Genomic DNA, 56,118 nt, shown 5'->3' on the forward strand with positions numbered 1-56,118 from the left:
ATATTTCTCAAAATTTTTTTCGAAAATGAGTTCATGAAAGATATGGAAATCTACCAAAAGAAAACAAATTGAAGGGTTAGGGGCACTTTAAATCTCTGGTTATTGGTTACTTACTTACGGATAATGGTATTTGTCTCAGTCAAACATTTGAAAATACCAAATGCCGTGAGGTCTTATTCGTTCAATATCAGTCTAGTTTTGTCGAGCTAAAAATTAAAATATTGGTCGGTTATTCTTACATCGGAGAAAAATTATTCCTCGCCCGGTCCAGCAAATACAAAAAGAAGTTTTACTCGAGCAGGTTCACGTTTGCGTATTTGAGTGAGACAAATTTCAAATCCTTATGGTTTGAAATGTCAGCCGTCTCCTTTAACTGTCATTTCTGAAGCTAAAAACTTGAATTGAGTTAACATTGTTACTTTCCGCTTAAAACATTCAACAAAGGACGGTCAAAGGATAGCGCCTGCTGTATATATTTATTCAGATTTCTGTACACAGCAGAACAAACATTACGTCGGAAGTTTATAATGTATTTAGCTGATAAAAGAATACGCCGCGGTGGAAAAACGTATTAAGACAGCAAATCAAGAGAGAGAAACTTTGATACAATGGTAGTTGTTGATAGACCGCGACTCTTGAGCCGGGAATGGCTAACTGTCCGTTTAATACAGATTTTACTAGTTCCCAGAGAAATAAAAGAAAGAAGAGTATGAGAGAGATGCACACAATACGAGCGGACTATAAAGCGTTTTGTACGTCTCTTTGTATAAGAAATTTGGTCACCCGAAAAGTGACATTCCCCAACCGCAAAATAAACGGATTATTCGTAAAAAAGGAAATTGGGGTTAACCATGCATCTTTCAGAGATAATTAAGCAACGACAAAAAAGCTTCACAATACATAAGAATATTCGTATTTGTTTCCAAATTGAAGTTCAATTATCTCTGCAAAATGCGTGGTTACCCCTAATTTTCGTTTTGGATTTCAATGACCCTTGCTAAGATCTTCTTTTCCCGCGTATTCATAAACTGCGCACAATCACCTTTGAATTAGTAGGCACCGTCCTTAAGGAGGCTCGAGGCAGTTTTTTTGGACTTAAGGTGAAAGTTTTGAAATTACAATCTCGCATACAAGATAAACTTCAATCTCCTTCACACTACTTCATCATTTCAACATATGATCAAAGTTCATTTTCTTTTCGGTTTCCAAGCAACAGCTATTACCATAGCAACGGAAGCGCATAGCCTCTCATTTTAAACATTGTCGATTATCTCGAGATCTAGTCAGACACTTTATGACGAAACTTTAGGGATTTAAACTACTCAATCTAAACAATTTGTAGGCAAAATCAGAAAAAAATCTGTAAGAGCGTTTTCAAGTAAATAATGAATCAATTTTTACGAGGTGATTTTGTTTATTCCAGCATTTTTCACCAATATCTCTGACAAAATAAAACTTGACACTTTGTCTTTTCTGTTAAAGGGTCCTTGCTCATAGCAAAACATTCGTAATGTATATTGAGCCTCATGGGTGTTTCCGATTTTAAGATGTTTATGTTTGAAAACAGTAAAAATGAAGCGCAGATGAATGAAATAGTTTCTACTTTACATAAATCGAGATATCTTTAAAATAGCCCGGCAGATTTTTCTGTTAAATTACAAGCGGTTAGAGTAACAATTCTTTTCGATATTCACGCAAGTTTTAGGCTCAAGAACCGAAACCGGTGTTAGATAAGAAGGTTGAATCTTGGTCATGTTTCAGTCATTATTCGCTTTCTCCGAACAAGAATTTTATTTTGTTTGTCCCGGTCTATTCCACTGCTATTCACGTGCTGTGAATATTTATGATTACGTGAAGTCGTGCAAAAGGTAACATTTACATAAATATATGCTCCTGCTTCTCAAGTCTTCCATTGTAAATTTTACCTTTTGCACGACTTCACGTTATGATAAATATTCAAAGCACGTGAATAGCAGTGAAATAGACCGAGACAAACAAAATAAAATTCTTGTTCGGAGAAAGCGAATAACAACTGAAACTTGACCAAGATTCAGCCTTCTTATCTAACACCAATTTCGGCTCCTGAGCCTAAAACTTGCGTAGATATCGAAAAGAATTATTACTTTATTTTTATAACCGCTTGTAATTTCACAGAAAAATCTGTGGGGGCACTTTAAAGATATCTCGATTTATGCAAAGTAGGAACTTTTTCATCCATCTGCGCTTTATTTTCACTGTTTTCAAACATAAATATCTTAAAATTGGAGACACCCATGAAGCTCAATATACATTAAGAATGTTTTGCTATCAGAAAAGGCCCTTTGACAGAAAAGACAAAGTGTCAAGTTTTATTTAGCCAGAGATATTGGTGAAAAATGCTGGAATAAACAAAATCACCTCGAAAAAATTGATTCATTATTTACTTGAAAACGCTCTTACAGATTTTTTTTAAATTCCCCCTACAAGTTGTCTAGATTGAGTAGTTTAAATCCCTAAAGTTTCGTCATAAAGTGTCTGACTAGATTTCGAGATAATCGACAATGTTTAAAATGAGAGGCTATGCGCTTCTGTTGCTATGGTAATAGCTGTTGCTTGGAAACCGATGAGAAAATGAACTTTGATCATATGTTGAAATGATGATGCAGTATGAAGGAGATCGAAGTTTCTCTTGTATGCGAGATTGTAATTTCAAAACTTTCACCCTAAGTCCAAAAAAACTGCCTCGAGCCTCCTTAAGAATCATAGTTTCATGCACTTCTTTGAGATGCGCAGAACATATGCGCAGTAGCAAAAGAAGGCACGGTCATTCAATGATTGCGAACTCACCAGATACAGCTGAAGCTTACTAGTATTACTAGTACTTACACTTACTAGTATTGTACCGAACAGAATTTCGTCGGCTCAACGGAATTTTGTTGTTCGAGCAAAATTTCGTCGTCCGAGCATAATTCTGAGCAAATACCAAATTTTAATGTCATTGCTGGCAGGCAAAATACACCTAGTAACGAGCAGAATTTATGCAAGTCACCTGGTGGTACTCAAGGTACTCAAGAAATGTAGAAACAAATTTGACTGTTTAGTGCACGAAATGCTTTTTATAAGAAACTTAAAGCCAAATCTTAACGTGCAATTAGACTCTATTCGTGCGAAATTGTTTGTGCAATTTTCGCACCCCGTTATGTTAATTTTTCGCGCCAATGATGTAATTTGCATGATCTGTTACATAGTTTCCTTGACAATGGAGTCATGATCACTCCGAAACGTCGGCGTTTATCGTTCGTTTTTGCTGTTATATACCTGGTGGTTGCGCGTTTTTCCCACGCGTAGTACGTGTCGTGTGTTTTCCCCACGGCACCGTTATGTGTTTTTTCAACGCGTGGCACCGGTTGTGTGTTTTCCCACTTTTGGAAGACGTTTATAGTGTGATTGGTCTAATGTGACTATTTCGGCAATTATTTTACACTTCGTTGTTACGAACGCCACTAGAAAACCGTCCAAAACCTGTAGCTCACCTGTAAAGCGTCTCTGAGGTCCATGAGTGATATGGGAGGCCTGGGAACTACTCTGCTGTCACTTGAGGCAACTGTGACTGCCGCCTCGGCTTCAGCTTGTTCTAATGTTCTTCCATTATTACCACTGCCTACGGACCTGCCAGACACATGGGACAAGATACATGACGGGGGAGTCAAACATGAATCAACAAAATTCTGAGGAATTAAACTGCGAGCGGTCTCTTTCTTCTACTAGGGAGTTTACGAAACCACGACGGCAACGGCGACGGGAACCTCACCAAACAAAAGAATTAATTAACAGAACAAAAGCTGTGCACGTGCGTTATAAATCTTTGTACATTTCTTTGCAGTCCTCTGCAAAACAACAACGTGAAATGCCCAAATGCTGCGTTGTTTGGAGAACGTGCACCACCACGACTAAATGTTGAATTTTTATTTCAAATCTTATCGCTGTGTTTCGGATTGAGTTTTGGAATAGTTTTGTCATTGATAAACAGAGTAAATGACTTTATAGTATCGCGAGATTCGTAGGTAAAATATAAATTTATTTTTTAATCGACGTTTTCCTCGGGGTCGCGTCGTGGCTTCGTAAACTCCCTATTAAGTTCTGTAGCGCGCGCGACACCGCGCACGATGGATCTAGCAAGCGGGGAAGCCGCGATCCACAAGAAACGCACTTTTTCCTCCTTTTTTTAACTCCATTCCTCCCTCTCCCCAATCCCTCCTCTTTCACTATTCGAAACTGGATAATTTTACTGCCACTTTGTGCGCGTGATCTGAGGAAAGAAGTACGACTGCTTGCAGTCTACTGAGGAATATAACCTCATGTGGGGCTCAGTACAGCCTCACCAGTGACAAAGACATTCATTGTTTTAGATACAAAACCACGATTTTCAATTTAATCGTTGTTTTATATCTAAAACTTATTGTGACTTTCTTACTGTCCAGACGTTCAACGTTGTTGTAATAAAACAGACAAACAACAACAATGTTAACATTGCCAGTTAAGCTTTGTCGGACCACCTTGCCAAAAGAAATCATGAACCGTCAGTTTAACCCTTTAACTCCAATATCAACATGTATCGGTAAATTCTCCTCATTGTTCTGTATACATTTCTTATGTTACTAGTTGGGAGAATTTGTATAAACATAAAGACATTTAAGATTTGGTGATCATTTTCTTAACTCCCATTAAAGATTGGATGCTGATCTCTATTGGCAGGAGCTGCTAAGGGAGGAAGGGGACTGAGGTTTAAGTAGGAAGTAATGGATACAGGCAATAGGAAGTTCACACCCCCTGCCCCCACCCACCCCCCTCCCCACCCAATGCCACCACCACCTCACCCAACTCCCCCCAACACACACACCCACAGACCCACCCATCCCCAATATTCAATATTTTGGACTTGTGCCAAATTGTTTTTTTTTTTTTGATTATTTCTTTCTGTTTAGAGAGGTTATCTTCATTACCATATTTACTTTTAAAAATGCCCCAAGGCACTTTTTTTTTTTTTTTTTTACAGAAGAGTCCTTTAAGAGCAGGGCCCTCATTAGTAAATGGCAGCAGGATATTCTGACAGGCAACTACAGTTATCAATAATTTATAATTGACCTGCTAATTGACAGCTGTGCAAGGGGGCATATAAAAAATTCAAAAACAAAACCTAACAAAATACTTTTTTTATGGCTATACGGAGCTGGGGTTTATGGTAACACTAAAATAAATTGAAGTCTCACCTACAGAATATGAAAAACTCCAACAAGTAGCCTAATCAATTATCAAATTAAAAACAACCACATGAAAACATGCAATTTGAAGCTACAATGTGCACCTTAAAGGTACCACAGAAATTACAACAAGGATGAAATTGAAGAGTTACCTGTCTGCATTTGGTGGCCATGGACTTGTACTGTTTCTAAGGTGCATTCTGGGATAGGTGCCGCCCGTGGCGTAGCGAAAATGTCCATCTCTGAGCCTGAATGAACTTCTCGTTGAACAACAAACTGTCAAAATATCTTTTACAAGGTACTGCAACAAAAAAAAATTCAAACTACAGTTAATAATTTATAGAAAAAACAGTATTAATTTTGCTCTCATAAAACAACTGACTCTTCATTACAAACTGATTATTAAGAAGGCATGTCTATTAAAAAAATAAAATGCAGTCATGCCAAATTGTGACAGGACTTTCATTTTGGAATTGACAAAACTCCATGTTCTTGAGAAAAATAGCAAGTTAAAATCTTTTAGAAGTTACAAGAACTTAGAACAAAAACAGATTTCTGTTAAAAGAAATGGCACATATACCATACTTTACATCGCAAAAACATTAATTCTGCAGGGTAGTTATTCTCTTAGAGGAAAATTCAGCAGGGCATTAATTTCAAAAGAAGCAATACAAGGAAATGAGGCATGCATTTGAGAAAAACAAAGCACAACTTGAGAGAAAAAGTTAAAAATAATGTCCTAGAGTAAAGCAACTTCCAATGATAATAATAAGTGTATTATCATTTGTCTCACGATGTGGTCACTTTGAGTTGTAAATCGCAACATTTTAACTGCTTACCGCTAGTCTCCATCAGGCGAAGAGGTCGATTGGTTACGCAGCACCATTTATAACCAGTTGACCTCATCACTTGATGAAGACTAGCAGTAAGCAGTTGAAATGCCGCGATTTACATCCCAAAGTGACTCCATTGTGAAACAAATGATAATACACTTATTATTGTATCTACCACGATGAACAACAACAACCTCTTTCTCGAAACTTCTGATGAATTGGAAAATTCAGCAGAGTCAAATCCAACAAAAGGAAGCAGCTCTCACTGCCCACTTAAGAGTGGCGCCTGCCTTGGAATTAAATGACTTGTATGTTTCTTTATTTAACCCACTGATTAATTTTTGCATGTTCTCAAATGGGCAAACCACATCACGTGTTTGAAAATCAGACAGTGATTATCAGACCATAACAGTCGTCTTATTTGATAACTGTCGCCCAATTTTTATCAATAAGAAAAACAAAGAAAGAACATCACAGTTTTACTTCTTAGTTGTTGCAATCCAGTTGAAAAAGAAATGTAGTAACCTACAATCAAGGACAAAAGGGTTGGGAAAAATTCAAATTTATGATCACACATGACAGAAACACGGTACGCGCAAACAATAAGTGTCCATTCCCTAACCTCACCCCCTTGCGATGTTGAGCCTGTGTAATAAAATTGACTTGTGGATTTCAAAATTGTCTCATGGGGGGAGGAGTGGACTTGGTAAGATGGGCTTTAAACAAAATACATGACTTCATTGGTCCTGAGTCACACTATTGGCCCATTTTTCCAAAACACTAAAGAAAAACCCAGCCTGCTAATGTAATATACCGTTTAAAAGGTCTTGATGAGTGTAATTCATTTCTGAAATCAAGAAAACTGAAGGAAGTCAGGTCTTTGATAGAAATGGTTTTAAAACGAAAAAATTCAAATCTACAAAATTTCACTGATTGACTCATGTGATAGGTGTACGTGTACCTCAAAACTTTGGCTTATTTTTCAGCTTTTAATGCATAGATGACTCTGAGATATGTGAGAGTCTGTAAATCCATTAAATGAAAGTATTCAACAAATCATAGGGTTGGTAAACCCCATCATAGGTACCACAGGGTACCATTTTTTCCTTTGAAATGCAAAGATCTTTCCAAGACCAATTTGCTGACAAAATGTTCCCGTAATTAAGCAAATACTGACCAAGTTATGAGTTGAGAACCCACTAGAGTGGGTCTCGGGTAGGAAAGGGTTAATAGGAGGACTTTGTTACATTTGTCCTTGATTGTAGTTTGCTTGAGTGGTTTTGGCTGCAATCGAGCAGTGTCCATTACTGGCTGTTGTGGCTTACAGATTGTCCTCAAAATTTCACAGGTGCCCTTGAAACATTTCTTCTTGGCCAACTGTTCATTTTGTGGGCAATCTTTCGGCCTTGGGCATTATCCTCCAATCTACCAGCTGCCTGAAGTGGTTTATTTACTAAATATCCAACGAACTACAAGTAGTCCTATCTGTTAGCACTGGTTCACACTGGCAAAGGAATTAGAAACGGAATTGCAATCCTAAGCTCGGCAGAATCAGAATCTCAAGGATCAGAATGTTTCCTTTTTCTTCCGATTCTGCTTCTGATTCTGTCACTTGTGATCAAATGCGAACTGGTTGATTGGAATTGGAAGCACAAGCGGAAGAATCAACCAATCACATAGCTCATTCCCAATCCCTTTACACAGAAATTAGAACAGAAAACATGGTGACCTTCCGCCATTTTGAATGAAAGCAAGGCTTCCATTTCTTTTTCCATTGTATTGAATCACCCTAGATCAGAAGGTTCTTCTGATTCCGACTCCATTTCCGATTCACCTTCCGTCGCTAGTGTGAACCAGGCCTTAAAACCTGCATTACCTCTGTTGCATGAAGCATAAGGTTGACTGTTTCATCAGCAACATTATCCAACCCAGCATCCCAAGCACCAAGAAACAACCGACCATATATGGTGGCAGAGTCTGGTAACATCAAGTCATAGGTACAAAGTCCAAATTCGCTGTCTTCTGAGAGCTCTTTGAGAGAAAGTTCAGGAGCACCAAGCAGTGGGTCACATGGAGTGAATCTTTGCTGTAACAAGGATAAAACAAAAACATCATTGCACTTCCTGTATTCAAATGTATGATTGTGAAACTCAGAATAATTCTATTGAAATAGGATAGTTTTGATTGGTTTTACAAAGTAAACCAACATAATAATATTAAAATTGTAAATGGTTTGAACCCAGGAGTCATGTCATTTAAGTACGTAAATTATGATCATTAGGGTGAGTGTAGTCCTTCGTTGACAATTCAGGTTAACAACCAGAGACATACATACCACCAACTGACGTTCCACAATTCACTTGACTCTGAAGATGATTTCCGCTCAGGTTGTCGAAACGTCAGTCAAAGTCACCCCAAACAGTCCTTCTCAGGACTACACTCACCCGGATGATCATAATTCACGGACTTATAATAATACTGCAATGAATACAAAAACTACAGCCAGCAGAAGCTCTGATGGGTGCTGTCTTATTTGAAGTACTGTTCATCTGTAATTTATAATAATAATTTTGTAACCTCCCCCTCCCATCCCCTTCCCATTCAAATAAGCATCCCCTATGCCTCCCACCCCACCCTCCACAACACATAAAAAAAAAATAACTTCTAGGATGCAAATATGATAACTGTCCCTCTTAAGAAAACGTCCAAGCAACATACCTCTTGAGCATTTGATCTACACTCACCTTTATACCTTGTTTCCAGAAAGACTTACATTAGCAAAGTGTTAATAATAATTATTATTACCTCAAAATTTGCCTTCAGTATTTTTTTGGGTTTCTTGATCTTTCCTTTCTTGATGAGCTGTGGTTTGGGAGGTAACTTCTGTGGAGTTCTTGGATGGGATGCTACAGAATAACGAGAAAGGGATTTGGCTTAATCAAGTTTCTTTGAATTCCAAGGTACAGTTATAGAAGATTTTTCTGACCTTTCTGTCAAAAGAAGATGTGCTCAAGCAGACAATTGAATGACCCAGAAGATGTCACTGGGTTTACCTAACATGCCTTAAGACTTTAAGGTAATTATTAAGGGCAAAACACCCCACATTTACGGATTCTCTTTCGTCTGTGATGCGCCCATTGAAGGATTCAAACAGTGGCTTCCAGAAAATAAAAATATAAATCACACAATGCACTTTTCAAGACTCCCTGAGGGATTGGGTGGCACGAACATTAGAGGAAAGAGGCCTGTGGCTGAATTCATGAAGCCACCGTGTCAGTATGAATTTCAGAAATAAAGCATTGCTGAGAAAAAGAATTTGGGTTTCATGTTAACTTAGAGTGGTTTTATATCGAGTGCCAAAAGCAATCTACATTTAGACTTCAATGGGCATGCTTTACTGCACTCTGTGATTGGTTAGCAAAGCTCATTCCCATCCTTCTTAACCCTGTTTTCCTTCACCCTATGCCATTTACATGTACAGTCGAACCTCTTTATTACGGACACCAAGGGGACAGGGATAAGTGTCCGCATTATAGAGGTGTCCGTTTTAGAGAGGTAGGCTTTGGATTTCGGTCTCTCAGGGACCAAGTGAACTGTCCGTAATAGAGAGGTGTCTGTATTATTGAGGTGTTCGTAAGGGGAGGTTCCACTGTATTTACTTTGATTTCTGATTGGCTCATTGCATTGTTTGTGTCGGTGCTGAATGGCTACAATGATTTCTTTGGTTTTGGTTTTACAATATTCAATTGAAAACTTTTCTTAGACGCCTTCACGAAAGTGGCACCAGGAACTGGTCATAAAATAATTGTGATATTTTGAAAAGCAAAAGAAACAAGAAAAACAGCACACAATCAGGGCTGTCATAAGCAGCTGGCAACAAGCTCGTATGGTCAGCAATTTTACGGTGAAGATGACCAGCTGCTCAAAGACTATTGAAAATGACTAAAACACACAATGCAGGAGAGACTTTCCTAAATAGTTTATGACTGGCTTCATTCTTGTGGAGCTGGCTTCTTCACGCTCAATGCATTAAAAATATACTTCAATAATACAAAGCTGCAAATAACATGCGGCCATCAGACAATGTCCGACTAAAATTGACCTGTGTCCGATGAACTCTCAACTTTGGTTGTTAAAGAAAATAAACTACTGGTCTGCCTTGACTTTTGTTTTGTCAGAGCAAAATGGTGACATGGTTATATCTACATATGTTCTACAAGCATGAAAAAATATTTGCAGCTCGACAGTAGCAAACATACAAAAGGTATAAGAAGACAACTAAAGAAAGAAGTGCTGACTTCCCAGCTGTCTTCTTTCTGATCAGTAATATATTATAAATGGTTTGAACCTAGGAGTCATGTCATAAGTATGTAAATTATGATCATCCGGGTGAGTGTAGTCCTGAGAACTGTTTGAGGTAATATTTACTGATATTTCAACAACCTGAGCAGAAGTCATCACTTCACTCTGAAGATTATTTCCGCTCAGCTTGTCGAAACATCAGTCAACGTCACCTCAAACAGTCCTTATCAGGTCTGTACTCACCCAGATGATCACAATTAATGTAATTATGACAGTAAAGGATTGTTGGAAATTGTGAGGATGATTGTTCGATCAATGGGAATTGCTTATACAAGGATGTGATGTTTACAGTAATGGATACTATTATTTTGTGTGCAATTTTACAGTGTAATAACAGCACTTTCAAACCCACATACCTGGAGTGGCTCCAAGAGCCTGGCATTTTGCCAAAATGGCCAGCAAGAACTCATTGTGAAAATGAACTGCAAATGGCAAAGAAAAAATATCCTTCTTTAATTTAAGGAAAGCTTAATTTGATAGAATGTACTGCAATGGTCTGTTGGGTGTCACTGAATACCAACTACGGGATGTCATAGTTCTAATACAACAAAAATACTGTACTTCTAGCATTTCCACTCCCAGCAATGAAATGTAATTTGTAATTTATTTACCCAGAAAGCACCAAAGAGCTCTAGGAGCTCGTTCAAAGGCATCTGTGCGCTCCAGGTTGAATTGGAATTTGAAGATGTTGGTTTTTGTGGAGCGAGGAAAACCAGAGTATTAAGGATTTCTCCAGACACTCATTTTCTGAAAAAATTTACACAAATTCACCTGATCTTTCAAATAATTTACAGGAAACATGCCTGTTGGGTGTACCCAATTTCCAATTACTTGTATTTAAACACCTACAGAGTGCCTGGAGTGAACAAATTTCATCTAAAATAAAAAAGGTTTTGGCCCTCCAGAGTTTTCTTTGACAAAAAGGTGGGGCCCAGAATGCCGAGTCTTCCCTAGATCCATCAATAGCACGTTTACGCAACAGGATGGCTGATGTAGTGGGATGGCAAATTGTGCTTGTGTGACCAAATGACGGCCAAGTTTTCATGACTCTAGATTGTAACATTCCTACCGCTCATGGTTTTCAGGTTGTCACAGATGAGACCACCAGTTTTAGTCACAAATCGCCTAAAATTGTCAAGGTACTAAGATGTCATGTTGGTCACACAACGATATTTCACCGTCCCCTTCCCTCAGCCATCCTGTTTCGTAAGCTCGCTAATGTCAAGATTATGTTTACATGTAGACTTACGGTTGTCACTGCCAAGACATTTTTTTGCTTGATTGTCAAACTCCTCTTTGGAAATCTGGGTCAAATCAAGCCACAATAGAAAAGATTGCAATCAATGAGTTTCTTAATACACACATCCCACAATAAGAAGTTTAATGAGCACGTCAAATATTGAAGCTGTGTTTACTAGGTCTCCTGACCATCCTGTGACATACAAAAAGTGATAGGTGCATTACCCTAGGGGGGGAGGGGAGGGGCTCTCATATAAATGGATAGTGATAATTATCAGAAATTTTTGAAGGACACCCTAGAAAGAACCAGAATCTCACTTTGGGTTGGTACAGCTCAAACTTATTTTTAGCCCTAAAAGGTACCAAATCAGTTGATTGGCAAATAGTTACCATTATATTTTTTTGGTTCAGTCCCCTAAAAGGAACTACCATGCTCTCTAACAATGGTCATTTTAGATTTGTGCTCCCTAAACTGTACCAATCCACAAATGCCATTACATCCAGATTCATGTGTTGGAAGCATTTGATGTTCTATCTACTCCGGGGCACCTCCATTGTGGACCACTTCTAGTTTCGCGGATGTCCCCTCGATGAAGGTGCCGCAGTATTTTTAAGAGATAGAAAGAACAACTGGGAGGAAGAAAATTTGTCACCACCTTGAATTGTTTCTTACGGGATGAATGTTGAATGACCACATCTATGGACGAAATGTTTATATGAATCAAATTAAAAGGCACCCAAGCGTACGCAAAGGAATCGCTAATGATCGTCTTCCTTATAAACTTATTTCCTTATTTCGTCAGTCATCTTTTGTTACAACTTTAGAACTATGAAAACCATATTATCATTAAAAAATCAAAAGCGTGATTTCCTGTCAAAGAGACTGTATTTCTAAGTTTGACAGATCAAAAGATTGATACAGAACTGTACCATGTTTTGGCATTACCTTTTGCTTGTACCATAGCTTCATGTTGTTCCAGTACCTTTAAAATGAGAAAAAAGGACGTGGAATAACATTCAAATAAAATATAGATTACAGAGGAAAAAGAAAGAGTGATCATACGTTTGAGAGAAGTCTCCTAGAGCCTCTCCAAGTTGTCGGCGTGCAACACTCAAATCCACCGCCATCTTTGTTCTTGCCAGAAGCACTTTTAGGTGGGAAACCGCTGAATGGAAGTGGCTCATTAGTGTTCTCCTGGCCGGATCATATGAAGCTTGCGTAACTGGCATATATAAATTGTATTTTACAATAACTGTCCAAATTCCCGCGCGCTGATTGGCTCGTAGCTATTGTCTATAAGAGTACAGACAATAAAAATGACGTCAGATGTAACGCGCGCGCTTTCTCGACGAAAAAAATAGCCAATTCTGCTCGTACTTTTTCCATGTTATTGTAAAAAACAAATCGACGGCAGTTTTCTATGGTCTATTTAAGTAATAGACCGCACTTTCCAGAAGTTTACCAGCGTAATAAAACCACGCGGGATGTTGGGAGAACACGAGAAAGCTTGTAAATCACGAGCCGCAGGCGAGTGATTTACAAGCTTTTCGAGTGTACTCCCAACATCCCAAGTGGTTTTATTACGCTGGTAAACTTCTGGAAAGTGCGGTCTATTGCTTTTATGAAATAACTACTTAGACAAAAACACTTAGAAATCGGCCCTTATATTTTGTAACTTGATCAAGTTGTTTATTCTCTTCAAATTCATCAGTAAGGCGGGAGAACCAATCACAAATCGGGATCTATTTTGAGCATAAACCTGTTGAATCGCCGACGGACGCATCGCAGTTTGAGCGAATGAATGAAAATGTTTTTTAAATTAAATTACTGTCTAACTCTCACAAAAATGTGGCTAAAAAAGGTTAATGCCTTGGCGAAAAAAAGCTTTTTATCAGCAGATAGCAGTTACTGATGAAAAGCGGACAGCGGCTTGGTGAGTGAAAAAACTTCACTTGTTTTGAGCTTGGCCAGGTCTTCTTTTTCTATTGCTGGTTTGTGCATGGTGTTTTGCATGCCTTCTTGCTTAAGCTGTTTAATTTTGGCGTCAAGCATTTGGTTTGAGAGGACAAAACGTGGGTCGTGAGTGAACCTTATTCCTAAACTGTGTGGTGGTGTGTTTAGATATCTCTCAATGCCATTTCTTATTGACAGAAGAGTCGCACGGCTGTAATTTTCGCCTTCTTTATTTCTTGCTTCGGCGTAGAATTGCCTCAGATTCCTGTCCAGCTCTTCGACCGCCATTTCCGCCAGACTTACGCCAATAACCTTTTGTTTACTCCACTCTAGGTGAACAGAGAAAGAGGAATTGTGATTTGAGCAGTTAATATCAAATACCTTGTACTCGGGTTGAAGTCGGTTTTATATTGTTTTAAACGCTTCAAGTTATTTGTAAACAACTTGACTTTGGCATAACCTTCAATAAATTACAAATTTTGTACTGTTTATCAATACTGTTTGAGCCGTTTATTTTATAAAATAACAGTTTCAGTGAAAAGGCAGGCTAAAAGATTATTCATGTAATTAAAACCAACCTGTGAATACGGAAACTGCCCACTGTGTTGCCTGCTTGGTTTTTTTGGCTTGTGCATTTTCGACGATCGAGTCAAGTTCTTCGTTTTCCACATCGGCAAATCTTCTCTTTTTGCTCGACCTTTCTTCTTCTGCCTCAGTATTTAAGCTCTCCTTTTTAGAATTTGGCTCCGAATTTTTATTGTGCGGCAAAAGCACATCAAAGCCTGACAATATGTCGAAGTTCGGAAAGTTTTCGTCGCGCTCGTCGCATTATCGAGAAATCTCCAGCGGGAGAGCAGCGGGAGTTTACCGGTACAATAGTACATAGGTTTGGCAACTCTATTGACCAATCAGAACGCGCGTAGTATGTTAGTTATTTTATAAACTCTTATAGACCCTTTATAGACCAGTTTTTAGACCATAAAATGACGCCATAAAATGTCCAAAACTTGGCAGTGAAACCACTCGCCTGCGGCTCGTGGTTCCACTTGAGTTTTGAACATTTTTGACGTCATTTTATGGTCTATAAGAGTATAGACCATAGAAAACTGCCGTCGATTTGTTAAATAACCTAACTGTTGATTTGGAAATGGCGGAACCGCCACCTTTTCGGTTACTGACAACCGACGCAAGCTGTCCAAATTTCTTTTCATTTTTCAACCGACGCGACCGGCTGTATTTCCGTTTTCAATCTTTTCAGTTCCCGTCCACAGTATCCCTTTCCAATCCCTTTTATTTAAAAACGACGATGTTTTTACCCGTTTAGGCCTTCCGTCCACACGTAAAAGAACTTAAAAGATTGAAAACAATCTAAAAATGGAGGCTTATTGAAAAACGATGAATTTGAAAATGAGGTCTTACGGTCCTTGTAGTGTTAACTAGTGTGGAAGATAAAAACGAAAGAAAACGGGAGCTTTTTCGAGGACGGTGACGTAGCAACATCGATTTCGATCATTTTCAGGTCTTCTCAATCGTTTATACAGCAACGGGGGGTATGACAACAGGATAACCTGTGTTGGAACTGTCATGTTGAACACCGGACGGTACTGTGAAAGAGAGCCAACACAGGAGACTGTATTACTTGCGCGAATGTAGGAAAGCAAATCTACCCACAGAGATCGGCACCACAGGATATTGTAGTAAGATACGTCCACTCCTCGAAGATGCATCCCCAGGCTGGGGCGGTTTGCCGAAATACCTCTCAGATGAGTTGGAGTCCACACAAAACAGGTGTTTGGACATCATTGGGATACGGCCGAGAACATCCCTCCCGACGTTGGAGGAAAGACGAAAAGTAGCGACAAAGCGTGAATTGGAAAGAATTGTAAATTATGAAAAAGAAACAAATCACATTTTCATTACAAAACCAAATACTAACTACAGCTATAACCTTAGATCAACACCAGGAACAGTAGCAATACCAAGGTCAAGAACCAAAAGACATGCGAACTCCATTATGGCGCGGACCGCAAGATTCCTTTGTTTATAATTGCGTATTTTCAATTTTAGCTCTAATTCTGTAAATCCATTGTATATATATTTTTTAAGATGGATAAATAAATATTGTTATTATTCGAACCTTTTCTGGCATTTGATCGTCTTCAAAACTCTACATTTGGCCAAAACCGCGGCGACAAGACGTTGAGAGGTGGCGAATCTTTTGCCGACCTGGATCAATAAAATACTTGAAATAAAGTATAAAAGGCAAGAATGATCTTCAAAGTAATAAAAAAGAAAGAAAGACGGAAATTAAACAAAAAAGCTGCATACTTAACTATAAACTAAAAAAAAAAAATACGCGCATTGTGTGTGAACAGTGAATGATCAAAAGAGGATACGTGTCAGGACAAAATGAAACATTCTTGTTTTCAAACAAAAACCACATCGAAACTGACGAATACGTGTGACGGTACCTTCAGTGTCTAGCTAGTTTTAAAACAATTTCAAATATCGTCCGCGTTTCTTTCAATGAGGGCTACTAATCAACTCGGCAGCTGGAGAACTGTGTTGCATAAAAAAGTAATATAAATCACTTTTTTGAGAGGTATTTCGCACTGCAGTCGGCTGATTGGGGTCACTGTAAATAAGAGAAAGTAGCAATACAACGGAGCATGAATATTTTTTGGAAAATTTCATCTTGTGGGAGGCTGACTAACTGGCTGTCTACATACTGCATGTAATGTACCTGTAATATACCGCGGCCGGGACTACCAGGGGCGGATCCAGGAATTTTTGATAAGGGGGGTCAATACTTTTATTCAGAAACACTGTTAACACTTTATTGAGGCAAATTATTTATCCCCCACACCTCCGATTCCTCCCCTCCGGCCTCCCCACTCGCGGTTACACGTTATAATCAACCTTGTACATGAATTCTACTCGTAAAGGATGCACCCTTGGAACATCCTGCTTTTGTGCTTGGTAACAAAGGTTGTACAGATATCGCCAATATCAGAAAGCAGAGAAGAGCACACGTTTCTGTGAACACCGGTCAGGCAATACTGCTTTGCGAGCACAGGCGAGCAGACCACTAGAGGGTTATGGTCGTAGGGTACTCCCCCCCCCCCCCCCCCAAATTACATATTTGAATATACCTGGAATTAAAAATCAAAAATTTAAGTGTCAAACAAGTAGTAAAAAGAACCACAAATCTAATGGCTACTGTAGTCAGAGAGGAGGAAGAACCCAAACCCAAACCATTGGACCCTGAACTGCCTCGCGGCAGTCTCAACCACCTCCCGCTTTAGGGTATGGTGTGGAATAACAAGGGTGACGTGACTTCGGTTCTGTTAAAGATTCCAGTAAATATTGGCAAAAATAATGCTCCTTGATGATACAGTCAACTCTCTCTAAGGCGGACACCCTCGGTACCAGATTTACTGTCCGCCTTAGAGAGGTGTCCACCTTAGAAAGAGTTCATGTAAACTGATACACGAACATCAAAACTAAAACCAGTGGTTTATTGCTTTAATTACAGTGTACAATGTAGTCATGACGGGCCGGCTGTGTCTCTTTTAAATATTCCTTACGGAATCCAACACAGTTCATACACACTGAACATTTGTGAATCAACCTTAACAAAACTCGCTTGTGTCGCTTGTTATTTGACAGTACGTGGAGTCGGGGCTCATAACTCCCATTCACTATGAAAAAAACTTTGTAATGCTGCACTGTTGTTGCATTAATCTACACCCGCTATGTCAGTTGTTTCTTGGAACTTGAATCAAGTAGCGTCTCTTGTGAAGTTATAGAAAAAAGATTAAACCGTGAGGGTGGCTACGAGCTTGAAGTCCCATGCAAGTACAAGCTTCAAGGTGTTTCAAAGGTCGTGGCCTGGATAGCAAAGTGCATAGGTAAAGAAAACGAGAAGTTTACAACTGCGGTTGATCTAAACCAAGACGCGAAAAAGCGAAGGAAGGAAAGAAGTGACCCAACTGATTCCATTAAACGGCAGCGCAAATGAGTTGTTGTATAAATGACGGGAAAAGTGACTTTAATATTGTATTAAGACGTATTGTAAGGTCTGGTGTATTTTATTAAAACCACTGTTATCAGATTGCGCTAATTTTTGGGAATTTTGGACCTGTTATAAAATTTCAAAAACATCCGGTGTCCGCTTTGAGAGATTTTTTGAACCAACATGTTGGAAAAAAGTGTCCGCTGTCCGCCTTAGAGAGGTGTCCGCTTAGAAAGAGTTGACTGTATATAACTTCCTCAGCAGAAAAGACCAGAAAACAAAAAAACCTTTACACGCCTCTCGGACTTTCCAGAACAACGCACTAGAGAAAGTACCAAGTTCCGAACTAAATTTGGTTCAGCTTCAAAAATTTTGGTTCCCAAAAACGCAGCTTTTTTTTTTCTCCTAGTGATTCAATTCCAATACTTCCCAATTAGTTTACACTCTCGCCTCACTGAGTGAAGGCGGCTTATGAAGATTGCGTGACTGCTTCACAAAACAAACACTCGATGGTGACGCCGATTTGTAATTATAGCATTAGTCAGAAACTGACATTCAGGACTTTCTTTCCGTTTGACTTGGCGTTGTAACAATGTTTCCGCACAAGATAATCGTGTCTTTCCAAGTTTTGCTATTTTTAATTCCCTTACAAGCAGAGGCTAGCATCACTATTGGTAAGTAAACTTGTAGCTATCTGTAGATTTCACTAGCTGTGGTCTTCAAGTCGGCATTAATAGCTGAGCGTGCGGTGGTTACTGAAAAACAAAGAATTACAAGAACCACGAACGGCAACAACAATAACGGTATAATACCCGACTATTTCAATCTTTTCCGCGGTTTTATTTGCCTCAATTTTTTATCTTGACTGAACTGGCAGTTTCTACTATAGTTTATTATCTCTGTAAACGCAATAACGTATGACGCCGACAGAGGTTTGACAATGAAAGAGTGATTTCATTCTAAGACTATGGCCGTTCAGGATACAATTACGGAAACGCTTTGAACTAACTAGAAATGCCACGAGTTAGAAAGACTCAAAGAGTGAAAAACGTCCTAAGAGTTTCTTCGATCGATTTTACTACATTTATAAGGTCAGTACTGAATTGCATGTTGCTTGATTTCACGTTATGGGAATGCGGAAATCATTTTTAGTTGTTACTATAAAGTAATTCTCGGCTTTATTACTTGAAATGATATTTTCAAATCACCATTTCTTTTATCTGTTGAAAACTATTATGATACTAGAATACAAGTCGGTTATGTTCAAATGGATTTTAAGCGCGCGTAATCATCAGAGGAACGACCATTATGCATTGGAGTGATGCCGTCCCGTGAATGCGATCATTGCTCGGGCAGACCAGGGGGCCACTTAGCTGTCTTTAAATGACAGATATTTTAGTGTAATATAAGGAAGCAAGAAAGTTTTCCTCTTAAAACTGGACTCGCTTTTGTAATTAGCAATAACTCAAACCTCATTTGCATTTAACAATTGACTTCTGTGAATATTACAGGTAAATTTGTTTTAGTGAGTCATCTAACTTTTATACGGCGCTGAGAAAGACTGCGAAATTCCTGTAATTTTTCCAGACCAAGAAACGCTGAATATTTTTCAGGATTTCTGAAGTAAACGGATGATTTACACGCTTGGTTTCAAGAAGGAAGTGTAATTTTCATATAACGTTCAAATTTCTATGGAAACAAGTAATATCTGCGCGGTCGCGTGACGGGTGACCTAACCAATAACATGAACAGGAGACGTATGTCACGCGCGCGAATTTTTAATCCCGCGAAAAAATTACTGTTTTGCGGGATGTGGAGTGAAGTTGTTTTTATTCTAGAAAGACTGGTGTTTCAATTTTTGCCGAACAAAATGATTGTGGTTGATTGTTTTTATTAAAAGTTAAAGTGAGGCCAAAGTTAACTTTTGTCTAATTGGTATGTCGTATTTTTAAGTGTCAAATTTGACCGTAATTCGGGCTAAATTTTCCGCGTAGTGGCAGCGCAAAATCGAATTTGTTGATCGAAACCAGGCAAAGCCATGAGGTGTAGTAGCAGCCGTTTCCTTTCCAATCTTTCCAAACGCGCCCCGCAGAAAGAGAATAATTTTTTTTTTATATGTTTATCCTTTTCGACTTTACCAGCCTCCCGGGCTCTCTAATATTATTCAGAAGGCAGAAGGCAACAATCGATGTCAGGGACGAAATGATTCGATTGCACCTGCTCAGGGGACAGATATAAAAAGCCAATTTCTTCGTTTTGGGGCTTACATCTGCATACTACCGAAAGTTGATTCTAAGGCGAAAATAAGGGTCAGCGAAGTATTTTTTTTTTGTCGTCCCAGTGACCGTTCATTATGTGGTCTGGCATCTCTTTTCAATATTACCTCCTTGAAGATAGTTAGTGGCAAACTTCTCGTCTTTGATGGATGAACCAATGTTCCAGTTCGGTGAGGCCGTCCAATGCCTGGGACTGAGATTAATGTACCAACCTTGTTCCCAGGACTTTTCCCAGGAAAGCCCTTGGAAGAGGTTGTTAACACTTTCACTCCCAGGAGTGATCAATATGTAATTTCTCCTTACATCATTACATTATCTACCAGACGGGTGATGAGAATGAAAAGGTCATCAACTAGGTGACATTGTTTGATGTAACACTAAATTCCATAAACTAACTTTAAGAATAAATGCATACCAGTCAGTCAGGAGAATTAACATTCAGATCATTGGAGTGAAATGGTTCATGTACCAACCTGAGCAACCCTGAGCGGGACGGACATATGTGGAAAAATGCCCTATCAATGCCCAGGGCACGGGAACGGTGCATAAATGTCCATGGCCTGTACATCTATCGAAACGTTTTCTCGTACTGGCACAATTTTGTTGGCGGGGCTGTGCGCACCAGTGGTCAAACTCAACCTTCGCGTGAATCGACATCGCCAGCATTCTCGTCCATTCTCTCCTGTACATTAATCCTAGGCTCTATAAACATCTACTACATCTTCTAATATTCAATAAAGCTCAGTGTCATTTCCTTGTTTACTTTAAAGTAGTTGGTGGTCAACTAGAAAGCCTTTGCTACTTTGACCACCACACACATTTTATAATTTGTACTGTATTTATTTTTATCTTGTAATTATCTGTTGTAATACTTTACTTTCTATGTTAATGTTGTGTAAATGGTTTGAAATAAATGAACCTTAAACCTTGAACGTTGTCTCCCAATCTCGTCCCCAGAGCCTTCGTTGTCCTTGTGCTGACCAAAAAAAAAGCGGGCTCTGGGGACGAGATTGCTTGTCTCCCTTAGCTAGGCGGCACGTTCTCAGTAGTGCGCTGGAGCCGCCGGCTATCTGAGTAAGCTAATATACCTTGGGGATTACAGAAGCCGGTACGAGAAATAGAAATTGTTTCTACATTTCCTTTTAATTGTTGATTTGTTTTTGCATAAATCGCTAATTCAACAACCACAGTCGCCTCCAATTCAACAGCTGATTCAACTGGGTCCACTTTCATCCCGTTTGTTTCCTCAACAACCACAGTTGCTGTCACAAATACAAGCGCTGTTGCTGTCACAAGCACAAGCGCTGTTGCTGTACTCTCAAACACAAGCGCTGTTCAGGCTACACACGTACGCTCATCAACAGCCGTGAATGTGCCCTCTACATCAGGTAAGCAAGCATTTCTTCACCACTCATCCAGATCTTTTAAGTTTATATTCCAAATTCTGGAAACTGTTCCGTAAAGCGTAAAACATTTTCCCATGTGGCGGAAAGATGTATAGCTCGATCCCTAAATCCTTGAAAAACATATCTCCATCCTTGTGATTGAAGCCAAACTAAGCCTTTCGTACCCGAATCACCCTCTTTGATTCCTAGTCCCACCTCTTTGAGTGGTGACTCTATGTAGCTTGCTTCGACCCTGCAACAAAAATGTATTTACGGACTCGTACACTGAGAAACAGTCCAAACAAGTAAGCTGGTAAATGGTGTGAAATATCTTGAGCATATCAGAAGATGAAAACGACGTTTATCGGGGCGACTGCCAGGCCAAACAGCGTGGCGGGAAACGTGGTACAAATACTGCCGCGTGCATGTGGCGAGCGCGTGTTCTCCGCGAAATGGCCAATTCCTAGAGGCGCATATCTTTAATGGCCTCATTTCCTTGAATGATCAATTATTAATCATTATCTCCCCTCAGTTCCAGTTACCTTACCCCCCACGTCGCCGCCACCAGCTGAGGGGGCTCTGCAGGCAGTGGTGTTGACTGTGGCTGGAATGACTATAAGTGAGGTGAGTGACACATGTCAATCTCGTAGCCGGCTGGGGTTTAGCCTCAGCTGTACTTCTGCCAACTCCCTGAGTGCGATTTAGTCTCGTTTTTGGAACCTTAAAACTCTTTGGATCAGTTGAGAGGACATTTTCTGTGAGCAGAGTGGAGGGTCAGGGTATGCTGACATCTGTAAATTGTCAGATAACGATATTAATAATAGTGATAGAATAAGATTTATACCGCGCAGTTTCTATAAAAAGATTCAGCTACGCCTATGTTAAACGAAAATTCCGTCATTCAATTGCGGAACGTAAAGGAATATCTCACAAGTAGCATGGATAAGATCATACGGACTGAAGAAAGTCGTTTGTGCGGAGCGGTGCTTTGACGTACAATCCATGTCTCAAACGTCCCTTCCGTCCCGTCTCTTTCAGTTTGAAGGGAACAAAAGCAGCTTTCTTAGCGCTGTAAAGACATATGTGGAAACCTACTGTGCCGGAGAACGAGAATGCGAAGAAGTGACAAGTCGAAAGAGGTAAAACTTATTACCGGTAGGAAAATCTTGTTTTTATACAAACCTACGCATGCTTTGATCACCTTTGATTTACCGTATTTGTTATCACCTTTGCCCTACCTTTGAACAGACTCAAAGGTGTACTACCTTTGACTATAAAGCCTTTGAAAGAGGTGAGTAGCGAATCTGCCACTAACCTGTTTGTCTACTTGGATACAGCATCAGCATAACTAGACTGCGAGCAGTCATACTTTTTTCCCCAGATCGCGCGCCCAAAGTGACGGTAAAATTATGGAAAATAGAAAAGTGAACGAGGGGGGATTGCGGGTTTCTCGAGACTCGCGGCTTCGGCGCTCGCTAGATCCATCGCGCGGGCTACAGGAGAAGAAAGAGAAGAAGTAGAAGTGTAACGTAAGTAACACTTATTTTTAATTCTTTTTACCAGACGATCAACAACCGTCGAGCAAGTGTACATTGTACCAGGGTACCCAAAGGAAAGTTCCACCTCAGGCGACCTATTGGTAGCAATATTCGTGTCAACTGGGGAAAACAAATTCTTATCAAAACACGTTCTCCTGACCATCGTTCAAGAGTTCCGAGGAAACCTGAGCCGTGTGCTGGGTAAGGAGATCACGGGCGAGGGTCGACTCCACATTGATGAAGTCAATACAACACCATCCAGCAGCGGCTTCTTTGGAAAGACCAAAATATTGTTAATCTTCCTCGGGGCTTTCGCTGGTGTCTTGGTTATTTTGGCAGTGTGTGTTTGTGTGACTTGCTGGTAAGAGTGCAAATATCATATAAATATACCAGTACAGTTCGAGTGGCGATCAACCTATGTGTTAGCCCCAGGAAGGGGGTACCGGCTCCCTTGTATGGGTTATGCGGGGATGTGCCGCTGGATAGAGTATGGTTTTTGGCCCCTCTGCCCTGAACAGGGTATGTAAAAGCGAGTCTGTCCTAATCCAGGTCTGGCCAGGATCCGTCCTAGATAGAGTACGGCTGCAAGACTGTCGTCGAGTATTTAGCAATAAGAGATCAGAGACATTTGTCTGCATTTATTTAGCAGGTCTTCATACATTAGATCATTTTCAGGACTAGATATAAGCGCTATTGAGTTCAGTATCAAAATGGAGTCTTAAAATAGAGGGCGTTGTCCTACCCAGGGTAGGTATTTAAGATTACTTTTGTCCTAAACAGGGTCAGGCTTTCAATCTTCTAGCGGCACCCCTATACCAAGATATGGATCAGGTATCCCCCCCCCGCGGCACCCTTCGGGTGTGTCAGCTATACCTACTAACGCCAAACGCACACTCCCGCCAATTAAGGGATCAGGGAGTATTCCTTCTTTTCCCCGATTTCAACTAAACTAAGCGAGAAACTTGGCGATTTCTGTTTTTTTATTTTTTTTTTAAAGAGAAAATAGAAAATAGAAGATAAATAACCTCCCAAATCACTAAATTAAGTCGTCTTTAAAATGTCCTGCAGTGATGGTAGTCCAGTTCAGCAGTCAAGACTGAATTTTCAAAGTTCTTAAGCCTGCGTAGCTAGCGGTTTCGTTGGGGTTTGGTGGCCCGCGTCAGAGCCGCGAAAAAGGCGCTCATTATCGCGGCCCTACCGCGGGCCACCAAACCCCCCCAAAAACCCGCCATCTTCGCAGGCTAAGAAATTTCTACTCTAATCTGATGTAGAGATGACCAAGAACTGATAACAAATCACCTTACCTTGTGAATTGTTTGCCTTGTAGGATCGGCCGTAAAGATAAGCAGGAGAACGAAGTTAGGCCCCTGACGACAAGTAACTTAGAGCTCGTTGAAAATCAAGTCAATCAGGGTGGACGGAGCTAGAGAGTCGGACAGCAATGAGCAATCCCGTGATGCACGCAAAGCTGTGTCTTAGAAAAGTCGCGTTCTTTATACAAAGTGTAGACTGTTGTAATATTTGTAGATAAATCTACTATAAATTTGTAAATTATATAGCTCAAAGGCGAGTTCAACAAACATTTTAATTACAGTTAGAGCATACATGGTATAGGGTGTGCTAAGCTAAACGAGTAGATTTTCAGACCCAAAACTGAGGCGTCCTTAATCAGTTTTTAAGAGCTTCATTTGTTTAAATATACACACATATGTTTTCTCAAATGGTTGCGAAGCATCTACATCAAGATGACACAAGCTGGAAAAAAAAAACGGACGGTGTAACATACCTAATACCTTAAATTCATCATCATAAAGTTATCATTTCATTATTTGTGCAGGTTTGCATCGTAAATTATTCCACTGTTATTATCTTATTAGTTAACTTTGCCGGAGCCGCAGATCGACTCTGGAGTTTCGAACCTTTCTTTTCGTGTAATTTTGTTGCCGTTAACAAATGATGTACTTCTTAATTCCCATCTGGAGATTGAGCATAGTAAGCAAGGCATTCTAGATTAAGTACGTAGACCAAAGATTGCGTGGTTAGCTCGCTGAACTGTCAGTTATAGTATGTCTTCATTGCTTTGATTTGGATAAACTCCAATCTCGTATCTAGAGTCCTCAGGCTTTTTGGCCAGTGGTTGGTATCCAGGAGTGACTCTGGGGTACTGGAATTTCATTAACGCAGGATTTCTGCGGTAAAACAGTGCAAGCCGTTGCGGAGCAGCCAATCAAAAATTGTAATTTTTTTTCGAGTTCTCCAGAGTCTTCCCTGGCGACCAATTGCTGGCCAAAGAGTCTGAGAACTCTGGTTTCGAGATTGGATGAACTCTGTTCGTGTAATGGTTCAACAATCCCGTGGTGTTTTGAGAAACTGATCTTGAATGAGGTTCCCGTATGTTTCAGTGCGCTGGGTCTCTGGGGTATGCTTTTGATACTGGAGTTCATTGCAGTCTTTTCCATTTTTTCTGCCGGTCAGATGTGTTTTCCTTTGGTTTTGGTACATAACACTCGCAAAAGTAAAGTACTATGCAACAACAAAATAAGCTTTTTTCCTAAATAAAAGTGTATATGGAATGTTATAGTGTGAAGCGTTGTACTATTAACGTGATTTTACAATCTTTTTTCCCGTGTATCAAGCGCGTGAGTTTATCAGTGTATATGGCGATGTCGGGGACGTGCAAAGCCTGGTTCGTGGGAGGGGGCAATTTTTCCCTCCTATCTCCACGCATGGACTCCTCGCGTTTCCTCGACCGACATCGCACTGGTGAATTAAAAAAATATATGTATAATATTTTGAACGAAAGATCAGCGATGAAAGAGTCACATGACGTTTCGATGACTTCATGCCGTCATTTTCAAAATTGCGTATTCAGGGTTATAAAAAAATAAGCGTGAAAATGTGAACGAATACAAAGGAGAAAATTTGCCTCCAAGGAAAAGTCTTATGAACTCGTTTTACTTCAATGTGTTTAACTTTCGCTCAGCTGGCTAGATGCTTGTTCATGAAATCAATCATTCTTCCTACAGACACCTCGGCAATCGTTTTGTTATAATTGCTACTGTGTGGATTGGTGAAAGCATGGCCCGCATCGTATTCATAAAACTCGTAATCCACGCCCCCGGCATCCAGCTGTTGCCTCAGCTCTCCATACTTTTGCGGATTGGCTGTGTTAGACACGTCTAGTTTACCAAAATGGCACTGCACAGGAATCTTTATTGTGGACACGTTAGCGAGCGAGGCAGGCGGAATCCCGTAGAATGGGGCAGCCGCGGAGATCTCTGGGACCAGGGCGGCAGCGGCTAGAGACAGGGATCCGCCCATGCAAAACCCGGTTATGCCAACTTTTTTGCAGCCTGATTTGAGAAGAAACTGAGCTGCTCCTTTGATGTCTTGTACAGCACCTGTGTTTATGAAATAAAAAATTATGATTTAAAATCGGCGAGTTGCCGATAGCATGAATCAGTGTTCATCCGCGGAGCTGAGACAGTATCAGCATATAGTGTCTGTCCCGCGAAATTGTACGCTAACAAAAACTTCCCATTTGTTCATCCAATTCAAAAGCAAGCAAGTTTTCATGGCATTTCTGTGTTGTTCATTCGTCTTTTTCAACCTTTAGAAAGGTCAAATTGGTGAGCTGTAAATGCCAGTTTCAGTAACTTTCTGTGAACAATCTACAGAAAAACACGGCTTGAACGGGATTCGAACCCATGACCCCTGCGATGTCGGTGCAGTGCTCTACCAACTGAGCTATCAAGCCAACTGGAAGCTGGTCATATTGTGATTTCGTGGTATACCCGTGAAGAAGAAATAAATGAATATAAATATATGAAACATATATTTTGAACTGGGGATGAAAGCCGGGTAAATAGAAGAAAGATCCTCGCAGTCATTTACGCGACTCGAACCCGTGACCTCGATGATGCGGATGCAGTGCTCTACCAATTGAGCTATCAAGCCAACTGGAAGGTGGTCATTTTGTGAATTCGTAATGTGCCCTAGCGGTGATGAGATGGAACAGTGGAATATATGAAATTCATACATTTAAACTGCGGGTAAAAGGATGAATAAGTGAATGATCATCGCAGTTGTTGGAGGTAGCCTGGTCGAGTGGTTAGGGCGACGGACTTAAAATCCGGAGGTCCCGGGTTCAAGTCCCGCTCTGACCACTAGCTGGGGTTGTTTCTCGGTAGCTCCTCGGCGGCGCTTGTAAATAGCCACCTGGTCTGCCTCCTGCCAGTTGGGATTTTTAACCATGTTATTTTCAATTTGTATTATTTCTTTATAAAGTTTAATGCTCGGCCCCACTAGCACTTGTGCTATAAACACTGCCGAGGGTAAATAAAAGGTTATTTATTTATTTATTTATTATTTATTTAGTTATGTACCTGCGAGATAGCCTACGCGTTCCTAAACTCGTGCATTTTCGACATTCCTGAACCGACTGAGACCCGGGTACGAGATAAACGCGGGGGGGAGGGGGGGGGGGGGGTGTTTGGCTTCTTTTTATAAGGTGACAACGGTGCGCGAACATCCTGCGTGTCAATGCTTTTTCTCGCGCGTTCACAGGCTCTTTTTATGCTCACCAATGTTCGGCTCAGTGGTACCGGTTATGTAATCATGACCAAATCATTTATCTAAAGTAAACCTTCACAAGTAATGGTAGCCGAAACAACCTGGACACTCAACTTATAAATCCGTTACAAAAGTTCAGCGGATAAAGACTGATAGAAGTTGATAACTTCAATTCATAGTAAGCTTTGTGTACAACCCACCTTGATAATCCAAGTTTCTGACCAAATGAAGCGCTTCTGTAGTGTTCTTAGCCACCTTCCCCCTGTACAGATCAGGTACCATGGTCACAAACTTGCCCAGTTCACCTATGTGTCTCGCTTGCTCCTTAATTTGCTCGTTCATGCCCCACCATTCTTGAACAACAATCAGGCATTTGCTCGGTGCTCGCATGCCTCCGTTGAGCGATCCAGGACAGTCGCCGAGCGGATTCGATGAAGCGAAGCTCACTGGTGCCTTCTGAACGTAAACCGAGTCAAATCTCGTATGCAGGTTCAGAAGAACTGTTAGAAATCCGGGCAGCTCGTCAAAAAGCAACATTTTCTTACGTTTCTTGATAGTTGTGTATTTGCATGCGATATTGCCAATGAACCATCTCAGTGATGCGTGACCTGCTGTTGAAAGTGACTCAGCACTTGATAATTTGCGTTCAGGTCACGCTTGAGTCGCTGTCATTTTCCTTGGGCATCCATCCTGAACTATCTATTGTTGGTGCTGTCCGCGATTTCACCTTCCGGCCCTGCAGAGTATCCGGGGTAATAAATCCAATGTCTTAAGATTAGGGGTGCTACGCATGGATCCCTGTACCTCTTCAATAGGTGAATATGTATGCAGTTCAATGTGAGAAAAGGCCCGCCTTTATTAATCCCATTCCAGACATCAGTCAAAGCTGAGAAGTAGCAGTTAAGCGGTAATCTTCATGAGATAGCCACACAATCTGAGACTGTCAAAGAATCCATGCTAGAAAGTGATAAAGCAAGAGTGAAGTAGGACAGAGCCTGAGAGAACCACTTCTTGCCCGCTTAAGGGAGGTGTCCAAGGATGTCTGCCTCAAGGAGGACTTTGTCTTTTACAAAGACCTTTCTAAGACAAAAAAGAGTGGACAGAGTTACAGAGGAGTCTGTCTTAGGCGGGCGCAAAACATTCTAAAATTGTTACAAACTGGACGTCCAGCATTTGTTCGTTAGTTACGCTGAAAGCGCGGTTAGCCTAAATACAATGTAAGTCAAACATAATCCAACAGCGAGATGCTCAACGTTCAACCTCGTTAACGCGGTTGCCAAACATCGTGAGATCAACAAATGTTGCACAACAATTGGAAAGTTTAGCCCAGGTTTAAAGTGGTGTACATGTCCGTCTGCCTTACAGAGGGGCCGGCCTGTTTCTTCGTCTTAGAGAGGTCTGTCAGACCAAGGGGTTATTTCTTAGGTGTCTGAGACGGGTGTTTCCAGGTGTCTCTCTCAGTTCATTTTTCGTTACAAAGGTGCCTATGTGTGCGTTGTCTGATTGCAAGGCCTATGTGTTAGAGAAGTGTCAGTCCTACAGTCGTGTCCGTCTTCGGCAATTATTTTAAAAGTCATGTCCATCTTGAGAGGTCAAAGAGGGGTCTCTCTCCCTCAGGGAGTTTAATGTCTAAGATCAGAATGGTTTCAGCGAGGTTTTTGCAGCCTCGTTCTGAGGTCTGATCGCGCGAGCCGAGCTGCCTGTTTGAGGCTTGAGACCGAGTGCGCTCAGCTCAATGGGTTAAACGGCTCATGTTGGGCCGCTTGCCAAGGACGACTGCGTATGTGGCTGTAGTTCCAGTATTGCTTCTCTGAGACATTCAACTCTTTCGGCGACTGAAACACGGCAGGCAACAACACTTGGTATTCCGCAACGGGACAAGCCCGTCACAGCAGGTATATATGCATGTTGCAAGTGTATAAACAACGGAAAATATACAGCTATTTCAATCCGCCGTACGGAAAAAGATGGCGCCGCGCGCAGAATTCTGGGTAGATCGACCAAATCACGTCAAAGTCATGTCAACAAACATGGCCGCGGGTCACGAAAGTTCGTGCGTTGACCTGGACGAAAATGAAATTTACGGTGCGAAATTAACGAAAGACGTCGATTTTTTAAGTAAAGCAGAAGCCATAAGATGGTTAAAGTGCAGGGGATCCAGAAACTTGAGCGACCTCACTTTGAAAGAGTTAAAAACCAAGTAAGTCTTTAAAGGGCTTCGCAACTTTGTTTCATTATTTATACATCGACGATTATGCACGCAATGTTTACATTTCAATTTGACAAGGTTTTTTCGTATTTATCATCAAAAGAATTCAGATGTACATCAAATATGGTTGGGATAAGAGGCTGTTGGTGGACCCAGAGGGTAAAGTGTCTGAACAAAAAAGAAAACAAAGTCAAAGCGACGCTGAAATTCTGACGCAAACACTGCTCGATGGCGAGGGAATCCCCGCGGACAAGTGGACGACCTCGTTGAAAGGCATCCCTAGCCTAACTCATGCAGCTGTTGAAGATTTTTTCAAACAAACAAACGACAAAAGGCATGTAACGGAGGGCTATGCGTTTTCAAAGACTAAAAAATTCGAGACTTCTGGAAAACAAATGAGAATTAATTTGCTGCCAGGACATGACATGTTTTTGCTGGAGGGACACACCAGGCCGGCCATGAAGCAAGCGAAGGGGATTTCAAAGGGAAAAGGGACTTATTCTTGCTCGATTCTATTCAACAAGGAGACAGGCAGAATTGTCGCAGCTAAGGACAAGTCATGTGCTGCTGGCAAGCGCGGCTTCTGTAAACACATAGCGGCTCTGGCGTATAAGCTGGTAGAAGCAAAAATGTCTGGAGCGAAAGACCTACCGAAGCCTGTTAGCTGCACCGATGTACGCCAGCAGTGGGGAGTACCGTCAATAAAAGCTCATCAAGACCCGGAAAAAGAAGTGATGAAGCGAAAGCCATTACAAGAGATTGTATTTGAGAAGCATGTCCTCAGTCGAGATAATGCAGGAGGCAGAAAACGCAAATTACCTGCCGAAGTAAATATCCTTTACAGCTCACGGCCCAGAGGCGAACCGGAAGTAGACCAACAATGTGTTGACATGCTGCGCGAGGAACTAACCAGATCAAAATATCAGCGCTTTGTTTCCAAATCCCTCTTCCTCCGTTCTGAAGAGAAGTCCAGTCCTGGCCCATCATCTGATCCATCATCTGACATTCACAAAGAAAACAGCACATCCGAGCCGAGAATACAAGCTTTTCCACAGCAGCGATCAGAGAGCTGGTTCCGTGATCGAATCGGGAAAGTGACATCTTCAAAAGCACCGGCATTGATTGGACTGTATGGGAAAAAAGAATTTGTGGAAACTTGGAGCTGTGTTATCAACAAAAAACAAGAGCCACCCAAAAACTTCCAAAATTTCCAAAGAGGAATTAAATTTGAATCCTCGGCTGTTAATTGTTTCAAGACCGATAGTGGTGCAAATGTGATGGAATGTGGGATGTTCCCACTTGAATCGGACAGCCGGTTTGGTGCATCACCAGATGGGACATTTCAGGGGGAGTCGTGCAAGAGATTGATCGATGTGAAGAATGGGAACAACATCAAACTATCTGGACTGTGTTTACTGGAAGTAAAGACCCGTGCTGAAGGATGTGAAGAGCCACTGGAGTCGATCAGCGGCACCCACGTGTGTCAAGTTCATCTACAGCAAGTGTGTGCAAAAGGAAATCATGGAATCCTTCAGTCATTTGTTCCCGAATTAAACAAATCTAGGTATTTCTTAATTAAAAACAATACCAGTTTTGTTAATGTTTTTATCCGAGTTTGCTGTGCAATTCTGGACAACAAGCCCTTATCAAGATCTGATGTTAAATGTGATGGCAATCAGTATGCAAAAATTGAAGAGCTGGCCGGACAAGTCCCAGACTTTGAAAACTTGTTAGTCCTCCGGCAATGGGCAAATGCTTTGGCCAAAGGCTGCCGTGAAGTCAAGTTTGTGTGAGAGTACATTAATATTCATAATATTAGTAAAAATAGAGCTGTAACCAAGATAAAACATATTGGATTAAAGAGCGTTCTCTGGTTAAAAAGATTAAAAACATGAGTTTTTGGCTATCAGTCTAAAGGCTATAGACTGATAGCCGAAAGCTCATGTTTTTAATCTTTTTAACCAGAGAACGCTCTTTAATCCAATATTCATAATATTAAAATACAAGGCTGAAGGGGCAGATCCATGAATTATGTGAATTTTGGGAGGTGCAATTGATGCTGACAAATCTTGACAACATGGCAATATTAGGAAACAGTTGCTGATTTTTATTTCTTTCTTATGTCATGTTATGGTTCAGCTAACCAAATCAATGTTTCTATATTGTTATACACATAAATTTATAAATATATATCTTGATTAATGATTCAATTTAAGATATATCATTATAAATTTAAAAAGAAATTATTATTGGTCATGAAATACTTATAAATAAATTTATTTAAAATAAATAATTACATAATTTATCATTACCATTACAACCAGTACTTGCTTATATATTTATATGAAAAGTATTAAGAAAATGCCCATGTCAAGGGCTGTAAGCTTTACATTTAGTGTGAGTGGGACAGGAAAAAGCTGTATAATGGCTGGCCCTGTAAGCTAGAGATTCATGTGGTTATGCGACGCTACAGATTCATGACTGTATGCGATGTTAGAGATTCATGTGACTGTATACGATGCTCTGAGAGATTCGTATAACTGTATGTGATGCTAGAGATTCAAATGACAATGCGCAATGTTAGAGATTCATTTTTTCACATGATTGTATGCAATGCTAGAGATTCTTGCAGCTGCAGGTGATGCTAGAGATTCATACATGTATGACTGTATGTGAATTACTAGGGATTCTTACAGCTGCATGCAATGAGATTGAAAGTTAACTCAGGTCAGGCCATGCAGACAGGAAAATATCTGGTTCTCAGTCACAGTCCACAGACCTTGCTGCACTTGATCCGTACATACGCCATGACCATTATTAGCCAAATATTTTCTCAACCAGCCCAAATCCACTCAATCAAAAAGTACATATATTATCTTACAAAGAAAAAAATATTGGTCTTATATAATATTTACAAATAATTTAATAAATTTGATTATGAAAATTACGGGTAGAATCATAGAGAGTCCTAAAGTGTGACGTCACAAATACTAGAATTTTTGAAATTATGGGATTTTTTCATATGATTGGAAAGAGCATGATGAAAAATGCCTACTTGCCAAAAATCAGCATCTTGTTGCGATTTGGGGTCGAGATATTTAGCTCTGTTATGCCCTGATGACTCCATACAAATCGTTTTACAATGTTTCGATGTTTCGATGTCCTCATGACACCATCATCAGATCAAAATATAATGTTCAACAGATAACAAGAACATTAATGTTCAAGTTCAAGTCCAAGTCCCTTGGGGCTAGGTGAAGAGTTTTGCTTTTACGCTAATATTCAAAGTGACTCAATAAAAGCAAAACTCTTCACCCAGCCTCAAGGGACTTGAACTTGAACTTGAAAATTAATATTTTTGTTATCTGTTGAACATTATATTTTGACCTGATGATGGTGTCATGAGGACACCGAAACATTGTAAATATGATTCTACGTGTAATTTTCATAATCAAATCGATCACTTTATCATGCTTGACAATTTAATAAATAATGCAGATAATTACATGTATTATCTTGAAAATAAATATTTATTGCTCTTATATGCATATTTAAATATTTATAAATAATTTAATAAAATAATTATGGAGAATGCTCAATTTTAACATCAGTATTTTGGCTAATATCCTTCTCCCATTAAAACCTTTTTATAACAATCTCAAATTGAGAAAATAATGTAGGGAGCAAACCTTTGGTACAAGATTGTGTGCAAATATGGGATTGGCACAGCATTAAGTACAATGTTTGAAATATTTGAGAATTTTGTTATAGTTTTGATGAAATTAAAAATACTTAAAAGAGACCCTGCCAGGGTAAAATATTCCAACAAGCAACATGGTCCAAATTAAGCGACAGCAAAGCCGGAAACGAAATTGTGACAATGAACAATTACTGTCTTCCAATTTCCATCAGCGACACAATGCATTGATAAAAGACCATGACAGGGACACAAGGCATATTTTTAAATTTCAAACAAGTGACACATGACCCCCCTCCCCACCCCCCTATAGGGTCTCCTTAAAACTAATTTGAAAATAATTCTTAATTACTCTTCTTTTGAATCAACATCAACTAACTCCCCATCATCCCTAATAAGAGGTGGCAAGAACGCAGTCAGCCAGCAGCAGACCTTCCACAATTTGGATATCAGGTGGAGATATCGAAGTGGGATGTTCCCTTGCAAGATTTTGAAAACTTTGACCCTCCTAATCCCTCTCTCCACATGGACCCTTACTTGAGAGTTCTTCCTGTTGTGCACATCCTCGTCAATGGAAAATTGCTGTCTTCCCTCCAACTTAACCGGAGTTTCCACTCTGACACCAAAGTTGTCCAGAACATGCTGAACAAGAAACCCCTTGTCAGCAAGCCACCTATCTCCCTGGTGTGCATGGGACAAAATACCGCTATCAGACAGGATTTCTTCGTCAGATTTGCTGCCAGGATATATGTCTGAAACGAAGACTGGCAGCATTAGCGGTGAAATTGCAATCAGACCTTTTCCGGTGTTATGGCCTTTGTACTCCGACCAGGTAGCACTTTGCTGGATTACTTGCGATGGTTTCTCAATGAAAAGTTCCGTACAGTCGATAATCAAATATACGTCCTCGTAATCAGGTTTAAAACACCTTGGTAGATTCTTTCTCATTGTTTCCCGATCCGTTGCGAAGCAAAGTTTCCCTAGAAAGTCAGACATTCGATCAATCCAGGTTGAGAAAATTTCGGAGACTTCCTGCTGTGAGATAAAGAAGCGATCAGCCAGGTCTTTCTCCAGCAATCCCAAGCGCAATCTTGTCATGGTCAAAAACAACTCGTCTATGGCACACAGCTGTCGAGGTCTTCCTCTCGAGACAACATAAGAAGGATCTTTTGAAACATTTGAATAGCCATTGTAGTAATTGAGGGAGAAGCCAGGTCTTGGTTTAAGGAAATTATACAAAGCAAGAAATGTCTGGTAATCAGGTAGTCCCGTATAGAATCGCATGTCCGAGTCGGAAGCCATAAACCGACGAACTCCGAACCTCTCCATTTCTCTTCGCTCTTCCAGCTGTCTTATTCGCTCCAACAAACCATCAATTTTTTTCTGACATCCACATTTCCTTTCTTCAGCTTCCATTACAGGCATTTGCACTTGAAGAGACTCGGATGCTTGCGTCTTGTCACTCTTTGCTTTCTTCGTAAGATTTTCGCTGGACTGGACTACCGGAATGTTGCCATTGCTCTGCCCAAGTTCCTTTTGCGCTGGCGCTTTCTTCAACAGAAGACACGATATATCTACTGGCCAGACTATCTGGTCTGTTTTTAAGTCACGTCTTGGAAATATGGAAGGGATGTTATTACAACCATACTTGTGACCGTCACGAAAGTGTGCGCTGCAAACACGATCACTCGCCCTCCACTTGTAGCATTTCGTTCTCAAATTTATAGCAGAAACCCATTTTTGCTTAAGTTTCCGGTCAGTTGGGAAACTATAAAAAGTAAGTGTCTTGTGAATCCAACTTTTGTGGGGGCAACCCCCAACAGCGCACTTGTAAGGCATTCAGTTTCGTGATAATACACCTTACATTTTGTCACAAATTTGAACGATCACGAAATCTTTGTTTTCATCGATTTGGTCGATCTACCCAGAATTCTGCGCGAGGCGCCATCTTTTTCCGTACGGCGGATTGACGTTGTCGGATCAAAGCTTAAAGCTTAAAGACATCTTCAAAGAGGCTGCCACCTCATTCATTTGATATCCTAACATTTCTTTCATCCAAATGGCTCGCCATCCTATATCTTCACTGGACAGACGAGGCATAGCTGATTTTGATGAACTTATTCATGAAAAAAATCCACAGAACCTTGAGGTCTTGTCTTATAGCTTTATAATTTGCCATGATCCGACAACGTTAATTGAAATAGCTGCACATAAAAAAAAAAACTGAAGGGGTTTAATAACTTCCCGATGACAATCGAAAAATACTCAAATTGTAAGTCCTTTCTATACTAATATTTATGTAACACATTTCTCTCAAATCACAATAGAAATGAGGTGTACCAGAGGTGAAAACTTCTTAACAATAGTAATTAGAGATAAGCAACAAGTTGGGAAGAGAGAGGCAGACGATTGCCTTCAGTGCGGCAAAAGCTGAAGTTTTTACAGAATGTAATGCTTGAAAGACAAGTTACCTTATAATCGGAAATTTACACTCCATGCAATTTACACGAATTTCAAAACTTTCTTTTCGTGTAAATAGTGTTATTTTTTTTTTTGGGAGCGTTACCGGCTTCTAGCGACATTATTAAGGTAGAGCGTTAATTTCCAAGACACTAATCATTTCTATTATCTCTATTCAAACCCCAGTGGTGACTAACATGTCATTTCTCCTTACAATGTTACTGCTTGATTAAACATTTAAGTCAGGAGAACAAAGGAAATAACCTTCAAAAACTCATTAATAAGTCATAAGCCCATTGACCTATCAAATGGTCGATAAAACATCATGTGCAGTGGTTTTAAAACCCGATAAAATCTCCTCCTTATTAGTATGCGGTGTTTAACGTTTTTCTCGTACGCTAATTTTCAAAGTTCACAAAAGCATCATTGTTATGAACTATCTTGACGCACGCTTTTTCAGGAATGTTTTTGAAGCCGTTTAAAAAACTCAGAGCACGTGTTTTATCAGGTCTGAAACCACTCGGCTTCGCATCGTGGTTTTAAATCCCGAAAAAACACTGCTGCTCGTGATTTAAACATTACATCAGAGATAAAATGCCTTGATTTTTATACAAACTCTCCCAACTAGTAGCAAAAGAAATCAATGGAGGTCAGTCAGGAGAAAATACATGTTGATACTTGGGCTAAAAAGGGTTCAGCACTTTTTGGCCCTTCTTTGCATAGTTTTTGGTGTATTTTGGACGCAAAGACTTTAGAATCATCAACTTATTCTCTCCAAATAGAGGCAGGGGGTGCTTACCATTTACATGGAAAACCCGGAAATTCCAGTTGGAAAATCAAATGGTACGCATCATTTCATTTGGAGTACTCGGAAATTATGGGCTTCTGGTTAAAGTGATGCACTTTTATTACTCCTTTTGGGATTTACAGCTGATGTTCATACATTTTGCATGTTATCATCTTCTGTTAAGACAAGCTACATCATTTCGTATTTATGCCGAAAATTTCTATCCGGGTGGTTTGCGTAAATGATCAGCACCCACGATCTCCACACTCGCGTTCATTCCCTTCATTTAGATCTGTTACCTTGTCTGTCACTTTAATTTCCTTTAATTGAAAAACTAACTTCCCCTTCATTTCACATTCATTTAGGTCACGTTTATTTCATATACCTTAAAGGGAATATGTAAGCTGTGGCACATGCGCAGTAGAGTTCAGTTGAGACTAATTTGCATACAACTCGTCGCGGGATTTTTGCTTTTGCGCCATTGCAAAAGCTTTCTAAAATATCGTAACAAACAGCCTCTGTAATAACAAAGAACGTTTGTAACTCGATTCAAACAGATGAAAACAGCTTCCTGAACTGTCCGACGGTATTTGAAAACGGTGGGCGAACGATTTCAAAGTGACATAGTCCCTTTAATGTCAGTAATATAGGGTAGCGTGGAGGGTCGATCAGACCAAAGCCGCCGTTACACGTTGAAACTTTTAGCCGAAACTTGTGTGCAACGGCGAACGAGACCAGTTCCACGAAGTGTTGTTACACAGTGAAACTCTTGTTTTATCACCACTGAGACCGTTGCGAGCCGTTGCAGAAGTATAAAGCTGTTTCACTTTCCGTGACGCTTGTCTCGCAACGAAACTTCGAAACAGTTTCAAGAAACTGACCATGTTACACGGTGCAACGTTGCACACAAGTTTAAGCTTAAAGTTTCAACGTGTAACGGCGTCTTAACTGTGGCTGCAATATGTCTCTAGCTAGTGGTGTTAATATTTTCATCTCAGATAGCCTGAGATTGATTTATATGTGCTAAACAACAGTTTTCAATAAATACTTCCAATTACGTTGCACTGACAGAACACTGGAAGAGTGCAAGTTTGTGTGAAGTACAATGCAATTAATATGGCATATTAATAATCGTTTAAATATTTTAGTAATGATGTAAAAAATTACAAAACGGAATCAAAAACTGATTCTGTTCCTCCCGCCTAATATATTTCATAACTGAACCTAACGTAAAATGTTACATCTATAAATGTAAACCAGCTTTCCGCGATAGTTATAAAACAGCTGTAAAATTGTCAGCTTCTTTCTGATCCAGTCAGACCTTCACGGGCGTTTGCGTGATAAAAAGCGCCCAATTTAATTTTGGAAAATAAAAAAACCGTAAGCAAATTGACAGCTCAGTTAATAACAAGGTGTATAAACAATTCTTTTAATAATCAAAAGAATTTTGAATAAGACGAGAAAAGATATTTTACTACGATTATCTTGACCATAAACGATCCAGATGATAAACTATTCTCATGGATAGAAACAGTCGGTTATTCAAACGAAGGCCACCTTAGACGACCATTGTATCAGACAATTAACTGAATACATCCATTTATTATTCCACTTTTAGGTCATTTCACCAAATAAGGTCAAGAGAACGCGCAAAATATAAGACAGTAATTCACTGTAGTGTCCTGGTTTGACCGGTTTACAACAGAGCGAATATGGACAAAGACATTTCACTGGCTTTCTGTGTTGTTTACGTCATTCGCACGCACCGAAACTGGTGGACAGACACATAATGCCAGGTGTATTTCAACACTCTTTCTAGAAAAGAAAAGCCAAAATAACAAAATCTTTTTGTAGTGGAATAATAAGTGGGTCATTTTAAGTAGATAAGGGCCCCCACAGACGTGGCAAACTCTTATCGATAACTTTTTAGTTGTCGATAACAAAAAGTTATCGATGACGAAACATCTCGTGTGTAAATCAAGTTATCAACTACCGGTGGTGAAAAATAAAGTCTTCGACAACAAAAGTAGTTTTCCTTTTCAAAAGGAAAACTACTTTTATAGTCGATAACAAACGCGGCAGTTTTGTTGTCGACAGCCTACTTTCTGTCATCTGTGAGTAAGTCATCGATTACTAAAGTCTATCTTTGCAGCGACGTAAACCATAGTTAGTAGAGGGGAGTAGTCCCCTCTACTACGTAAACGTGTCCACCATTTTCTGCATGATGTACACACGCGCATTACAAGCAAGTTTCCAGGCTCCCTCAAAACATACCGGCTATCAACAACTTAACTTTTAGAGTGTGAAAACGCATTTCCGAACATTAACAATTGTCGAGTCAATTAGATGGTCGATTAAAAATAGTCGCTGATAACAATTTACTTCGTCTGAGGAGGCCCTAAATGTGTCTGGTTCCTGATTTATCATACGTCTTCTTGACACTGTTAAGAACAGAGGACGCCTGACTGACTTGGTTTTAATAACCGGCCGTTAAAGTTTTTCAATGTGTCTGGACGTTCCCTGAGCTCTACACTCAACTGAACGCCGATCGTGGCGCAACGCTCCCGTGCTTGCAACTGGTGCGTGCAAAGTTCGAAAGAATTGAATCGAATACATAACGGAATTCAGAGAGGCGAGGCTTGAAAACGACACAAGAGACATGCACAGGCCAAATTAGTGTGGGAGTAAAATTTTGCGAATATTGACTAACAGTTAAAAAGCACTTCGTACCTTGAAAAAATATATATATTTCCCTTTGCCCAACAGTGTCTGTGCTTTCCATCACTGCGGTTAAAACAGCTTTTAAAAATTTGTGTGAGGTCGATGTACGGATGACAAGAAAACCTTCCTACCGTAAAGCTAAGAAGAAAACCGAAGGATGTAACAGCAGAAAACGGTTGAAACTGATTCATAAGGATTCATTCTGGCAAATTTTTTGGAGAATAAAGGACAAGTAATATACTACACAAGCCGTCCAAGGAATTTCGAATTATCATCACTCAGTGTGGTTCTGATTCATTGGTTTAAGCAGTTTTCTTCGGTTTCATCATAACGATCATCCATCATTGGAAAAACTCAAAAAAGTTTATGTACCAATCTAAAACAGTTAACTTAACCCTTTAAGCCTAACAGTGATCAGCATCAAATTTCTCCTTGTAATATCAATGCTTATTCAACCCCTGAGGTTATGAGAATTGGGGATATGATCACCCAAGGTGAATTTTCTTGATATTTAATAACTTCTTCCCAGTACTTTTATAAAAAAGTATGGGGACATGATAAGATTCTTTGATATTAGGAGTTAAAGGGTTAAAAGTAGGTTTTAACTTTAAAAATCATCCATTAAAACAAGCTCAAAACTATTTACTTGTAAAAGTATTCCATAAAATTTAAAAATTAGCTGCACGAGCTAATATAAAAGACAAATAGTGTTGCTTTAGAGACCGTGTATTACTCTTTGTGTTTTTCGGTGCATTTCCTGTACAGGGTCCGATCCGATCCAGGAGCGACCATTACACTTGTTTAACCCCGCCCAAAAAAAAAAAACAAACAAAATCCGTGTTATATAGCCCTTTAAAATTTGATTTTCTCCTCATACTGTAGAATTCTCGAACAATCAAGCTTTCTTTTCGTTCTTCCACATTCTACCAGAAATGCAGTCCTTCTGTATCTCTGAGGCACCTCAGTGGCTGTTGCTAGATAACTCCTAGGCTGATTCTCAAATTTTCATACACGACGTAGCTAATACTGACCGCGGGCGCAACTTTCATAAAGTTCGGTGCCAGGCCTCTGTAAAGTCCACGTGGTCCATCTTCGCTTAAAATTCTTTTTAACACCGAGACCATATTTTCTCCTGAAGTAGCATCCCGAGATCGTGCTGCAATAAAACACGTTAATACCCCGATTACGTAAATCCGGATCACATGCAAAAAGATTCAAAAACGTGCTTCTGGATCATCAACGAGATAAAATCAAGCGAGTTTTCAAGGGAAGAATGAGCTACAGTAAGTCATTAACCACTTTGACCTAAGACAAAAGGAGAAGTTGAAATCATCGGCCAAACCTCCTCAAAATGGTATCCATGTCGGTCTTAGCCATCCATAGCCGAAAACATTTATGAATAGTTTTCATGCCCTAGAAAAAGATCCGGCTGACATTGATGAAAAGGTGCCCTTAAGATTTTTAAAAAGTTCCTTACGTGAGACACATGACATTCCACCTTACCGAAGAAGATGGCGACTGGTACAAAAACCCATAATTTTTAACGTACAAAAACCCTAAAAACGCTCATAAAAACGTACAGAAAAGCTCTATAAACTTCAGACCTAGCATACACAATGTCGTTAGTACAGGGACGAAATTCGCCAAAATATGGCTTTCTGTGTACCTACTGACTGTGTTAGGTTAGCAAGGTATCGTGGTCAAATGTACAGCCGCCATTTTTTCCCGTACAGTGGATTTTCCCTTTAAAGCCCCTATTGAGGAGTGTACAGGATCCTGGCTCTGCCTGATCACACGGGCTACAGTATTCTTTACCTTGTGCTTGTAGTTTGGTCCTCACTAGCGACAGAGGATAACTAGCCAACTGCCCACATGTACTAGACACTGTACCACAGGCTAATAGAACCAACACTCCCGGGTCGGCAGACTCGTTCTTGTGGTAATTTAAATAGAAGTTTTTAAGCGTCTGCAACATAAAATCCACCGGGTTAACTTATACTGAGACTTCAACATCGTAAAGCACTATGGACAGTTATCCTAACTGGATAACAGTGCTATAAAAATTTGCATTATTACTATTATTTACAGCTAAGTGTTGAAACGTAAGGATGATAAAATACTAAAAATAGATTTAAAAATAGGAAACAGAGCCCATCATGGTGCTAATGAGAAAAAACGCAAACGCCACAAAACTGAAGAGCAGCCACAAAGCTGAGACGGGAATGGGTCAGACACAGGTATTTTCCTTTCCACAGATCCGAAGATCCAGTCCACTTCTCCAACATTTCTTCACACCAATAATACTGCTAGGAATGGATGCTAAATGCACAGATCAACATTAACACAGGGCTTCAACTCTTCTACATTTTCTACTAATGTAAAGTTTCCACAGTTCCAACAGTTCATGCAAATCCCACAATATGTTGAAAAATGTACCATGACGATACCAATAGGAACTAGATAGGGAAGCCAGATGCTATGTTATATTAAAAAGGAGTTTAGAAATCAGCAAATTAAAATCTCTATTAAACACATCCATAGATAACAATTAAGGTAAGGTAAGACGTTATTTATCGAGGGTAACATTGGATATTAATAAAACTGATAACCTTGTGACCCTCAAAATAATTATATAGATAGCATTCACAAGAAGATGCATGTAGGTCATTTGAAACATGTTTTCAAACTTAACACCAAGTGTGGTATTTGAAGATTATTTTTTGCCTGCTGTTATTCCACAAATTCACAAAATAATAAATTCTTAATAACGTCCCCCTACAAGAAATTTACCTCATATACAGCAAGGTCTATACCAGCGTAAGGAATAATTCCCAAGAGACTTGGGAAGAGTCCACGGTAAAAACTCCTGATTCCCTCAGTTTTAAAAATTGTGTATGCTGCGTGAACAAGTCCTCTATATTGCCCTGTCTTACGAAGAGCTAGTCTTGTTTTTAAAACCTGAAAAAATAAATAAATAAATAAATAAAATAAAATATAACAGGGGAGAAGTCAAACCTTGTGTCAAACTTCGTATTCCAAACAAAGGTCATTAGTATAGATGCTTTCAAGGGGTATTTTTCAGATATTTACATATGATAATATATAAATTTTAAATAAAAGATGGGTTTGGAGTTATTACTATTCATAACACAACCTTTCCAATTAAAGCCATCCTGCAGCACTTTCCTTACTTGTTGTGCTGTTTAGTATGCTAAAGAAAATGGTTCTACCTTTTCAAGTCTCAAAGAAATGGACCACAACCCTAAAATGTGACCATACTCAAATCAAAGCTACATGTATTGAGCAAGCAATACTTTCTTCTTTCTATTTTTTTTTATTGAAAGAAAAAAAATACTCTTGTGGTGCCTTGCAAGGTGCTTTTTATTCTATGAGAGTGGATTTAAGACAAAAATATAAACTGTACTTAATGCAAAGCAACAGAAACCTGTAAAAACGAGGATACTATCTTAAATGCAATAATGGAACAATAAGTAAATAATAGGCAACAGATAATACCAGAGTTCCACTGTATAATGTAAACATTCCCAATCAGGTCTCTGTACACTAGCTCCAATGCTGTAACATTCCATTATTATCATTAATTTAAGAATAAGAACACACTTTGGCAAGAACATCCACAGGAACTTTTCTGGCCATAGAGATATTTACTAAAATATTAAACACAAATTTATTACAATGTCACTTGATTTATAAAGATTCAGTTTGGAGGGTATAACTGGACAACTTGCAAGCAGTTACATAATGACATTAATTTAAGGGGCAAAAGGGCAAGATTTAAAGAAAAGTTTACAGTTTTTTAGGACAACTCTTTTAACTAGAAATACAGTGTAATAAGTAATTGGGTAAGGGCTGGTTAGTTACTCAAGAAACTGTAGACCAACATAAAGAGATTCGATGATTATGTTGCAAATGCAAGCCCTTCATCACAGCAAATCAAGAGACTGTAGGTTGTATGTGGTTTATTTAGTGAGAAGTGGAGCTACACTATTGGTGAGAGCATGGTAAGCTGGAAAACAAGTCAAATAAATTATTCACATGAAAAGCATTTGCTGTCATAAGTACACTTGCCATCCTGAAAGCACATGAAACCCCAAAATGGTAATTTTTCTTGAGAATGGGTCTCTTTATACAATGCCCAGATGCCATTTTGCCTTCAAAAGACCTTAGGATGTTCTTGCCCATTATAACACCTTTACCTCCAGTGGGTATATACTAGTTTGTGATGCTACACCCGCCATGGCTCCGGCTGTTAGTCTTTCCCTAACTCCAAGCTGCTTTTCATCTGCACCTAACAGCTTTTTTGCCTGTTTAATTAAGAAATGTTCCAGAACATTGTAAGTTGTTTTTTATTCCACAGCCAGAAAAGCAACCTTTACATGCTGCCTGGGCAATGAGGGTTTTCATAAGGCTTCAGGACATCTTAAAGAAGAAGTATCATGAAAATTTGATGTCATTTCAAAACCCAGAAATGCTTGTCTGAGAACAGGGACAAAAAAATATTGTCTAGTTTTGTTATAAATAATCACCCCGGTGCAATAAAACTGTCGATTAGTGCCTCCCGCCAGAGACAGAGTAGGCCGGTATGGATTGAAACTTGAAAAATATAAGGCTAATATTTTTCAAGTTTTTGTATTTTTGTTTCCAAAACGCACTAGAACAGAGTACGTGTTGTTCCTGTCAGGAATTGAGTTGATTTCTCTCCTCTCGCTGTTCTAGAATTATTTTGTAGCAAAGTGAAGGTCTTATTTCACCATTTTTAACAAAAGAGGTCAAAAGCCCCATGATACTTCCCCTTTAACATGGGCTGAAATTTATACAGAACACGGTACAGAGTACAATAGGGCTCACTGGGTTTATTTATGATGCTGCTCAGGTTTTTCTTAGTTTGATATCGGTACATCCCTGCATAAGAAGCCCACAACTAGGCACAGTGTATTAAAGCCAGCAGCTAACAGCTATGCAGACTTTGAAAAATTAATGACTCGTGCATGGGAGAATTTCTTCAAATTTAGATCATGCAGTTAATTGAAGCTTTTAATTTAAGCTTACTGAATTTTCAGTGAAAAAGTCAAAACTGCTTGTTTTAGCCTAAAATTTGGGATGATCCTTATTTGTGAGGAATAAAATATTAATTGTCTTCAAAATCCTTAGCATTCTGATGTAAAATGCAAGTTCTACTTAGTTTTTTTTTTCACTTTTTCCTCTCTCTTTTTTTTTACTTAGCAATAAGTATTGTATGCAGGCTTGTTTGTATCAGATAATTGCAAAAACATAATATTTTCAAAAAAGTCTTGCAACTGGAGATGTTAAGGTGGAATTCAAGATGCAAGAATCAGTAGACAAAGGCATAAAACAAAACTTCAATAGGTAGAACAAGATGATCTGAATTAATAAAATTTAATGTAAATATATGAAACATGTATTTTGAACTGTGGATCAAAAATCAAATAGAAGAAAGATCCTCGCAAGTACATGTACTACGCAACTTAAGCAGTTGCGAAAAGGAAGCTGAAAAAAATTCAGGCTTGAACAGGATTCGAAACCATGGCCATGGGTTCGAATCCTGTTCGAATCCTTTCTTCTATTTGATGATCTGAATTGGCAACAATAATCGATGCAAGGTTATGTGCTAGCCCAAAGTAAAGTCTATCCTGGATGTGGGGCTTTGCTTCCTCTTCAATGCTCTAGTAGATCACTGCTTACCCTTTCATAGGCAAAGAATTTTATGGCTGACTCTGGTGCAATTTTAACCACATTAGCACCATTTCCTCTCCATAAAGACTTTATACCTCCTTCTTTTATCATCATGGAGAAGCCAGATGCAATTCCTATCCTGTTCTGACTTGAAGCTTGTACCTAAAAGGTTCCACAATTGATGTGTAAAGCATGCTTACAGTTAGGATTAGTCATCATTAATTAAAAGGAGGACAAAAGAAAGTGAGAAAGGAAGGAAGGAAGGAAGGAAGGAGGGAAAAAAGGAAGGAAGGAAGGAAGGAAGGAAGGAAGGAAGGAAGGAAGGAAGGAAGGAAGGAAGGAAGGAAGGAAGGAAGGAAGGAAGGAAGGAAGGAAGGAAGGAAGGAAGGAAGGAAGGAAGGAAGGAAGGAAGGAAGGAAGGAAGGAAGGAAGGAAGGAAGGAAGGAAGGAAGGAAGGAAGGAAGGAAGGAAGGAAGGAAGGAAGGAAGGAAGGAAGGAAGGAAGGAAGGAAGGAAGGAAAGGAGGAAAGGAAGCTGGAAAGGCAGAAAGAAATAGGAGGAAGGACGATTTTCCAGAAAAAGTGTCAGTCCATATAAAAATAATGATCAGATAATAATCGATCATTTCAGTCATCATTGAAACAACAACAAAGGAAACTGATATGTTTGCTCCAAGCAAGTTTCTTACTGAACAAGAAAACAATAAAACACTGAGCTAGTTCTCTGCTTGCCTGTAGCAAAACTTTTAATCTATCCAGTGGTGCAGTGGCTGTCCTGGAAACTGCAAGAAAAGAAACACAATATGAGTTAAGGACGGTGCCTACTATTGTTACTGCGCATACGTTCTGCGCATCTCGAGATACTCGGGTTTCCTATGGGTGGTGCCTACTAATACAGGGATAATTTTGCGCGGTTTGAAACTATACGGAGAAAGCAGAACTTAGCAAGTGCTTTTGGTATCTCAAAGGAAAATTAGGGGTAACCATGCATTTTTCAGAGATAATTAAGCTTCAATTTAGGAAAAAAATCCCATACGTTGCTTTATATTTTGGCGCTTTTTAGAGATATTATTGCTTAATTATCTCTGAAAAATGCGTGGTTACCCCCAATTTTCTTTTTGGATTCCAAGAGGCCTTGCTAAGATCTGTTTTTCCCGCATAGTCAAAGCCGCACAAAAATACTTCGGTATTAGTAGGCACCGTCCTTAAACTATCTAAATAATATGAAAATAAACTATCTACCTATCACAAATTCTACCCGAGTTGTAGATATCTTCATTGACTCATTTGACGTTTTAATGTCACTATTCCGCATATACTTTAATTATTATTGTTTAAGAAAGCATGCAGCTAGATAACAGTATTGAGACAAGTAAACAAACAACAAGGTGGCATAATCGGGGGGACACATCCCTGTGGCAGGTTAATACGACTTCGGATTATGTGCACAAAACAAATGTAAGCCTCACTTACCTCCCCTTCTAACATGGGGTAGGACAAGAGTATTGGCAGAACCTTTCTTATCTCCCCAGCACCATACGGGCTGGATCAGACAAGATAAAGGCAAAGGTATGAGATGGCAAGATACGAGCAATGCCAAGAGCTTGAGGGAAGTCGCAACGCAGACTTAACCAAACCACAAGGAGTGACCCCAAGTTTAATGAATAAATTATATAACAATCCTCCCCCAAAGGGAGGGAGGGTGGGTAAACAAAATTTTTAAACGTGTTTGCGTTCCTGCAATACTGCCAGGATAATGCCCTGGGATAGTGTTCTGACGCTTTTATAGAGAGACAGTGACTCAAAGTTCGACCAATAGGAAAAAATGTGCTATAAACTAAAAGACACAACGTGGCAAACTACTAGCCATGAATAGGGCTTTACAAAACATGAACCAATCCCAGCAAAGGTAAGATTCATTTCTAGACAATTGTGCAACATATTGGTACAATTTCCTAGCCATGAAAGGCTTTTATTCTAACTGTACTGAATAGAGAGTATTCATTTATGAATGAGGCTTTCGTGTATATATTGTTGTCTGGGGCCGACACAACATTGCCATTGCCTGACCTTTTACTATTACAGAGTGGACTTGCCTACTCCTGCACCGCCTCCTGCTACCAGCTGTCTCCACCACATTCCTGATACCTTCTCTTCCTCTGTGAATTCATCAGGAACAGTCATATCCTCCCCTATGTCAATAACCTAAGCACAAACAGAAAAGAAGACAATCAACTTTATTCAGTTATTAAAATTAAAAATTTCTATTTCCAGAAAAGTCTCTTGGTTGGATTGTTATTTCATTTGCTTATGAAGCAGAAAGAAAGAAAAGAATAAAACTGATTGTTATCCAGCAGATAAAATGTACTCCAACCAATACATTTTGTTAATTAACACATTGTAACACTTCCCAATGTGGTCATGGTTCACTCAATTTGTCATCCATAGTCGACAGATATCATGCGATAGACGTAATTTTGCTTGCCGGGAGAAAAATGGCAAAATAAAGATCATCTCCAGCTTTTCTGAAATTTAACTATTATTTGTTTTCAGTGTGTTGAGAAATAAAACAACAAAATTATCCTGCTCTATCTTGTGGAAAATCCCCAGAATTTCGCCAACTTAGCATATTGCCTTGTCGGCTAAGTATCAAGCAATATCCAGTGTGATTTTGTTGTTAATTATCTGTTGGATAACGACTTATCCAGTGGATAAAGTTATCCTCTTTTTGAACAGCTGGGCCTGGTATTTATTTGAGTAAATATAGTACATCACTCATAGGGTGCGTGGGAGACAGGATTTGCAAACGCAAAGCACAAGTCATGAGTGCACTTGTGCTCTGCGCTCTCCCTTCCCTTGTGTCTCATATACAGGTTACGCCACTCACAGTGTGGTGTCTCCAGAACTGGATAATATCGTGCATACTGTGACCACTGGGGTTTAACAGGTGATACTCCCTCCACTCATTCCAGTTCACTTTCAGTGTTTTATCCTTATCCATGCTGAATGAAAAATAATAATAATAATAATAACAACTCAGAAATCTCTGTTCAATATTTCCTTTAAGAGGATGGTTTATGATGCAGTGTTCCAAATAAGAGGTTTTTTTTGTCTCAGGTCAAAATCCCAAGAAAGTTGGCTTCCTGACCAAACAAAATGAATGGTAAACTTAAGGAGATTTGGAGAAAACCACTGACATCCATTGTCCCCTGAAAATCCTTCATTGACTCCCTGACTTTGAAAGTTATTTGGCAATTTGTAATGGCTGCATTAAGGTAGTATTTGTTGTGTTGATGAGGCTTTCATACACTAGTGGATCCTGTTGGATCTGTCTTTCATATTCATGTATGGGTTGGATAAGTGGCTGCCAGTGGCACTTCTACATGCCGAGGTCCGATCTGACCCCACAGAAGAATAATAATTATTGTAAACTGCCATGAGACTAATGAGATACAGTGTATGTGCAGTATATAAGTGCGTTACTATTACCATTAACAAGGCTGACTGGTACCTCATATTTACATTCTGTTGTACAGTAATAGCCCATCTTAATTCTTAGATCTTAATTCAGAAGTTTCTACCTATACACTTTCACAGCAACCCCACTGATAAGAGCCTAACTTAAAATTTTAGCCTAAATAGGTTCTTATGGGGAGGGGGATTAAAATGAAAATTTTAGCCAACCAGGTTCTTAAAACCCAGGTTCTTATACGCGGGCTATTACTGTATTGTTTCTCTATGCCACTTTAGTCTATATTGATATTGTGCAGTTCCAGAAATAATCCATACCCACCCCAAGGAAGGTCATTGGAAATTCCTAGGGGGAGGGAGATCTTGAACGCCAAAAATTTCAAAGCAAAGTATGATTAGCTAAACTGGAATTTCCTGGGGGAGGGAGGTGCAAGACAAAAAAACCTTCCGTGGGTGGAGTATGAATATTTTCTGGAACTGCACTTTGCTTTAATGCGCTTGATGTGAATTAGGGACTTGGCATATGGTGCAACACCCACAAAATTAAAATGCCTCTGATGTCTTTGCCAAGTCTAGTACATAAAGTAGAACCACACTAACTGGAACTCCCTGCTAACTCAAACAAAATGTGATTTCCCCCAGATTTGACCCCATTTTTTCAGTCATTTACCATCAGCTAACTCGAACTTGGTTAACTCAAACTCCCCACTAACTAGAACTACTTTTACTGTCCCTTGGCTCTAATTTTAACCCAGGTAACTCAAACTCTATTGCAAAAATGTCTGTCAGTAAACCCTAAAAAAATCAGAACATAGCTACATGTAATTGATGTGTGGACATCTCATGTTAACATGATAAGGAAACAACGTTAACTAGATCTCGGCCTCTGTTTTGTCCTTGGAATATTCTTAAAATTTTGGTTAAAATTCCCAAACTAAACATTCTTATCAAAAGGATGTTACAAAACACCAAGTGACTCATGATTGTGAAAGAATGATAACACCACAATATTTTATTCATTTTTAAAAGGATAATTTATTGAAATTTAACATTAACTTGAACCCCTTGCTTACTTGAACTGTTTTTTGTCCCTTCAGGGTTTGAGTTAGTGGGGTTCTACTGTATTACCTTTTCAGTAGAAGATTCACCTCCTTGTCTGTCACTTGAACATTCATTTTCTCAAATGCTTTCTTGAGCTCTGTAGTATCCACACTTCCTGGACAGACAGAAACATGACAAATAATAATAATAATAATAATAATAATAATAATAATAATAATAATAATAATAATAATAATAATAATAATAATAATAATAGGAGAGGGGTTTCCCACAAAGTAAGGACACATATCTCAGAATATAAAAATAAAAATATCCATAAAACCTATATCATGACAAATATTGTAATCAACTAGTCTTTAACACCATCCCTGTTTAGTCAAGATGTTCAGTAACATTGACAAAAAAGTCATCCTTTAAGGACTAAAAGTATTATAAAAGTAAAACGTTATACCACTGTCATCTTGATCAATAGACTTGAAGACAATCCACAGTTTCTTCTGGTGATCTGTCACATACTTGACAAACTCTTCAAATGACATGTGTCCATCAAGGTTCTGATCACCTAATGACATAATTTGCTGCCACATACAAACAAAAAAGAATTTTTCTTTAACATCATGCGTGCAAAAGAAAACATTCAAGAACTCTGTGGAATTTGAAACATGGAATGAAAATTTAGAACCCCAGGATTTTGGTTAAAAATAATAATTTTTTTATCGTTACAACAACATGTACATGTTTTTGTTTGGTTAATCAATATTTTTTCCTTCTTGGATGTATTGAACTGGTACGTGATAACACAGAACAGAATTGCCAAAACAGCTAGTACATTTAATTTTTACCAAACCACAAATTATAACAATTTCCGCTGAACACTGGAGCAGATTATAGAAATTCTACGTGATCCTTGCTTACGTTCAGTACTAAAGAAGCTATTCTTGAGGAATAAAATACTAATTTTCAGAATCCTTGCGTGCAATGCATGTTAACCAATTATAATAAGTACTAGGTTTTTAAATATATAATTTCAGTATTTTTATTGATGCGTCTGTAGTGGATCATTCTGGGGGCAAGAAAAAGGAAACGACACGAAACAATAATAAAAATTGATAACAGGCAGTCTTACAAGCTATTTTCTCCGTCTATCATTTTGATCGAGGAATCAGATAATATCGTAAAGTTAAGCTTATAAATATAAAATTATACGAAAGCTTAATTTATGGTTAAAAGAAAATTAAAACAATTTCTAGTCTTTACGCCCACGCCTTGATGCGATTGAAAAGCACAGAATACAACTTAAAAGTTAAGGTTAGGCAAATCCTAGCGTAGATATTTGAAATTAGACATAATAGAAAACGGGAAATGAAGGGAAACGAGCTAAATATTGAGCCCGTAATGTGTTGTATACAAACCTGTGCTTGGCCCGCTTTATACCGCGATCCATGCAAATGTTTTAGACCTTCTGCGAGTTCGCTAAGGTCTATTCTCCCATCATTGTTTCTATCTAGCTTCTTAAATAGATCCTCTACTTCTTCTTTATCCATCTGGTAGCTGTTGTCGTCGAAATTTTCCTGTTTTAAATCATCTCCATCCGAGTCCATGTTTACAACGCCGGAACCATGATGGCGGTGAGGCTCAAGCTCTGCGGCCAGGCCTTGACGCATCTTTGTCGACACTGATACTTACAGACTTTCCATTCTGTAGTTTGGTTGACAAGAAAAGAAAAACTTTCCGACGTCTCTGTGGAAGCTGTACCTAAATATTCGCCTTCTATTTTTCTCGTAAAACTCATCCATTTCCACTCGACTGCCAACCCGGCTAATGGAGGATTTGAGAGGGAACCCGCTGGGCAAAGAACATTGCTTGCGCATGGTTGGTTGGCCAGAGGGTCAGCGACCCAAGGTGAAGGGCTGCGTCTAATTAATGAAACCGTCATCAATAGAGGACATATCAGACGCAATGCCGGGGAAGTACCTTTGAAGGCCCAAATTGTTTTCTGATTGGCCGACATGCATTCAATGCTAAAATTGTCATGATTTCGCAGAAGAGAGTAAATATTTACTGCTTGGTATATTAATTTTACCGGAAATAGAGTTTACGTGGGTGTTTTGGTATGTATATTAAACCGGCTGAGGGCTTTAAGCGTAGCATGGCGCATGGCAGAGGGCGAACTTCTCACGCTATTGCTGTTCGTTGATGGGGGAGCCTTTTAAGAATTCCAGCTAGAACTCGCTAGAGCATTCGCCCAATTTTGGGACAAATTTTGGACGAATTATTCAAGAATATAAATATATAGTCCTAGCTGTACAGTCCGCCTTCCATCGTCCGAGTAGTTACGGAATGTAGAGAGCCTTTAAAAAAAAACATTATAACAGCAAAAACGTGTCGTACGTGACCCATGCAATAAATTCCTAAAACTCTTATGGTTAGTTCATTTGCGTGAGATCTTCCCGTCTTTTTCTTGTCCGAATATAACGTGCACGTGTATTGCTTTCCCGAAAACCCCGACACTTATGCAACTTAGACGTCCGCCTATACAAATCGCGGAATATTAGTTAATTCATCAAATCTGATTTTGCATTCCTATAGCCAATGTTAAGGATCTGATACGAAGGCTTATAAAAGCTAGTGAGATTAGGTTTGTATCTTCATTGCTTTCGTTACAAACTTTGCTCCACATTGTCTGTCTTCATCCAGGGGTAAATGAGTATCAACGGCAAACGTAACTGCTGGGGTTAACTCTACGATGGACTATTAAATATGGCTTCATGCTGCAGAAACTTAGGCTTGAGTGCAAACTTCAGAAATGACCACTTGACCATGTTTACCGGCTCTATTTGCCGCTGGGTTGTTTTCGCCCGTTGTAAGGTAATCGGGATTCCAGAATCCAGGCAATTTTTGGCTCTGCGTGATCCGGAGTCCAGAACTAGGATTGAAGTAATCTAAAGAAAAAGATAAATATTTTCAGCTTTTTACTGAGGAGTTGTGACTTGATTCCATGGTACATTTCTGTGGACAATTTTGCATAGTAGTATATTCAGTTACTCAAGAGATACAGGGGTGAATTGTGTTAATGGGAAAAGTAAAACATGTTGGAGGTAAATTACGTGTGAACATCAAAAGCTGTTGTTTGTAATTTTTGGTTTCTTGTTATTGTTAATTCTGCAATCATTGGAGCAAGAATGGCCTTCAGTCAACAATCGGGTGTCGGATCAGTGGTCTCCACAGACCGCTCATTTTTACAGGTCAGGCCTTATTTGTTTTGGATAAAAATGTACACTCAGTCATAAAACGAACCGAAACAATTGAAAGACGTACTTTAACAGCAAAATCCGCTATCGAAAAAGTGTAACGGGAAAAAAGTATGTAAAGATAGTGGTTGACCCCAGAAGCTATAATTGGAATCCAGCCATTTTTCGAATCCGAATACAGACAGTGGAATCCGGAATCCACGACATAGTATCCGGAATCCAAGACTTTCCCGGATTACCTTTCATGGGGCGACTGTTTTCAGTTTCTCAGTAAAACTGAGTAGCTTTGTGTTAGCATCAAAGTTCAGAATTATTTTGTACTGACTCTAAGTACTCATGTTTTCCGGCAAGAAAACGCATACGCGAATCTCAGATTTTGCCGTTTGCCTATTCTAAATCTCTCCAATGTTTTCGGTTGTTCCGGCATGTGACTGCGTACACGAAGTATTTGCATGGCTGTGCTCCCATCACACACAGGTTTCTACACGAATAACACATGGGAGAACAGTAGCTATCAGTAAGAAATTAGCGAGTTTGCGGAGATAGATCGAGATAGCGCACATGGGAGAGGCTTGATCATGATACGCTATGGAGGTTATGAATGTTCCGGTTTATTGAGTTCAAGTCATTGTTTTTTCCGTACGGAACTTAAAAATACCTTATTTATAGGAATTTAACGAAATCGCGTTAATGTCTTAATTTCCGCGCCATCAAGTGGTGCGTTAATTTTCGTGATCTTAATTTCCATTATTTTCGCCCCAAATCCTCGATACACTCCAGAAAGGAAAAAATAACTGTTTGATCAGGGTGGACATCCGTCGGTATCGTGGGCACTGTGAAAAACGCTCGAAGAGGCCAAGTTCCTTTGCTTAACTTCTATGTTTAGGGACAATTCCACGAACATTCAGTTTGCACTTCGGATTTTTACACTTCGTGTTAAAAAAAAATGTTCCTGTTCTCTGAACAACTGGCTCTGTTTCTTTTTGCGTGTAATTCGTGTTAGGGGTATCGAATGGTCTTTGCGAGCATTTTTGAGCATGCGAGCAGTGTGTTTATTTTTGCGAGCAAAAGCAGTTGACAAATTTTTCTTGCTAGCAGCGAGCAAGTTTTAGAAAATACAGATATGGCGAGCATCTTTAGAAAAATACAGATGGCGAGCAGCGAACACTTCGAGTACGTCGTAAATTTTCAGCTAGCCGGAATCTCTCTTTTATTTAAAATAGGATACGTTGTTTTGCGCCAGGTTGCTAATAATCTGGCTGGCACCTCCAAAACAGAACAATAGTTACAGGCTGAACTCAGTAGAAGAAAGACTGAAACCAGAGGTAAGGATGTTTCAACCTTTTCGTTTTAACCATATCATAACTGATTTATCGTTTATACACGTATAAAAAATAACTACAAAGGAGGATTAACGAAATTTCGAGCAATCGAGCACATGTTAACGAGAATGCGAGCATGCGAGCAGTTGTAAAAATTTTGCGAGCACGAGCAAGCGAGCACCCGTTTAATTTTTGTGAGCAATTCGAGCAGAGGCCAAATTTTGAGAGCACTTTAAAATTGAATGAGACCATTCGATACCCCCCGTGTTAATTTCCCTCATTTTGAATTTTTAGCACTTCGTTCGCGTTAATTTCCTTTATTGGGAAGTAATTTTTACAGCGATTCGTTTGTCAGAAGAAGAAAGGAGTTTACGGGAATGCGCTGAAAGTTATCGATAAGATGCTAGACTTTCTCAAAGTCGCTCGCTTGCTTCTCTTTGAATGGACCTGGCGCGAGCGACTTTTATCACTTGCAGCGCGCCAAATTTACAGGAGGAATTTTCCTCCTGTAGCATTATCCAATCAGAACCAGCGATATGAAAGTACACGTCATTCAAGCCAGATCATAACCAGATCACGCTCAAAGCTGTTCGAACATACAACACTAGCTCTTCGATAGCGATTGTTATTTCGGTCTACGACCAAGAACTTCTAAATTCCTCGCACTGATTACACGTTCATTTAACGACGCAATTCGTGTATGGGTTGCAAAAAGCAAAGTACAGAGATGTCCGCGAACATCAGCGCAAAGTAATCGAAAGTCACTGTTGTGGAAAGGACGTGTTTTTATCGGCGCCTACAGGATGATCGGGAAAAAAGCTTGACCTTTGAGGTGGCCCCATTCGTTTTCGATTTTCTACATCACGGCGAAAGAAAAGATGTTATGTCCGTTTGCTTGGTTCCGGTTAAACGGACATCAACATCAAGAGGCGATCGATCGGTATTTTGTGGCTTATACTGACCGAGTTATATGCTGCATTTTTAATGAGTGTTTTGATAATAACTAGATAAGCTTCAACCTTGTTCGGTATATAGCAAGCATTTTTCGGCCGTTAACTTGTTCGGTTGTTATAAACCGATACGGATTCGGCCGTTATCCCAAACGAGTTAACGGCCGAATTTCGTTCGGTATATAATAGGAAACCCATTAGAGCCGATACATTTTATGTTGTTTTCCAGGGGAATTCATATTTTTACAAACTTTTTAAAAAACTTTATTAGTACTAATAAATTGTTTTTGAGCAAAAAACTTTACTAGTTTATATATAAATATTTATTTTCCAAAAATTAAATTATATAGCTATATACTGATAAATGGAAAATCTTGCAAAAAAGGAAATTTCGTTTTTTGCCCTATGAATTTATTAGTATATCTTTAATAATAAGTATACTGTTAAATAGGATTTTTTGCAAAAAACAAATCGACTTTTTTGCCTGATAAATTTACTAGTATATCATATTATTACAAGCTTAAAGGCTGCGGAAATCGGGCAAAAAAGAAATCGACTTTTTTGCCAGTTAAATTTACTAGTACATCATATTATTACAAGCTTAAAGGCTGCGGAAATCGGGCAAAAAAGAAATCGACTTTTTTGCTAGATAAATTTACTTGACGATCGCGCTTCGCGCTCTCTATAAAGCTCGACTTGTAAGCAAGTCTAATAAGATAGACGTGAAAACTGCAAAGGACGCATGATCATGGTCAACTCGGTTACCTCCAAAGGGATTTAGTAGCACCACTTTGGCCTTTGAAAAGCGAAATTTTGGAAATAATTTTCAGACTGAGCATGACTTGCTTTGGCAAAGCTAGTAGCTTGGGCCAAGATACGTACACTGCAGTTTTGACAACTGTTATGTATTTAAATTTCTCCGTATTTCTTGTGTAAAAGCATTTATTTTTGGCTTTTGAAAAAATATGCAAATCGATGACAATCTCGTTCCCAGCGCCTTTTCCCTGGCTTAGCATAATGCATACATTATCAACCTCGCTTCCAGGGCCTTTTCCTTGGTC

General features: G+C 39.3%; 5 protein-coding genes and 1 non-coding gene across 8 annotated transcripts in view; 1 reads left to right on the forward strand and 5 right to left on the reverse strand.

Moving 5' to 3' along the window:
• LOC146461887 (transcriptional adapter 1-like) overlaps nt 1-12,825 on the reverse strand; it is a 14,475-nt gene extending 1,650 nt beyond the window's left edge. Inside the window, exons 1-8 of the mRNA XM_085086313.1 lie at nt 12,738-12,825; nt 12,621-12,657; nt 11,685-11,739; nt 10,792-10,857; nt 8,879-8,979; nt 7,950-8,159; nt 5,393-5,541; nt 3,513-3,648 (exon numbers count right to left, since the gene is read on the reverse strand). Coding sequence (XP_084942439.1) covers nt 3,513-3,648; nt 5,393-5,541; nt 7,950-8,159; nt 8,879-8,979; nt 10,792-10,857; nt 11,685-11,739; nt 12,621-12,657; nt 12,738-12,802 — 819 coding nt within the window. The 5' untranslated portion in view covers nt 12,803-12,825. The remainder of the gene's footprint in view (nt 1-3,512; nt 3,649-5,392; nt 5,542-7,949; nt 8,160-8,878; nt 8,980-10,791; nt 10,858-11,684; nt 11,740-12,620; nt 12,658-12,737) is intronic.
• A 5,342-nt stretch (nt 12,826-18,167) lies between these two features.
• On the forward strand, nt 18,168-25,420 carry LOC146461888 (uncharacterized). Of its 3 annotated transcripts, none has more exons than XM_085086266.1 (6): nt 18,168-18,317; nt 21,104-21,307; nt 21,837-21,928; nt 22,343-22,443; nt 22,868-23,203; nt 24,170-25,420. In XM_085086266.1, the coding sequence occupies exons 1-6, from the start codon at nt 18,236-18,238 to the stop codon at nt 24,267-24,269; spliced, it is 915 nt and encodes a 304-aa protein (XP_084942392.1). In that variant the 5' UTR covers nt 18,168-18,235; the 3' UTR covers nt 24,270-25,420. The 3 variants fall into 3 exon arrangements, with proteins under 3 accessions (XP_084942392.1, XP_084942393.1, XP_084942394.1); XM_085086267.1 differs by having other exon boundaries at nt 21,110-21,307; XM_085086268.1 differs by having other exon boundaries at nt 21,128-21,307.
• LOC146461889 (uncharacterized) lies at nt 24,411-28,028 on the reverse strand. Its single transcript, XM_085086269.1, has 2 exons — nt 27,615-28,028; nt 24,411-26,243 (listed from the first exon to the last, which is right to left on the reverse strand). Exons 1-2 carry the CDS (start codon nt 27,949-27,951, stop codon nt 25,822-25,824), a joined length of 759 nt encoding a protein of 252 aa, XP_084942395.1. The 5' UTR covers nt 27,952-28,028; the 3' UTR covers nt 24,411-25,821.
• Nucleotides 26,527-26,599, reverse strand: Trnav-gac (transfer RNA valine (anticodon GAC)). The gene has a single exon. It is a non-coding gene; the product is annotated as a tRNA-Val (tRNA).
• Nucleotides 28,029-33,154: 5,126 nt separating the features above from the next.
• LOC146461891 (uncharacterized) lies at nt 33,155-35,284 on the reverse strand. Its single transcript, XM_085086325.1, has one exon. It carries the CDS (start codon nt 35,157-35,159, stop codon nt 33,669-33,671), a length of 1,491 nt encoding a protein of 496 aa, XP_084942451.1. The 5' UTR covers nt 35,160-35,284; the 3' UTR covers nt 33,155-33,668.
• A 1,590-nt stretch (nt 35,285-36,874) lies between these two features.
• Nucleotides 36,875-51,379, reverse strand: LOC146461892 (mitochondrial adenyl nucleotide antiporter SLC25A25-like). Its single transcript, XM_085086225.1, has 11 exons — nt 50,947-51,379; nt 49,986-50,112; nt 49,601-49,688; nt 47,889-48,003; nt 47,098-47,206; nt 45,734-45,783; nt 45,013-45,165; nt 43,506-43,613; nt 42,079-42,246; nt 41,104-41,254; nt 36,875-40,444 (listed from the first exon to the last, which is right to left on the reverse strand). The coding sequence occupies exons 1-11, from the start codon at nt 51,196-51,198 to the stop codon at nt 40,263-40,265; spliced, it is 1,503 nt and encodes a 500-aa protein (XP_084942351.1). The 5' UTR covers nt 51,199-51,379; the 3' UTR covers nt 36,875-40,262.
• Between the last annotated feature and the right edge of the window lie 4,739 nt (nt 51,380-56,118).

The sequence above is a fragment of the Pavona decussata genome, unplaced genomic scaffold, assembly GCF_977016875.1.
Source record: "Pavona decussata unplaced genomic scaffold, jaPavDecu1.1 SCAFFOLD_193, whole genome shotgun sequence".
NCBI classification, from domain to species: Eukaryota; Metazoa; Cnidaria; class Anthozoa; order Scleractinia; family Agariciidae; genus Pavona; species Pavona decussata.

Excerpts from the sequence above, each read along its gene's own strand:
- LOC146461892 (XM_085086225.1), bottom strand. The coding sequence starts at position 51,198 with ATGCGTCAAGGCCTGGCCGCAGAGCTTGAGCCTCACCGCCATCATGGT. Across the intron at positions 42,247-43,505 it reads CTAGTATATACCCACTGGAG|GTTTTAAAAACAAGACTAGC; the intron begins GTAAAGGTGTTA and ends TTATTTTTTCAG. Across the intron at positions 40,445-41,103 it reads GACCAAACTACAAGCACAAG|CACGATCTCGGGATGCTACT; the intron begins GTAAAGAATACT and ends GTTTTATTGCAG.
- LOC146461888 (XM_085086266.1), top strand. The coding sequence starts at position 18,236 with ATGTTTCCGCACAAGATAATCGTGTCTTTCCAAGTTTTGCTATTTTTA. Across the intron at positions 21,308-21,836 it reads GAATGTGCCCTCTACATCAG|TTCCAGTTACCTTACCCCCC; the intron begins GTAAGCAAGCAT and ends ATCTCCCCTCAG. Across the intron at positions 23,204-24,169 it reads TGTGTTTGTGTGACTTGCTG|GATCGGCCGTAAAGATAAGC; the intron begins GTAAGAGTGCAA and ends TTTGCCTTGTAG.
- LOC146461889 (XM_085086269.1), bottom strand. The coding sequence starts at position 27,951 with ATGTTGCTTTTTGACGAGCTGCCCGGATTTCTAACAGTTCTTCTGAAC. Across the intron at positions 26,244-27,614 it reads CAGAAACTTGGATTATCAAG|GTGCTGTACAAGACATCAAA; the intron begins GTGGGTTGTACA and ends TCATAAACACAG.
- LOC146461891 (XM_085086325.1), bottom strand. The coding sequence starts at position 35,159 with ATGCCTTACAAGTGCGCTGTTGGGGGTTGCCCCCACAAAAGTTGGATT.